The sequence below is a fragment of the Carya illinoinensis genome, chromosome 6 (assembly GCF_018687715.1).
Source record: "Carya illinoinensis cultivar Pawnee chromosome 6, C.illinoinensisPawnee_v1, whole genome shotgun sequence".
NCBI lineage: Eukaryota > Viridiplantae > Streptophyta > Magnoliopsida > Fagales > Juglandaceae > Carya > Carya illinoinensis.
In genome coordinates, this window is record NC_056757.1 from 11954188 (window position 1) to 12026276 (window position 72089).

At 40.7% G+C, this 72089-nt stretch overlaps 1 protein-coding gene and 1 pseudogene across 1 annotated transcript; one reads left to right on the forward strand and one right to left on the reverse strand.

The window, feature by feature from the left end:
- Positions 1-8782: 8782 nt before the first annotated feature.
- Positions 8783-9682, forward strand: LOC122312630. Its single transcript, XM_043127287.1, has one exon. The coding sequence runs from the start codon at positions 8783-8785 to the stop codon at positions 9680-9682; it is 900 nt and encodes a 299-aa protein (XP_042983221.1).
- Positions 9683-12383: 2701 nt separating this feature from the next.
- Positions 12384-28339, reverse strand: LOC122312631 (annotated as a pseudogene).
- Positions 28340-72089: the final 43750 nt, after the last annotated feature.

Consider the following 72089-nt stretch of genomic DNA (forward strand, 5'->3'; position numbering starts at 1 on the left):
AAGTAATCCCAGGTCCCACAAAATGCCCCACCTTCTCTATTTATGGGTTTGCATCATAAATACACACCATACGAATCTTTTGAAAATGCATTTTTTTATTTGGTATTAATTATCTTCTAAAAGTATTTTTTATTATTATTATTACTATAATTATAACAAATGTTATTTATAAGCATAGTGATAGATAATGGACGTCAATTTGACTTCAACTATTATAAAGATTGGTGTGTTAAGTTGAAGATCAAGATAAAGTACTTCTCACTTGGTCACCTCCAAGCAAACGGACAAGCGGAAGCAACAAATAAAACATTACTTTCAATCCTTAAGAAGATAATAGCAGAGAAGAAGTGAGATTGGGCAGATGAGTTGCCAAGAGTACTTTGGACATATAGTACATCAATCAAACTCTAACATAGAAATCCTCATTCACACTGGCGTATGGGTGCGAAGCAGTTCCCCTAGTCAAAACAAGGCTTTCAAGTTACAGAACAAGCTACTTCTCGGCTGCCCAAAATGTTAAAAAGATAGGGGAATATCTCAACTTATTAAAGGAAGAAAGAAAGATAGCATAAGCCAAAATGTTGCGAGAGAAAGCAAAAGCCGAGCACTACTTCAACAAGAGGGTGAGACCCAAAAATTTTAAAGTAGGGGATCTGGTCTTGAAGAAGAGCGAGGTAACTACTCAAAGCGAAGAAAAAATGGGACCTTACTTAGTGGTAGCTAACAGCAGGTCTAGATCGTACGTTTTGAAAGACAGCCAAAGCAAGGAATTGCCACATCCATAGAACGCGGAGCACTGAAGAAAATTTTATCAGTAGCATTTATAATAATTTCATTTTTGTTAATTTTATTTCCTCAGTATTTGCATTATTACATTTATATTCATGTTGCGGAAGTGTTTGCATCCGCTTATCAATACTTAAAACTTGTCATGCTCTACTTTATTAGTAACTTTCCAGTAAAAGTAAAGAACATCCGAGGGTGGACATTGGTGCAAAACCTGGTGAATACAAAAAGCAAAGGGTGCGGAGGTCATTCGACCACGCCACCCCTAAACACGTAAGACAAGCCTTAGCAACTTGTGGTGTCATGAAAAATGGCACGGAGGTCATTGGACCACATCACCCCTAAATACTAAAAGCAAGCCTCAACAGCTTGTGGTGCCATGAAAAATGGTGCGGAGGTCATCAGACCAAGTCACCTCTAAAAACTAAAGACAAGCCTCAGCAGCTTGTGGTGCCATAAAAAATGGAGAGAACGTCATCAGACCACGCCACCCCTAAACACCAAAAGCAAGCCTCAGCAGCTTGTGGTGCCATGAAAAATGGCGAGGAGGTCATCAGACTATAACACTTTTAAACACCAAAGACAGGCTTTAACATCTTGTGGTGCCATAAAAAAGGGCACGAAGGTCATCAAACCACGCCACCCCTAAACACCAAAAGCAAGTCTTAGCAAGTTGTGGTGCCATGAGAAAGGACACAAAGGTCATCTGACCATGCCACCTCTAAACACCATAAGCAAGCATTAGCAGCTTGTAGTGCCATGAAAAAAGGTGAGGAATCAGACCACACCACCCCTCTCAAGAACCCTAGCGGCCTGACAAACCAAAGGCTGAAAAGACAAAGCAATCCAAACATAAACAGAAGACCAAGAGAAAAGGTGTGCAACAGCAGAATTAACAGATACTCATCATTGTAAACCAAAATTTATTAACAAAGCAAGAGTACAATGTGTGAAAAGTACAAAATTTTCAAAGGAACAAAAGGAAGGAGGCTAGGAAGCTAAGGAGCATCATCGGGCAGCGGTAACGAAGGTACGCCTATAAAAGCATCATGCATCTCACCCCGCCCAAATGTGTCAACTTGACGACAGGTATTTTATCCAGGAGAAAATAAACCCCAATTTAGAGTTTTGAGATTATTCGCAGGATCGGCCAGAAGGCGGTTCCTAAGCCTCAGAATGCCAGAGCCATAGCTGTAAGCAAAGGCGTGATCCCTGGTCGTAGGGACGCAAGCTAATTGGGCACAAAGCCATGCAATCTCTGCCTGAGCAACAACTAGCTCATCCGTCTTCCCAGTCAGCTTCTGGTGCTTAGCAACAAGAGCCAAATTTGCCTTCCTAAGCTCCTTGTCAATGTCCTTACGACTATCCTTATACTTCTCATGATGACTCTGGAATTCTACCAAGGACCCCTGCGCCTCTGAAAGGTCAAGGGCAGTAAGGCAGGCCTTCTCCAATGTGGGCTCCAACTCCCGTGATAGCTCGCTACGACGTTCTTTTGAGCGAGTCAATTCTTCGCGGGTCGAGTTTAACTCTCCATCACGGGCGAGAAGCTCAAAGTTTAGGTAGGCCTTCTAGGCTTCAAAACCTTTCTAAGCCTCAAAGAGTTGGGACCTCACTTAGTCCCTTTTGGACTGGAGGAGCTTCAGGGCAAAGTAGTCCCTAACTTTCGCCTCTTGGGCAAGGCGAGTGGCTTCACGAAGCTCAAGGACTTCTCCTTCACGCATCTCCAAGTCACCTTGCAACGAGTGGGAGTAGTCTTCTGACTGCTCTAGAAGAATCTCCAACTCTTTCTTCTTCTCAGTCAAGGTTTATAGCTCACCCTATCAACCTGTCACTTCTTAGAAGTGCGCTTGGTGACATAGCACAACTTTCGTTGCTCTTTGACCTCCTACTCTATGCAGGCATGATCTACCACAATCCATGCTGCCAGATCATTAATGCCTTACAAAAGAAGGTGAAACAACCCAAAGTAAGAAACTGCGTGTAAGCATGAAAGGAAGAAGAACAAGCCGCATGGTACCTCAGAGAACCAGTTCTTTAAATGGTTAGCCATCTGAGTAATGGCTTCAGCTTGGGCACCAGCAAAAGTAGTGGAGGTACCAGCACTAGCATTGCCACCAAAGATCTCCTCGGGGCTAGAAACAACCCCGAGCAAGGAGGCCTTTGTAAGCCTTAGAGTTAAATCTGCCACATTTTCTGACAAACCCTCGAGGCATATAGGTGGAAAGGGGGACGTGGTGTAGGCCAAGTCGGCCTTGATTAGGTGAGCATTTTCTTGCAAAAAGTTTCCTCATTGCTCTTCGAAAAGGGAGTCGGTGTCTCCCCCAAAGGATGAGGCGTGGAGGGGAGGAAGATAAAGGCCTTCTCCACTACCAACCAACGAAGGGCTACTTCCACTAGAGACAGTGACTAGCAGGGTCTTTGGGGCGATTTATTTTGCCCCCTGCCTCGTCATGGACATCCTCACCACAATGGGGTGTGCGCCTGGCTACGTCTTGATCCACAGCCTTGTCGCCCAGGTCTTCAATATGGGTAGAAGCTCCATCTGCCCTATCGACAGGAATGACACTTACCACCCCTTCACGAACATCCCCAGTCGGGGAAGGTGGGCGAGCCCTTACGCCCATGACAGAGTCTTGGTTAAGGGCGACCACCACTTCAGCATCCAACTCGCCTTCCCTCACCGGACCCTCTAAAATAGGAAATTGAAATATAGGTTCAGATGCTAGAGGGCGCACCAACTGAGGGGGCTCAACTCAGAAGGTAGCAGCCAGATCAAAAAGGTTCATGCTGGCTAAACCCTTAACATCTCTCAGACTAGAAGAATGCGGTCGAGTGGAGGAACCATAAGGTGCTGGAAGCGTGGCAGTAACTAAAGGGGTGGGCGGTTGGACCTGATCGCCCCCTAGGGTTCGGCATCTTCCTCTAACTGTGGCATAGGGAACGCAATGGTGGCTGGCTGAACAGGTGCCCGAGGTTAGGTGCCCTCCAAGGATGCCAAGATTTCCATAAGCGTTTGAGTCTGGGTGCCCACCAAGGGCGCCAAAGCTTCCATAGGTGATGGCACAAGAAGCATGGCTATGATTGGTGACGTGGGCGTCTGGGCATAAGTGCCCTCTTGGGGCGCCGAAGTTTTTTTTTTTTTTTTTTTTTTTGTGGAGGCAAAGAGGGAGAAGAGTCTTCAAAGTGAGTTCTTTTTCTCTGACTTTCATCTTCATTCTTTTTCTTGCTTTTTTTCCCTCTTCTCTCCACTTTCCTTCTTTTCAGACCGTCTCTTTTTCTCTTTCTTTTCTTGTACGGCCTGGCCACGCTTTTCTCAAAGGGTTTTGGTAAAGGAGGGGGAATCGTATCTTAAATCATGAACGAACGCCCTTGAACATGGGATTGGTTGGGGGACATCAAGAACCGATCGATATAAACTGGTGACAACAAAAAGTCGATCCGAAGATCCTCAAGATGAGTTTCAGCCCAAGAACGGATGGTTTCAATTCTAGTCGACTCTCGACGCAACAAAGGTTCTATGGTAGCCCACAAGCTCTTATCGTCAGGTAGGGGTGCCAAATCACCCTAACTGGAAAATCTCTAAAAATATCTTCTTGGGTGGGAAACTCCCAGCCCTGGCCAGTAACAAAGAAAAACCTGGTTGTCCAAGCTTTGGCATTGGAGTATTGGGTCTCAAACCAAGCCAAGGTCTGCCCCTTATCTTTCTTGAGAAAGCTAGCAACGTTGCCCTCAGTAGTAGCCCTCACATTATAAAAGGCCAAAAAATTCTAAGCAGTCAAATCGGGATAGGAATCACCAAGAGCCTCCAGGACCATACGAAAAACAATGCAAGTACAAAGATAAACCCTCAATGAAAATGGGTGTGGTTGAGCTAGCGCTAGACCAAGAAGGTCCAAGATGTCGTGAAAAGGACGATAGAAGGGGAGCCTTAACCCATTTGACAAAAGGGATGCAGTCAGGCAACTTTATCGGAAAAACCCTATTCATCACAACATCCAAACGAGGAAGCCTCTATCACTGTTGTTTCGGGGATGCGATATTCCTCCTGAATCCCTAATAAATGTTTCTCTCGGAGGCCTGAACACCACATGTACCAGCCAAAGGTCATGCCCTTTGGGACTTGAAAAGGTTGTACGGAGCTGTCACTTTGTTCAGCCATAAAAACTGGAATGGAGAAAAGAAGCAAGAAGATGATGAAGACAAAATGGCAAGAAACGAGAACAAGAAAGGACGCACGGGCAAGAAAAGCACAAGGAGATAGATAAGGGGTATTTAAAGAAGGAGGAATACGGAACATCAACAACCATAGACTTCATGGCCTGGCACTGAAGCAGAAGAAGAACCGTTGCATGAAAGCCCCCCTTCCCTTTCACCACAACAGTAGGAAATCATGGGAGCTACTCGATTTTTGAAAAAGTGAAACGACACAGGAAGAAGAATATGAAAGTTCGGTAGGTGCTCAATACTTCATAGATGGGCCGGGCTCGTCCCAACAGTCGTTTGCTTTCTGTGCGCAACACGCCTTGTGCATGCCCAAGCCCGGGGTAAGCCATCAAAAGATTTAGGGCTGGATCCCTATGCCTTGTGGCGAAGAGAATTAGCGGGATAGCTGGAGGACCTATTTTAGCTGAGGACCCATTCCATATTAAAAGCTCAATATGAAAGACGCGCACTAGGAGAGAGTCCAAAACTCAACAAAATTATACACACAACACACCATCTTTCACAAAAAGATCGAGATTTCATGCAGATACATGATCATTTCGGTTATTGGGTGATGACCCACACCGATAAACTCTGAACAAGATAAGCATTAGGTATGAACCTATATATACCGGGTAACTCTTGATAATAAGTGATCAAACTTTTTTTTAAACTCTAAATCGTTTTCTTATACTTTATTGACTTAAAAATCAAAGTTTTTCCCAGGCAGATCACATTAGATCCTCTTGACATCATGCAGGTGATGCAGGTGAATGGTTGCAGGGAGGAAGTGGGACATATCCTTAACAACCATCTTTCCAACCATTGGTGTTGATGAATCCAAACTCCAAAACCATGCATTAACTTTATATTGAACACCAAAACCATAATCCAAAACAACAGGCGGACGAACCAAATTCGAAAGGCTCCAAGTACTATTTGCTCCACGATTTTGTTTTTTGAATTAGTCTAAAAAAATAACTCTCCACATAAATTTAAACATAATATCATAATCCCTATATTTTGGTGGGTCCTATATAATTTATTGATAAAAGAAATAAAATCATGTGGTGGGTCCCAAATAAAGAAACGTAAAATAAAGTTAAAGAATTGTTTGGTATAGTGGGGTGAACTTCGTTTACCGAGAAGATAAAAAGTTGTTCAATTAGACCCCGTTATCAAGTAAAGAAGAAGAAGACCGAGCTTGTGTTGCGGCGTGATTCGGCTGGTTGGTTTCTTTTAAACTGTAGAAAATAACCTTTTAAAAATGTAAAGAGATTTTATAAAAATAAAATTATAAATTAATAACATTTTATATTATAAATTAAATCTATTTTATAATAAAAAAAATTTATTCAGTTTAATTTATCACATCATGTGAGAATTCATGTGAGGAAGATTATATATAGTTATAAAGAGATTTTTATAATTGATGTCAACTTCGTCAATATAGCTTACGAGTGAGGCATGAGTGAGGATATAAACACTTATAATAATTACTTTACATTTTTATAATTTATTTATTAAATTAAATTATATCATATAAATATTTTTTTAAATGTATTCTGCATACTGACTTGATTATACATATTTAAGAAAAAAATAAAAATAAAAATAAAAATGCACTGATTCTTGATAGGCCATCGGTTTACCATCCTCACGTACTAAACGGATAAAGAGTCACATAGGTACTAGATAGGTGCAGTGAGAGATATGATGATAAGTGAGAAGAGAGGAAAAGATTACTTAAGCATGTAGATTATGAGTAAGTACTTAAGTGTAGTTTGGATATTGAGTTGAGATAAAATAAGTTATGATGAAAGTTGAATAAAATATTATTAGAATATTATTTTTTAATATTATTGTTAAGGATGTGCCCCACTTCCCCCTGCAACCGTTCATCCGTGTACTGTTAAGAGATTCTGGTATGATCCACCAAAACTTGCAGCGTGTTTTCAGCATTAATAGAATCATTTGCCCTATTCATGAATTTCCTGAGGATGGAGAAACAAAACTGAGGAGTACCTTTGTGAGAGTGCTTTCTCTTCTCTGGTGAGAAGCAGTAAATCTTCAGTGCCGTTGGCTTCCAACGGCTTAAGGTCTCACTATTTCTGAGCTTTTGTTTACTTTGTTCTTAGTGGGCTCTATCTAGTGTCATTGAAGGAGTATATTAGCATCCCACCAAGGCTCAAAGGCTCAGTCTCTGTAAGTCAAACTACTTAATCCTTGTGTTTGGAGGAAGCACACCAATGGAGGCAGAGGACCTGGCCAAACAATGGGAAAGGCTACAGCTAACAACGGAGGAAAGTTCACCTATCCAGGTGAAACTGGATGGGCCAAAGGAGAGGATCAGGTTGGGGGATTACTGCATAGTAGGACGGGCTATGGTGGAAAAGGTGGTCAACAGCGAAGCCTTTAGAACCACGATGTCACAAATTTGGAGGTTGCAAGGATGGGTGAAGTTTAAAGAGATAGGTGACCAGAGTTTCTTAATAGAATTTCAAGAACTGGCAGATAAGGAGAAGGTCTTGGGTGGCAGGCCATGGTTCTTCGACAGGTGCCTATTATCTCTACAAGAAATTGATGCAAAGGTGTCCATTAATAGCATGCAATTTCGTTTTGAACCTTTCTGGGTTCAACTGCACAACCTTCCACTAGCCACGATGACAGAGGAGGTCGGCATACAATTTGCAGAATCCATAGGACATGTTATCCGTGTCGATGTAGAGGTCGATGGACGTGCATGGGGTTGTTGTTTGAGGGTGAGAGTGGTTGTGGACCTTCACAAACCCCTACTTAGGGGAAAGTGGATGTTGTTTGAAGATCAAGAGCATTGGATCTCATTCAAATACGAGCGCTTACAGAATTTTTGCTTCCACTGCGGTATCTTATACCACAAAGGTAGAAACTGTAACAGTATACACCATGAACAACAAAAGGAAGACTAGGCCCCCCAGCAGTTTGGTCACTGGCTAAGAGCTCAACCCATGCATACATATATCTTTAGTTTCCGTAAGTATGGTGGGTCAAAGGGTGGTGCAAGTGGAGGAGCAAGGGGAGAAGCATACGGTGCCAGCAGCAACAGAGGAGTGCATGTGCCGGAGGAAGGTCAATGTGACAGAGAAGAGCCCATACCAAGCAACCATGCTGTGGAACAGGAGGTGTCAGCGAAATTGGGGGAAACCTTTTCAGCGGGAAACTTAAAAGGGGTTATCCAAAAAGGGAAACGTCAAAGGGCAGATGAGGAAGTCCCAACTTTTGAAGTGATGACAGGTACAAACCTAGCAACTAGTACCAATTTTCATTTAGAGAGGCCTTTTCCAAGTGTGCACGAGGCCCTTATATTGGACACTGACACTGAGACCCCACTGCCTCAGGCCTGTAATATAATGGAAATAGATCATGTCAAACAAAGTCTAGTTCAGGAAAGTACACACCCGAAACTAGATAAATAAGTTGGAACCAATGGGGAAAAGAACACAGGTGAAGGTTTGACTAGGAGGAAGGTTGTTAGCTCAGAGATCATGAAAATACTTGCTACACAGTTTGAGGGTCCCATTACCAGAAAATGGAAAAGGATTGCCCGAGGAGAGGTTTCTCATGACTGTTTATCAGAGGAATTTCCTTTGAAAGACATAACTAATTTTTGCCAAAGGTCAGGATATAAGAGGGGCTGTAAAAGAGGAAGTGCAGAAAATGAACAAGATGCTAAGAGGATCAAGAGGCTAGGTAGGGACCATGAAAACAAGAACCAAGTGGCAGAGGCTGGGAGCCAGCCCTGCCAATATCAATGAGCATTGTAGTGTGGAACTGCCGAGAGCTTGGGAACCCTCGGCCAGTTAGAATCCTTAAAAAAATAGTTAAGGACAAGTGCCCCAACCTAGTCTTTCTTGTGGAAACAAAGGCTGGGAAACAAAGGTTAGAAAGTGTGAGAAGGAGCTTGAAGTTAGATGGCTGCTTTGTAGTGCATAGCGTGGGACTTAGTGGTGGGATTGCTTTACTGTGGAAAGAGGAATGGGAAGTTACAATCATTAACTACACCAGGTGGCATATCAGTGCACTAGTTAAGGAAGAAGTTAATGGACAAACATGGCAATTCACAGGATTTTATGGACATCTAGAAACAGCAAAAAGAAAGGGGAGTTGGCAATTACTTGAAATTTTAAAACTCCCCACACCTATGGCCTGGCTGTGTGCAAGAGACTTCAATGAAATCCTGCACCAGAAGGAGAAACAAGGGGCTGCAAGTAGGCCTTATAAACAGATTGAGGATTTCAGGAGGGCAGTCAAATTTTGTGGACTCCAAGAGCTCTACTCACTGGGACAATGCTTTACTTGGTCCAATAATAGAAGAGGAAGGGAATTTACAAAAGAAAGAATTGATAGGGCAATGGTAAACAAGGAATGGAATGAATTGTTTAGCTTTGGTACTTGTACTGTTCTAGCAGCAGTAAGGTCTGATCATTCCCCTCTATGGATTAGCAAACAGAAGGAAGGAAATGCAAAAAGGAAGAGGAAAGTGTGCTTTAGATATGAGGTAGCTTGGGACCTAAAAGAGGAGTGTAAGGAGATAGTAGAAAAGGTTTGGAAGGCAGATAGAATGAGTGGAGGAGGTGGCAACTCAGTACGACTAAAACTTGAGCAATGCCAGAGAGGCTTAGAGCAGTGGAACCAGAAGGAAAAAGTGTAGACTCAAAAGGATATTAATCAGAAACTGGAAGAGATTACTCATCTCCAGGATACAGGCAGTGGGGAGCACATAGCAGCCATGAAACACCTTCAAAATGAGGTTGAGATCTCAATGGAAGTCAATGACACGAAACGGAGACAGAGAGCTAAGCAACACTGGATGAAAGTTGGGGACAGGAACACTACATATTTTCACCTGCAGGCCAATCAAAGAAAGAAGACAAATACCATTAGAAGTATTCAGGATTCACAAGGAAGGGCAATAACTGAGCAAGAGGGTATTGGTGAGGTCTTTACAGACTTTTTCAAATCTTTGTTTACTACTTCCTCCCCAACTAATTTTGAGGAATGTTTGGTTGCATTAAACACCACCTTAACCACTGAGATGACAGAGTGGCTCCTTAATCCTTTCACCCGAGAAGAGATCCATGGTGCTGTAAACCAAATGAATCCTTTAGGCTCTCCTGGGCCTGATGGATTCCCAGCATTCTTCTACCAAAAGCACTGGCCAATAGTAGGAGAGGAGGTAAGTCAGTTTGCACTACATGTTCTAAACCAGGGAGGTTCCTTAGCTGAGGTTAATGACACACTTATATCTCTAATCCCAAAAGTTAAAAGCCCTACAAGAGTGAATGAATTTCGACCCATCAGCCTGTGCAATGTACTGTACAAGATTGTCTCAAAAACCCTTGCCAACAGACTGAAGTCCATCCTCCCCAACCTTATTTCCCCCAACCAAAGCGCCTTTGTACCTGGCAGAATCATTTCAGACAATGTATTAGTTGCTTATGAAGCTCTCCACTCCATGAGTACAAGAATGAAAGGAAAGAAAGGGAGTATGACCCTCAAGTTAGACATGAGTAAGGCTTATGATAGGGTAGAATGGGGCTTTGTGAAGAGTGTTATGTCAAAAATGGGTTTCCCTATCAAATGGATCAACCTAGTTCAAACATGCCTTAATTCTGTCACATACTCAAGCCTAGTTAATGGGACACCACAGGAAAAGTTCTTTCCCTCAAGAGGCATAAGACAAGGCGATCTTATGTCTCCTTACATCTTCATTTTATGTGCTGAGGCTCTAACCTTATTACTGAACCAAGCTGAAAAGCACAAAGAGATAACCCCAGTTCAGATAGGAAGAGGCCCCATCACTGTAAACCACCTCTTTTTTGCAGATGACAACCTTCTTTTTTGCCAAGCAAACCCAAAGGAGCTAATTCACTTGCTTGAAACTTTAGCTGTGTATGAGCAGGCCTCGGGTCAAGTTCTTAACAAGGAAAAATCATCAGTGTTTTTTAGCAATAACACTAAGAAAGAGACCAAAGATCAAATTTTGCAGCTGGCAGGGGTTAAGACTAATGGGTCATTTGAAAAATACTTGGGGCTTCCAGCATGTGTTGGGAGGAAGAAAGTGACTGCATTCCACTCCTTAGTTGACAGAACATGGGCCAGAATTGCAAATTGAAAAACAAAGCACCTTTCAAGTGCAGGGAAAGAAGTATTACTCAAGGCTATTTTGCAGGCCATTCCCATATATACAATGGGGATTTTCCTACTTCCAGATTCGATTACAAGGAAGCTAAATCAGTTACTAAGAAAGTTCTGGTGGGGCTTCAGTGAAGACACTTCAAAAATCCAGTGGGTCAGCTGGGATCAGATCAACAAGCACAAGGAGGCTGAAGGCCTTGGCTTCAGGGACTTCAGAAGTTTTAAACTGGCACTTCTAGCCAAACAAGGCTGGAGAATGCTTAATAACCCATCCTCCCTGGTGGCCATGGTTATTAGGCAGAAATATTGTGTAAAAGGTGCCTTATTAGATGCACAGCTGGGCTCGAGACCATCTTTTGCTTGGAGGGGCATACATGCAGGCATAGAGGTCCTTAAAAAGGGAGTGGTATGGAGAATAGGAAGTGGTCAGAGTGTAAACATTTGGTCGGATAACTGGATCCCATCTCTGCCATCATACAAAGTTATCACCCCAAGAGAAGAAGACTGCTGGTGTGAGCAAGTAAGTGATCTTATAGATCCAATATGTAGGAGCTGGAAGGAATGTTTACTCCAAGAGTTATTCTTAACACACGAGATAGAGGCAATCAAAGCAATACCAGTGTGCCTTGGGGATAGACAGGACAGGATGATTTGACAACATACCAACAATGGTCAATTCTCAGTTAAGAGCTGCTATCATTTGCACAGGTCAATGGAAGCTGAAGTAGATGGGGAACCCTCATGTAGAAGACAAGATACACAAGTGTGGAAGACAATATGGAAGATCAAAACCACCAGCAACCAAAATGTTTATATGGAAAGCATCCAGTGAGGCTCTCCCCACCTTGGCAAATTTGAAAAGGAGGAGGGTGGTTGAAGATAGTTCTTGTGGTATTTGCAAACAAGCCTCTGAGACGTCAGGCCATGCCCTATGGGGCTGTGTTGCTGCGCAGGATGTATGGAACCATAGCTTTAGAAAGATTCAAAAGATGACATACCACAGTGATCACTTCTTTGATGTATGGTCTAGTCTAGTGGAGGTGTTGAACACTAGTGAGCTTGGGATAGTGGCAGGCATCTCAAAGGGAATATAGAGTAGGAGAATGAGTTGGTTCATGGCAAGGAACTTAGGCATCCCACCAGGGTATACAACCAGGCACTGGAAGAGTGGACTCTATACTCAGACAGCTTGTAGGGCCCAGGAAAGGGAAGGGTCAACCCTCGGGTAGAGTCACACAAGTGAAAAAAGCCAGCTGAGAACCACTACAAGGTCAATTGGGATGCGGCAGTAAGATCAGATGAAGGCAGAATTGGCCTAGGTGTCATGGTCAGGGATCACACAGGCCAGGTTACTGGTGCACTCCGAGCTCAAAGAACCTTCAGAGAGAGGCCTTTTGATGCAGAAGCATATGGATTACTGCTAGTAGCAGTGTTCATCAAGGAGTTGGGCATACGGCAGGCTTCCTTGGAAGGAGACTCAAAACAGGTAGTTGATTTGACTAAAAGACAAGGCTTGGACTGGAGCATGGGAGGATGTCTGGTGGGAGATGCAAGGAAGATAATGAACTCATGTGCAAAATGAAGCATTTCTCATGTTCCTCTTGAGGCAAACATGGCAGCTCATCTTCTGGCACAAGAAGCTCTAAGTTGTGCAGAGGATACCTATGATATTGAAACCTGTCCTTCATGTGTAGTTTCAGTTGTAACCAAAGAAATGGTGTAATCGTGGCACTCTGTGTTTGTATGTAGTATAGAGTACTCTGTTACAAATTGTTTTCTGGTTTATTAATGAGATGAGATCTCTTCAAAAGAAAAAAAGAATTTCCTGAGGATGGAAGTTGTCTTTCGGGCCAGCTCCACCATAAAGAGACTGCGTGACCATACTCCTTCTAGAAGGACAGCTGGAGTAATTTTTTTATCCTAATCATCTATTGTCAACCGCTCTTTGTTGAAGTTGATAAAGTAAGTTACTGTCGAACTGAAACTTTAATATAGTGGGAGTTGGATAGAAAAGTGTTCGCGCATGTGCGCGTTTGCTCACACACCCACATAGATAAGTACTTTTAGCTTTTTTTTTTTTTCTTTTTTCTTTTTTGAATCAAATACTTTTGGTTTCAACTTGCTAGAAAGAAATATAAAGATGGCAGAGAGTGAAAGAGATTCTGTCAATCATGCAGAGCCTAAACAGATGATGAAAGAATGGTAGAGGATCTTGAGGATTTAGGAAAGCTATAGCTATGGCCTATGGGTGGTTTTAGCATATGAACGAACGAAGACTTTAAGGTTTAAGACTTTATTAAAGATTCAATATTCGATCATCATAAATCAGGAAAGAGATAAAATAAAATTATCATCTCTTCTTCCTTTTTTTTCTTTATGGATGCATGTTTTTATCCCTTATCTTGTTTGGGATATTGGAATTATGTTTTACAGTGATTTGATTAATGACACCATGTATTCTTGTTATTTATTCCAACTACATCTTTCTGTCAGTTTATATTTTATTGTTAATTTTCATGTATTCTTAAATATGAATGAGGAGTTAAGAAATACAATGGTGCTGTTTGAATTGATGTTAAGATATAATTTAAATAATTATATTAATTTAATATGATATCAAAGTAGAGATTTTGGTTTCCAATCTAATTCTACACTTGACTACATCTAAGTTCAAATATCATACGTATTAAATTCACTTATTAAGTAAAAGTTTCACCCACACATAAACAAGACTATTAATCACGAAACAACCACATTAGCATGAAACAATCAAGGAAAAGAAAAAGTAAAATAGAATAAAAATTAAAACCAAGAATAGAAGATGTTGCTTGATCACACAATATTACACCAAAAACCTAAAAAATATTTATAAAATAAAATTAAAAAAATAAATAAATAAAAAGGAAGAGGAAAAGTGTTTGAAATGTTTTAAGCAAAGTTTTGAATATCGTTTCAGTGACCATTTCGGTTAAAATATTAGAACAAAATATTTTGATACCGATGCCATTTCGAGTTAGTCTATATATAATAAATTAATTATATATGTATAAATTATATTTTAAAATAATATCAATGCAAATATTAAAAAGTTAAAACACATATTTATAAAACATAATAATACTTCTAAGTTCTCAATCCAACTATTTAAAAAAATAATCACTCATCTTTATCATGAAAAAGGAGTAGGGATTTGATTTTCAATTCTCAAGAAAAGAAGATTAAAACAAGTTAAAAAAATAATCTTCAGATGTAAGAATTGGAACGAAAATTATGAAAAATGTCAAAATTTTTACATTAATTATAAAAATTTACTAATTTCTGTCGTTACATAAAAAATTGGCCGGTATTAATTGAAACGTATCAATATGGCTGATATTTAATCTTATATAAAATACATATATTTTTTACATCGATCATTATTTTGATACGAGAAATACTAACCATGATTTCAAGTAAGAAAGGATGCACTTGATACCTCCATCCAAATCTTAGGGAAGAAGTTTTCAAATTTTTATTTTTTTAATCCAAATCGAAAAGGACAAAGGACATTCCATAAAAGATGTTTAGATAATGTTGATTGGTCACAGCCTCATATAAAGGTGCTGGACGAGTACAATATGTTTCATTATAAAAGGCGTGCCCTCAAATTTATTATACTAATTATGAGTCCCTTTAAATAAAGTAATCCCAGATCCCACAAAATGCCCCTCCTTCTCTATTTATAGGTCTGCATCCTAAATACACACCATACGAATCTTTTGAAAATGCATTTTTTGTTTGGTATTAATTATCTTCTAAAAGTATTTTCTATTATTGTTATTACTATTATAATAACAAATGCTATTTATAAGCACACACTTTTTATTATTATTACTTTTTATTTTATTACTCTTAAGCTAATTAAATTTATTGAACTTAAGTTTTTAAGTTTTGTGTAATTATATATCTATACATAGATTTTGATGATAACAAATGAATTCAAAGAATAAATGAGTCTCAAATTCAAGTTGTCTACATAATAGAGTCAAGCACATTAAGGAAACAAGCATGAACAAGAAGGGAACAAGTTCACATTAGAGTCATAGAGTAATATTGTAAATCTCTTAAAAATTCGAAATTAGGATTAAAGTTCAAAATTAATATTTTATCATAAAGCATTAAAATACATTTTCCACATGTGCATGAACATTTTGAAAATTAAATTTAAAAATTTTGAAAGATAAATGATTGTCATCTTTTACATGTGCATTACATGATTAAAGGTTTGAACTTTGAAAATATTAAAGATAATTGATTGTCATATTTCACATGTACATGTTTTATTTGAATATTTTCAAAAGTGATTGATATTTTTTTTTTGACTTATGCAAAAAGTAGATGTTTTTGTTTGAAAATTTTGAAAAGTAAAGTGTGCTCTTTTTGTCATATGTAAACAGTAAAAAGATTAGGTGTGAAATTTTTAAAAAGTAAAGTGTGTTCCTTTTGCCATATACAAAAAGTAAAAAGATTAGGTTTGAATTTTTTGAAAAGTAAAGTATACTCCTTTTGTCATATGCCAAAAGTAAAAGATTATGTTTGAAATTTTTGAAAAATGAATGATACTGTCTTTGACAATTGAAAAAGAAGAATCTTTTATTTGAATTTTTTGAAAAAGTGAATGATGTTGTATTTGACATGTGAATCTTTTTAAGTTTGAATATGAAGTCTCATATGCCTATAAATAGATCATTTGAGAGCTTTACATTCACAACATCCAGAGCATACAACATTCACTCAAAGTTTTCATTCTCTTTTCTCTAAGCATTGAGCCTTAATCTTTATTTATTTTAAGAGAGATATAGTTTGCGTTGTATTGTTCTTATTTCATTTATTGAGGAGTGTTTTCTGATAACTTACCCACTATCAACTCTTGTATCAGTAAAATGGTGTGTATAACCCTTGTGTGTATAGAAAGTATTCTACACAGAGAATAGTTGAATCACCACGTGTAAGGTGATTGCAAGTGTAGAGGGTGTTCTACACGGATCCTTTGTAGCGGTGTTATTCAAAGGTGTAATAGGTTTCTATCTCCACCTAAAGGAGGTTGAATAGTGAATTTGGAGATCCTCAAGGGGTAGCTTGAGGCGAGGATATAGGCAGTGGGGCCGAACCTCGTTAACATACTGAGTTTGCGTCTTTCTTTCCCTTACTCTTTATATTTATTATTGTTTCGTATTTTTTTTATATTTTATATTGTATATTTGATTTATAATTGTTATTTTTTTTTAAAGACAACTCAATTCACCCCCCTCTTGTGTTAGTCATATAGGCAACAAAATTTTTTTACTTATCATTCATATATCACATATCTGATAAGATAAAAAAAATTAAAAAAAAAATATAATCTATAGTGTGTAGAGTTGATGAATAAAAATTTTATACTTGACTAGTAAGAAATTTTAAAATTAAATTTTGCCAATCAAATCATACTATGTTAGAGCATTCAATTTGCCAATCAAATCATCATATGCAAAATCACATCTTTTGAAGATCCAATTTGTCATGCAAGTAAAATTTCCACATTGGCTTATGCAAATTTGAGACAAAATAATAATAAAATATTATCATTTTATTTTATTTTTTTTGCTTTTTTTTAATAGGGTTTGATATTCAAATATGTAAAATATTTAAGTAAAATATTTTTTGGGGGGTGAATGAGTAAAATATGTAGTAAAATATTTAAAAGTAAAATATGAAGAAAGAGAGTGGGAGGAGAGAAAAAGAATGAATAAAATATGTTTTGGAGAGTGAATAGTAGATCTTTAAACATGTAAAGGTACTGTTCATAGCTATGCAAATTTTTGAAGATGCATAATCCAATGTAGATGAATTTAGGCTCATATTATGCAAATATGACTTTGCATATGCATATGCATAGACCAATGTGAATGCTCTTAATAGTTTGAAGGACGCATCTTCCATGCTAACTTGTAAATATAATTTTTTTATTAATTTTAAACAAGTTAAAAGTCTCTTAGAAGTTAAAAAATGTTCTTTAAAATTTTTTTTTAATAAGAAAATCCTAATATGAATATTAGAAAGAAAAATTTTAAAGATATGCCCAGACACCACTTACCATACTTTTTTAATTTTTTTCTTTTATCAAATGTTTAGTATATAAATAATGAGTAAAAAATTTAATTAGTTTAAGAAGAATAAAATCAAAAAAAAAAATCAAAAAAAAATAAAAAAAAAATGTGTGGTGTGTGGATTTATGTGTAGCAAAGCTCTATTAGAAAAAGCAATTCATCAACCACTTAGTAGAGAAACACGTTAGTATTCAATAGAGAGAAAGAATTGATCTTTTCTTTTGTATTTTCTCAAAGCGGAGATGTTAAGGCCTCTACACCATACACTATCTATATCTATATGGCAAAATTTAAAAATATACCATAAAAGATCATTTATTGTTTGGTATTAATGATTTCTTTTGGACGACTTTATCATTGTTGAGAAGAGTTCTGAAAGAATTTATATTTGTAGTGTACTTCTTTTTGTTTTTTTTTTTAAACAAGCCTCTGTATCTTATATTCATTCATCTGTAGTCATTACAGTTTTGTCCTTCATTGCATAGTATTGAATCCCTGTAGGACCTTCTTCTATCCATTTTTGCTCCTCATTTACAGTTAAGGAAAATTTTGCAAGAAAATGAGCTACTCTATTACATTTTCTGTATGTATGTATAACCTTCCCCGTTGGTCTGTTCCTTAGTATATCCTTGACATCTTCGACCAGTTGACCATGCCATTTCCAATTAGTCTCAGGATTATTAACAGTCTTAACTACATTCAATGCATCTCCTTCAAAAACTACCTCTGTCAAATTAAGATCTGCACAAATCTGCAAGGCACACCATAATGCCTGAAGCTCAACTACCAAAGGACTGCATACATTATGCTTTTGAGAACATATAGATACCATAAGGTCCCCATTCTTATTCCTTATCACTACACCTACTCCCATTCTCCCTTCTTCTAACTTTAATGTTGCATCCCAATTTTCTTTCATCTAACCAGTTGCAGGAGCTTTCCATCTACAAAAGTCTCTTTGCCTTGTTCCAATTATTTGGCACCTTGCATTCTGTTTTTGAGCTTGCTGAACAAATAAACTTTCTGCAGCATGCCTAAATATCACATTAGGCCCTTCAAATTTATTCTCAAAAACAAAGAGATTTTGCCTTAACCATATCCTCCTCAACACTACAGCCATAAGCTCTAGTTCCTCTTTTTGCATCTTTTCACACCAGTCTGCCCATAATTCTTGCATATCTCTTTTAGTAGATGCCCATTTCTGTACTGGACTTGCATTGTCTGCCCATACATCCATAGCGCCACCACAACTCCAAAGTGCATGTGTAATTGTTTCCTTTTTTAGTTTGCATATTGGACAGAAAAATTCCTTAACAACCTTCCTGCAAACCAGATTCCACTTTGTAGGTAAGCAATTATTCAGTGCTTTCCATAAAAACATCTTAACTACTCAAGGAATGTTCAATTTCCACATATTCTTCCAAATATCTGTTACACCTTTCGATACCTTCCCCTTTTCTCTATGTTTCCTACTCATCTCCAGGTGGTATGCACTTTTTACATTAAACTATCCATTTTTTGTAGGGGCCCATATTAACTTATCTGGTTTACTAGCTTTACCTCTTCTTCATCAAGAATTTCCCTTATCATCTCCTCTTTCCATTTCTTAGTAACTCCATCAATTAGGTCTTTAACCTTTGCATCAACTGGTAAAGAGTTTCTAGGAGTTTGAATTTTGAAAGTAGATAGCTTTGGTATCCACCTATCACCCCATATATTGATGTTTTCCCCATCACCAACTCTCCTTACCAATCCTTCCTTTAGTAAATCCAAAGAACCCCATAAGCTTCTTCACATAGTTGAAGGCTTGTAACCCAACTTTGCATCTAAAAATTTCCCATGCCTGAAATACTTGTCTCTCAATATCCTTGCAACCAAAGATTGTGGATTAACTAACACTCTCCAGCATTGCTTGGGTAAAAGAGCCTTATTGAAACTCTCAAGCTCTCGGAACCCCAATCCACCACCATGTTTCCAAACCCCCATCTTGGTCCAGCTTTTCCATTGTATTTTACAATCCTCTTTTTTATAGCCCCACCAAAACTTTGCCATTTGTGCTGCTATCCCCTTACATAACTTATTTGGAAGCTGGAAAACAATTATATAGTAAGTTGGGATGGATTGTATAACTGCCTTTAGCAACACTTCCTTCCCTGAGGGAGACAAGAACTGATTTTTCCAATTTTGAAGCTTCTTCCACACTTTGTCCTTGATGACTCTAAAAGAGTTATACTTTGATCTACCAGCTGTAATTGGCAAACCCAAGTATTTTTCACAACAACTCTGCTGCCTGGCCCCCATCTCTCTTATGATTCCTTCCTTCATAGAAGCTTTGACTTTTGGACTAAAAAACACTGTGGTTTTATGTTTATTAAGGCTCTGGCCTGATGCTGCTTCATAAGTCCCAAGAATATCCATTATCTTCCTCCATTCCATCCAACTAGCCTTCTCAAAAATGATGCAATCATCTGCAAATAACAAATGGGTAACCCTTAAGCCTCCTCTAGCCACTGCCACACCTTTTAGTTCTGATCTACTTTTAGCCTTATTAAGTAAAGCACTTAGTCCTTTAGCACACAAAAGGAACAAGTAAGGAGATAATGGATCTCCTTGTCTTAATCCTCTTGAAGGCATAACAGTCTCCCCTAGCTTGCCATTAACTAAGACAGCATATGTAACAGATGATATGCACTTCATTATCCACCCAATCCACCTTTCACCAGCAATTTACGTTTTAAATTCAAACAAAGTCTCACATATGTAGGAGACTGATAAACATAATTCAATACTATAGTGCCATAAAAGTACTAAGAGATTAATTTACCTCAATCCTTTTTGAGGAAAAACAACACAATCCACCAAATGGTGCAATGCCGGCACATTTACAGTCCTTAAAACAAGCACCTCGCCTGGATGCAAGCATGGGTTTTTGGCAACTACAACCTTCCCCGTAACTAAAACACGTTGATCGGCTCCATGGTCACTGAACATGATGGAATCATTGAATGACTGCCTTTGTCTAGTGCCAGAAAATTGTACAAATACCTTACCATATTCTAAGGTTCCAGTTTCATCTAGACATCCCATCATTGCTCTTCCATCTGAAATGAAGATCCTCGTTTTGGTTCGCAACTCCAACAATTTCGATGCCCTGAATGTCTGCAGCATCATAGCAAGAAATGGTTCAGCATCAGGCTTGTAACCACACGAGCATTTCCTTTAGAATGTTTGTATTCTTTCCTGGGGACATCAAATCAAGAGCCTCTTGTGCCTTCAATGGATCTCATGGTATAGCATCCAGTTGTTCTATAGCTTGTCTTTGTTTATTCTCAAAAACACTATCCTTCACACCAAGGGTAGACAACAGACTGATCAACTAGCGATTCAGAAAACTAGGCTGAAACTTGCTAAATGCCAAGACATCTCGTTTCTTGTGGTTATCTGCTTCAAACTTGGACATGCTCTTCCTCAATGATAATTTCATTGTTGAGGTTGGATCAACAGTAACAACACCTTTATACCCACCATGTCAAATCTGAAAGGCTGATGGATGGGATCCTTTACAGCCACATTTCAAAGCCACTTTCTCCGCAAACTTAGCAGATATTTTCCCGATTCCATCAGAGAAAACATAATTGACTCCACCCCATTTTAACTCTACATCAGGTATAATTTCAATTTCATGATCATGAATTGTAAGAGTTTCTGTGGATGAGCCGAAGGATTGACCCAGTCTGGCAGCATAGTTTGCCACGTTTCTAATATGACCAAAATTTCCCATCCAGGCTCTTATATGAGCAGCAGTAAACCCATCTCTTGAAGCAAACAACCATATAGAATTATCCCGTAACTGACTTCATGAGAATGCAAGAGTTTCAAACTTCTTACCAGCAAAAACAATGCCATTTCTGAGAACAGAAAGAATCCTTCTGTAGATTCCAGTTTTCCTATCTTCATTTGCAGAAGTTGCCCGAGGAGATAAATCTGTCGCAAACATTTTATCCAAATCCTCATCAACAAATGAGACACGGAGAAAATTATCTATATAAGCAGAAAATTGGCGCAGCACACGATTTGATACATTAATTTTTGGACCACAGAAGTACACTTTCGAAGGTGTTATCTGAACCCTGCGTACATAAACCAACCCAGAGTCCAAGGATATAGCAGGCGACTTTGGAAAATGCCTTGATGTGAGGTACTTTCTGTACTGCTCATTGAGCCACCTCGATGGCTCATAGCAACATTCCTTTAAATGATAGAGCTTCTCTAGTGCATATTCTATACAGGCAATGTTTATATTACGTGGATCAACCAAGCGATAAAACGTAACATCAAGTGTTGGCCCAGCAAGACAGCCGTTCTGAACCAACAAGTTTATTTTAAACAAGATTACATACGGTAAATCAACACCTGGAGAAGGGCCAACTATAGGAACTAGATCCAGATTACAAGAGAAAGTAGAACCGCTTTCCAGAATATATGCATATATATGCATCACACTTGGTCAATTAACGATGTCGAGTTGGGAATAAGTACAGTGACTTAGTGCAGAAAATTGAAAAATGATGTTTGAATTTTTGAAGATGAAATGATAAGAGAAGATAGCTGAACTAACAGTCATAATGAAAAATAGCCTCATTCCTTCCACTTCAAGTGTCCCCCCTCAGGGTAACTTCAGCCAAGGTAATCATTGGCACTCCTAAATAGAATCTGTTCTCACATTTATTAATGATGAAGATGTTGGAGTATAGCATCAAAGATAGAAGATATGGAATTAAAAGCTAAATATGAGAAGGGCAGATTAGAGAATGTACATTGACAGTTATTTCTGTTAATAAGCCATCTGTTATTCTCTTCTCATATCTGTATAAATACATGTAAAACGTTTGTATCAATTCATTCAATTCAGTAGCCTTAATGCAATATACGATAGCCTTCTTTTCTATCTCTCTGTTTTTCTAGTTATCTAGAATTTAATCTTCTGTTTGTCAAGTTCTTAACATGGTATCAGATTAAACATTCCGCATACCAGAACTTGATCTTTCTATTTTCTGCATTACAATATCTTTTCTCAAGATCTTGTAGTTATTCTTGCCCAGTGTTTTCTTTCAAGAATTGCAAATCTTTATCATTCTTGAAATGGCCTCTGAAGGTTCTGCAAATTCTGTGAACATTAATCCATCAGATGACTCTTCCAGTCCTTACTACATTCATCCCAGTGATAATCCAGGTATTCTTCTAGTCTCAGAGATCTTCAATGGAGACAATTATGTTGCTTGGAGTAGATCGATTGTTATAGCCCTGACAGTCAAGAATAAAGTTGCATTTGTTGATGGTTCTGTCCACCCACCTTCCACCACTCAAACCATTGCATACACAGCTTGGTTGCTTGCAAACAACTTAGTGCTTTCTTGGTTGATCAATTCTATCTCCAAGGAGATCAGAAATAGTATATTGTATGTTGCCTCAGCCTTGGATCTATGGAATGAATTGAAGACTCGGTATTTGAGAAGTGATGGACCGAGAGTATTTCATCTTGAGAAGTCATTAAGTTGCATTAATCAAGGTTCTTTATCAATCATAGAATATTTTAGTGCCTTCAAAACACTTTGGGATGAGTATGTGAGTTATCGTCCATTTCCTACTTGCACATGTGGAAAAATGTCATCTTGTACATGTGATCTTTTTACTTTCTTGCTACAAAGACAGCAATTTGACTATGTTTTAAAGTTTCTTGTTGGATTGAATGATTCCTATGCTTCTGTTAGAAGCCAATTACTTCTTGTTGTCCCATTACCAACTATGGCCAAAGTATTCTCTCTATTGATTCAAGAAGAGTCTCAAAGACAGCTTAGCAATTCAGTTTCTAGTGAAACTCATGCACTGATGGTAAAGCAGTTGAACCCAGCAGCTTCTTCATATCGATTCTCAAAAGAAAAATCCAAGAAAGCTTCACTTCACTGTACACATTGTGGATACAATGGTCATACCATTGAAAAATGTTTTCAGCTTCATGGTTATCCCCCTGGGTGGACTAGACCAAAAGGGAAACGAAATTACTCTGCTCATAATGCCATTTCAACTGAAGTCTGCAATCAAACCAACAATGAGGAACCAAGGTTTTCTTTAACTGCTGAAGAAATCAATAAACTCATATCTCTTGCCAACAATTCTCAGCCTTCCACAACTGTTCAGCCTTCAACTTGCAATCTTATTACATCTTCAAACTTCTCTGGTAATGTCTCTAAATATCCTACTTCATTTACTCAAAAATCCAATCATCATTGGATTCTCGACACTGGTGCAACAGATCATATGATCTGTTCACCACTTTTATACTGCTTTCCTCCCAAAGATATTAACACATCAATAAACCTGCCAAATGGCCAAACAGTTCCAGCCACTCATATTGGCACAATTTGCCTTTCCAATCAAATTTTCTTATCAAATGTACTATGTGTACCTTCATTTTCTGTTAATCTCTTATCTGTTTCAAAGCTCACCAAATATTCTAATCTTTGCTTATCCTTTTCTCATTCTCACTGCCTTATACAGGACCAATACCTAAAGAAGATGATTGGGATTGCATTTGAGAAACAAGGGCTCTACATTTTACAACAAGCTGATTCTAAGGCTTCTTCTTGCAACACATCTAAGTCTAATTCAGCCTCCTTTGCTTCAATTGTTTCAAACAATTCTTCAGATGTCTGGCATTACAGATTAGGTCATGCATCCCATTCTAGACTGCTTCTTCTCAAAAAGTTAGATCCCTCAATTTCTATCAATTGTCAAAGTGTTTGTGATGTATGTCCATTAGCTAAACAAAGAAAGCAACCCTTTGCTGTATCTGAAACTAGTTTTAATAAAATTTTTGATTTGATACATTGTGACATATGGGGTCCATTTGCAACAATTTCCTATTCAGGTTATAAATATTTTTTAACAATTGTAGATGATTTTACAAGATTTACTTGGGTTTATATGCTTAAAACCAAGTTTGAAGTCTCTTTTTTACTCAAGAACTTTTGCAACATGATAAAAACTCAGTTCAACACAACTGTTAAAACAGTAAGGTCTGATAATGGACCAGAATTTCTCATTAATGATTTTTATCATGAAAATGGCATTTTACACCAAAGAAGTTGTGTAGAAACTCCATAGCAAAATGGAATAGTTGAAAGAAAACATCAACACTTAATTAGCACAGCTAGAGCTTTAATGTTTCAAGCTAATATCCCTTTGTCTTTTTGGATTGACTGTGTGTTAGTTGCTGCCCATATAATAAATAGAATTCCCACCCCACTTCTCAATAATAAAACACCTTATGAAATGTTGTTTAACAAAATACCAAAACTTTCTCATTTAAAGGTTTTTGGTTGCCTTTGTTTTGCATCTACATTGCAGCATCACAGACACAAATTCGATCCAAGAGCTACAAAATGTGTTTTCCTTGGATATCCATCTGATATCAAAGGTTACAAAGTCATGGACCTCAATAGCAATAAAATTTTCATTTCAAGGAATGTCACATTCCATGAAAATGTTTTCCCATTCAAAGCTGTTCCTTCAAATCCTCATGCTCATTCTTTTTTGTTTCCTGCCTCAGAGGATTTATACAGTGCAGATTATTCTTCTAAAATCCCAGTTGTTAATCCTAACCAGAGTGAATCATCAAATCTGTCCATTAATGACTCCATGCAAAACATTGATCGAAATATCCCAGACATTGATCCAAATATCCCCAATCCAAACATTGATCCAAATCTGTCCATAATTCTTGATCAATCCAATAGCAGCCCAGATAGAAGAAAATCCTCTCGAGTTAGACACAAACCTACTTTCTTGCAGGACTACTATTGCAGCAATGTTTCTTCAAATGCAACCCCTCTCACTTCTTCTAATGATGCTTCTAAAGGTAATCCATATCCTATCTCATCCTTCTTATCTTCTAGTAGAATATCTAATTCCCATAAAGCTTTTCTTGCTTCAATTTCAAACTGTCCAAAACCTAAATCTTATAAACAGGCTGTACAATTTCCTGAATGGCAAAAAGCTATGAAAAATGAACTTGAGGCTTTGGAGTTAAATAAAACTTGGAACCTTGTTACTCTACCTAAAAATAAACAGACTATTGGTTGTAAATGGGTTTTTAGAGTCAAATATAAAGCTGATGGAAGTATAGAGAGGCACAAGGCCAGATTAGTGGCAAAGGGCTATAATCAACAAGAGGGTTTGGATTTCTTTGATACTTTTTCTCCTGTGGCAAAAGTGACTTCTATTAGACTATTACTTGCTGTGGTTGCAATTAAGAACTGGCATCTCCACCAATTGGATATAAACAATTCATTTTTGCATGGTGATTTACAAGAAGAAGTTTACATGGAGCTGCCCCCTGGAATGCCTAATGCAGAAAACAAGGTTTGCAAACTTTTAAAAAGCCTTTATGGTCTCAAACAGGCATCTCAAAAATGGTTTGAAAAATTGTCTACTGCCCTCATTAGTTATGGTTTTACTCAAGGGAATTTTGATTGCTCTCTTTTTATAAAGAAATCCACAACATCTTTTATGGCATTGCTGGTATATGTTGATGATGTGTTGCTGGCCAGTGATAGCTTACAAGAAATTCAACAATTAAAAGAATTTCTGCATGATCAATTTACTATAAAAGATCTGGGGCCCCTCAAATATTTCCTTGGATTGGAAATAGCAAGATCCAAAGTAGGTATTTCCATCTGCCAAATGAAATATGCATTGGATATTCTTCAAGACACATGAATCATTGGTGCAAAGCCTGCAGCCTTTCCAATGGAGAGCAACTTAAAGTTGACAGCCAATGATTCTGATTTGTATGAAGATCCTTCAGCCTACAGAAAACTCATTGGGAGACTACTATACTTAACACTTACAAGACCAGACCTTGCATATTCAGTACAAGTCCTAAGCCAATTCCTAGCTAAGCTTGCTGTAAGTCATTATCAAGCAGCAGTTAGAGTGTTAAGGTACTTGAAAGCAACTCTAGGCCAGGGATTGTTCTTCTCGGCATCCTCAGAAATGCAACTCAAGGCATTTTCAGACAGTGATTGGGCAGGGTGCATTGATACAAGGAGAAGTGTCACAAGGTTTGCAGTGTTTTTGGGTAACTCATTGATCTCATGGAAGTCCAAAAAGCAACTAACTATCAGTCGATCATCTGCTGAAGCAGAATATCGAGCACTTGCAGCCACAACATGTGAAGTCCAATGGTTGAATTATGCACTGCAGGATTTACAGATTCATCATTCTCGGCCAACATTGATGTATACTGATAGCAAATCTGCCATGTCCATAGCCTCCAATCCAGTTCAGCATGAAAGAACCAAACACATCCAAATTGACTGTCATTTAGTTCGTGAAAAACTACAGCAAAACCTTACCAAGCTATTCTACATTCCATCTTGACTACAGTTGGCAGACATCCTTACAAAACCACTTGGTTCTTTACCTTTTCACCATACTCTCCGCAAGATGAACATCCTCAATATTCATGTTCATCTTGAGGGGGGGTGTTGGAGTATAGCATCAAAGATAGAAGATATGGAATTAAAAGCTAAATATGAGAAGGGCAGATTAGAGAATTTACATTGACAGTTATTTATGTTAATAAGCCATCTGTTATTCTCTTCTCATATCTGTATAAATACATGTAAAACGTTTGTATCAATTCATTCAATTCAGTAGCCTTAATGCAATATACGATAGCCTTCTTTTCTTTCTCTCTATTTTTCTAGTTATCTAGAATTTAATCTTCTATTTGTCAAGTTCTTAACAGAAGACTCATTTGCTATCTCCACAAGAAGTACTCAATTAACTTTATGTTCCGTATATTCTTGTTTTATAATTATTTTTTCAAGAACTTGGAAAGTATAGATTTGTCCAGTTTCATTGAAAGGTGATGGAAAAGAGGATTCAGCAGATCTCTCTCTTTCGAATGAGTAGGGACTCCACAGCCCTTTGAGAGAAAATGTATCCCCTCTTACAATGAATTATGAGGGACTCCAATCATAACCTTGACGAATCCTTTTGGAATATGGGCCCAAATGTGACTTAAGCCTTCCTTTAATCGCTACAAATGGTATATGATGGAATGGCTCGACAAGTAGATCAGGAAACTAAGAGAGGGAGATTAAAATCCCACGAATTATGCATATGAAGGAAGGAAGGTGGCGAATGAGGGGAAATGAGAAGTTCCTGCCTATTATAATGAATTCCAAGGGACTTCAATTGCAGCCTCAACTAATCATTTTAAAATATGAGCCAGATATGGCTTCGTCCTTCCTTGGATCATTACAGCAACAATTCAGTTAGGTTGCTGCGATTCTTTCGCAAATCAGAGAAACAGAGGAGCAAGCTCAACATGCAAAACATGCAATTTTTTAATTCTCCAAAATTGACAAAACAAATTTGAAAAAATAAATGCTATTCCTGTCTAGCTACTTAGGTATCAAGAGAAGATTACCATGTACTTGAAGATTAAACTAAACTAAAGGAGAACCTGGATCAGAAGATACTTTGCAGTTTGACCACGTGGGCGATGCAACTCAATCTGCCATATGTTCTCATAGGAAAGTTCAAGCCTGTACTCCACATAATTATGCAACAGAACAAATTGAAATTTTCGAAATCTAGTCCCAAAATTCACAGAAACATTCACTGCTCACCATAGGATTGAAAATTTTTCATTTGAGATCTGACAGCCAAAATGCAGTGTTGTGTTTTCCAAGCTATGCAGAGTTGTTCTTGGCTTTGGTACAATATCACACTCCATTTCTAATGCCTTCAAATAAGAGCGCTAGGCGTACATTAGCCAAGGAGATAATAGACTCAGCATGTCTGTTGCTGGTGAATTGAACAGTTGCATTTGCTCGTTGAACTCCACTTTCGTTTGGCCTAATCTTAATAGCATAAACAGTACCTTCACCTGTATGTCGCTCCAGAAATTCCTCAACTTCTTGTGCAGTCACACTACAAGGGAATCCAGACAAGTGAATTGTCTTACCCATCAAATCCAAGTGAACTCACCAGTATTCTTTTCTGCCATAACATGTCAGTCATCATAAACTTTGGAAAATTAGAATTCACCAATTCTACATGGTAAGTCAACAAAATTTATGCCTTTTTAACAGAAATTTTTGAAAAAATTGAATACGCAACTGGATGTAGGAAATCTATATTATTAGATATATCATTAACCCATTAAAAATAAATAGAAGAACAATAAGAAGATATTTATATTAACGGCTTGGAGCTGAACCCCACTTCTCAAAATGAGAGTCTGTGAAATCTATAGCTAAACGCAAAAGTGAAACTAAGCAACCCATACTTGAATACCAAACACAAAAATGAGAAACCACCAAAGGTGGTGGCTCAATGGCCGTTAGATTACTCTCGTGTGCTTTGACATGTACTAATTCCTAGGCTTGAATTCAAAATACGGATTCGCCTTAGATTATCAGTATCAGTCACCGATTGACTCATTGAATTTCACTCCCAACTTGAAGGAGCGCATGCAGCTTCCTCCCTTCTAAATCCATCATAAGCAGTTCACAATAGATAGAGTGCAAATATGATCACAATCAGGTGGTGAGGCCACCTCTGGTCAGCCCATTTGCTGGGAATGAACCAAATAAACAAAGGCTAAGTTGAAGTAAATAATAGCGGAAGAAACAAAATGAAAAACAATCACACAATGAACACCAAGATTTAAGTGGTTCAGCTCAAGGTGAGCCTATGTCCACTGTCGGGGTCGATTTCAACAAATTCACTATGAACAAAGATGGAGTACAAGAGTATTGGTCACAAAATCCTTAATCTTAAAGCTCCAATACACCCAATGGACTCTTAGGATTGTATACAAAAGGATTCTCAAAACTCTCTCTAACCTGGCTGCTGAGGTCTCTTCAAAATGAAGAGAAAATGATGTATTTATAGCACAAGGCGCTAATTCAGAACATTCACTCGAGCGGACGTCGAGCAAAGTGTCGAGTGCACTTTAGGGTTGCATTCTCACTCGAGCGGACAGTCGAGCGGAGGTCGAGCGGAACTCTCTGGAAGATTTCGCTCGAGCGAACAGTCGAGCGGAGTTCGAGCGTTACTCTCTGGATGAGTTCGCTCGAGCGGACTATCGAGTGGAGGTCGAGCAGAACTCTCTGGAAGATTTCGCTCGAGCGAACAGTCGAGCGGAGGTCGAGCGGAACTCTCTAGATGAGTTCACTCGAGCGGACTGTCGAGTGGAGGTCGAGCGGAACTCTCTGGATGAGTTTACTCGAGCGGACTGTAAAGTGGAGGTCGAGCAGAACTCTCTGGATGAGTTCACTCGAGCGGGCTGTCAAGCGGAGGTCGAGCGGAACCTTAGCTTGAGCTAGGGTCGAGCCACAGTCGAGCTAGGGTCAAGCAACAGTCAAGCCAAGCCCCAAAAAATAAATTTTCAGCAGGAAATCAAGCCAAACTCAACAAATCTCCACCTTGGCTTGAATTCCGTCAAGCCTAAACAAAAAACCATTAACCAAGAAATCGATTCCCACCAACAAATCACCAAAGGGGAATCACAAACCCCGAACACAACGTTTATCCTTGAAGAACTCAATTTCCACTCAAAAGTCTTCAATACCATAGACAATTTGACCAAATCGCAAGCTTGGTCCTAATGAAGAATCAACCTCTTCACACAAAAGACAACGCACCACTGAAACAGACTGCTTACTTGAACAACGGCTTCTGAATACACACGGAGGCTAACAACAAATATTCTCTGCCAAAGTAAGAACACCTCAAAGCCTGCATGAGCATATCCCAAAGGTGACTAAACTGTCTCCTCTATCTACCAGATGAAACTATAGACTTGCTCTCACTGTACGTCAATGCCAAAATCAAAATCATACTTAATTTCAATAGCATGATCTAGAGTACCACCTGCACTCTGTTGTGAAGCTCTCCCAGCAACTCCACCTTCTTGCTATAACCATGCTCTCCTTTCCTGTGGAAACAACAACTGAAAAAACAAATTGTAAAGAAGAGAAGGTTCACCCAATAGCAAGTTGTGTCGACCGCTTCACCCAAATCTGTAGACAAGCCTGGCAAATCCAAAAACATACTACGAGCTCTCACACAAGAGTCCGACTCATTCCATTCAACTACTCCATTTCTGTGGAGTGGACCCAACTGTATGGTATGAACAACGCTCTACCTTCTTGTCTGTAGATCACTAGCCTTCAAAATGCTTGAACACATCAAACACATCACAAAACAAGGATAAACAAATCCAGACTCTTCTTCAAATGGTCATCAACAAATATGAGTACAAACAGGGCACCACATCGCACTAGATGTACCCCCAAAAAATCATAAAGACATAAACTCTAGTAAACCTAATTCAGCACTGCTTTACAAGAATACAATGCAAACAAACAAATCAAGCTTTTCTGTCTTCTGATTACACAAAGCAAAAAATGCCTACTCACAAATGACCATACTCGTTCACCTATATGGCACAATCACATGCGCCATAAATGAGTAATATCTGAATCTAGAACATCTGAGATGCTCCACCAATCACTGTACTACCCTAAAGAAAATAAAGACCATCTGTCTTCTTCCCTGTCATTACCACTGAAGAGCCCTTGTAGACTCGAATGACTCCACCTCCAGCTGAATACTGGTAATCAAAGGAGTCAAGAATGCCCAAAGATATAATATTTTTCTTCAAAGATGGAATATGCCAAACGTTAGACAAGGTTCTAACGATTCCATCATACATCTTAATCTCAACTGAACCAATCCCAACAATATCACAAGCCATATCATTTCCAACCAAAACGGAGTCACCGTTGATTGATTCATAGGTAGTGAACCAATCTATCCTGGAACACATATGGAATGTACAAGCTGAATCCATGACCCACTTGTTACCAAAGTGACCACTAGAACCGCTGACTGCTAGGACAATATCAGAGTCGTTAGACTGTTCAACGCTAACAACATTGGAGGAACTTTTACTTTCCTCCAATCTGGGACACTCATTCTTGTAATAACTAAACCTATGACAGTAGTGACATTTAACATTTTTCTTGTTAAATTTAGAGCTACTACTGGAATTACTCCCACCATAATCCGAACCTCTTCCATTAGATCTACCACCAGAGGAATATTTCACAAACAAACCATTGGCTTGATTGTTTGTGCCTTGTACACCCAATTTTGTTCTCAACTCCTTAGAGTTCAAAGCAGATTTTACATCTACCAAGGAGATGGTATCTCTACCATACAACATCGAGTTCACAAAACTTTCAAATGATACCGGCAATGAACACAACAAAATTAATGCTTGACCCTCATCATCAAGCTTAATATCAATATTTCTTAGATCCATAATAGTTTTATTAAATTCATCTAGATGATCGGAAATAGGAGTACCTTCCCTCATCTTGAGAGTGTATAGTCGTTGCTTCAAATACAAACGGTTGGTGAGCGACTTTTTAATATACAAGCTCTCAAGCTTGGACCAAAGACCGAAAGCGGTCTCCTCATCAGCAACCTCCCTCAAAACTCCATCTGATAGTGACAACAAAATGACACTATGTGCCTTCTCATCTTCTTTTCTTGACGGTGCGGGAGAATCCTCGGATACCTTCCCTTCCAAAGCTTTCGACAAGCCTTGTTGTCATAACAAAGCCTTCATCTTGATGCGCCATAAGCTAAAGTTGTTTTGTCCGTCGAATTTCTCCACTTCAAACTTTGCCATAGCCATTCCTCAAGATTTTGCAAAGAGCTTGACGCTCTGATACCAGTTTGTTGGGAATGGACCAAATAAACACAGGCTAAGTTGAAGTAAATAATAGCGGAAGCAACAAAATGAAAAAAAAGCACACAATGAACACCAAGATTTAAGTGGTGCAGCTCAATGTGAGTCTACGTCCACTGTCGGGGTCGGTTTCAACAAATTCACTATGAACAAAGATGGAGTACAAGAGTATTGATCACAAAATCCTTAATCCTAAAGCCCCAATACATCCAATGGACTCTTAGGATTGTATACAAAAGGATTCTTAAAACTCTCTCTAACCTGGCTGCTGAGGTCTCTTCAAAATGAAGAGAAAATGATGTATTTATAGCACAAGGCGCTAATTCAGAACATTCGCTCGAGCGGACGTCGAGAAAAGTGTCGAGCGCACGTTAGGGTTGCATTCTCGCTCGAGCGGACAGTCGAGCGGAGGTCGAGCGGACAGTCGAGCGGAGGTCGAGCGGAACTCTCTGGAAGATTTCGCTCGAGCGAACAGTCGAGCGGAGTTCGAGCGTTACTCTCTGGATGAGTTCGCTCGAGCGGACTATCGAGTGGAGGTCGAGCAGAACTCTCTGGAAGATTTCGCTCGAGCGAACAGTCGAGCGGAGGTCGAGCGGAACTCTCTAGATGAGTTCGCTCGAGCGGACTGTCGAGTGGAGGTCGAGCGGAACTCTCTGGATGAGTTTACTCGAGCGGACTGTAAAGTGGAGGTCGAGCAGAACTCTCTGGATGAGTTCACTCGAGCGGGCTGTCAAGCGGAGGTCGAGCGGAACCTTAGCTTGAGCTAGGGTCGAGCCACAGTCGAGCTAGGGTCAAGCAACAGTCAAGCCAAGCCCCAAAAAATATATTTTCAGCAGGAAATCAAGCCAAACTCAACAAATCTCCACCTTGGCTTGAATTCCGTCAAGCCTAAACAAAAAACCATTAACCAAGAAATCGATTCCCACCAACAAATCACCAAAGGGGAATCACAAACCCCGAACACAACGTTTATCCTTGAAGAACTCAATTTCCACTCAAAAGTCTTCAATACCATAGACAATTTGACCAAATCGCAAGCTTGGTCCTAATGAAGAATCAACCTCTTCACACAAAAGACAACGCACCACTGAAACAGACTGCTTACTTGAACAACGGCTTCTGAATACACACGGAGGCTAACAACAAATATTCTCTGCCAAAGTAAGAACACCTCAAAGCCTGCATGAGCATATCCCAAAGGTGACTAAACTGTCTCCTCTATCTACCAGATGAAACTATAGACTTGCTCTCACTGTACGTCAATGCCAAAATCAAAATCATACTTAATTTCAATAGCATGATCTAGAGTACCACCTGCACTCTGTTGTGAAGCTCTCCCAGCAACTCCACCTTCTTGCTATAACCATGCTCTCCTTTCCTGTGGAAACAACAACTGAAAAAACAAATTGTAAAGAAGAGAAGGTTCACCCAATAGCAAGTTGTGTCGACCGCTTCACCCAAATCTGTAGACAAGCCTGGCAAATCCAAAAACATACTACGAGCTCTCACACAAGAGTCCGACTCATTCCATTCAACTACTCCATTTCTGTGGAGTGGACCCAACTGTATGGTATGAACAACGCTCTACCTTCTTGTCTGTAGATCACTAGCCTTCAAAATGCTTGAACACATCAAACACATCACAAAACAAGGATAAACAAATCCAGACTCTTCTTCAAATGGTCATCAACAAATATGAGTACAAACAGGGCACCACATCGCACTAGATGTACCCCCAAAAAATCATAAAGACATAAACTCTAGTAAACCTAATTCAGCACTGCTTTACAAGAATACAATGCAAACAAACAAATCAAGCTTTTCTGTCTTCTGATTACACAAAGCAAAAAATGCCTACTCACAAATGACCATACTCGTTCACCTATATGGCACAATCACATGCGCCATAAATGAGTAATATCTGAATCTAGAACATCTGAGATGCTCCACCAATCACTGTACTACCCTAAAGAAAATAAAGACCATCTGTCTTCTTCCCTGTCATTACCACTGAAGAGCCCTTGTAGACTCGAATGACTCCACCTCCAGCTGAATACTGGTAATCAAAGGAGTCAAGAATGCCCAAAGATATAATATTTTTCTTCAAAGATGGAATATGCCAAACGTTAGACAAGGTTCTAACGATTCCATCATACATCTTAATCTCAACTGAACCAATCCCAACAATATCACAAGCCATATCATTTCCAACCAAAACGGAGTCACCGTTGATTGATTCATAGGTAGTGAACCAATCTATCCTGGAACACATATGGAATGTACAAGCTGAATCCATGACCCACTTGTTACCAAAGTGACCACTAGAACCGCTGACTGCTAGGACAATATCAGAGTCGTTAGACTGTTCAACGCTAACAACATTGGAGGAACTTTTACTTTCCTCCAATCTGGGACACTCATTCTTGTAATAACTAAACCTATGACAGTAGTGACATTTAACATTTTTCTTGTTAAATTTAGAGCTACTACTGGAATTACTCCCACCATAATCCGAACCTCTTCCATTAGATCTACCACCAGAGGAATATTTCACAAACAAACCATTGGCTTGATTGTTTGTGCCTTGTACACCCAATTTTGTTCTCAACTCCTTAGAGTTCAAAGCAGATTTTACATCTACCAAGGAGATGGTATCTCTACCATACAACATCGAGTTCACAAAACTTTCAAATGATACCGGCAATGAACACAACAAAATTAATGCTTGACCCTCATCATCAAGCTTAATATCAATATTTCTTAGATCCATAATAGTTTTATTAAATTCATCTAGATGATCGGAAATAGGAGTACCTTCCCTCATCTTGAGAGTGTATAGTCGTTGCTTCAAATACAAACGGTTGGTGAGCGACTTTTTAATATACAAGCTCTCAAGCTTGGACCAAAGACCGAAAGCGGTCTCCTCATCAGCAACCTCCCTCAAAACTCCATCTGATAGTGACAACAAAATGACACTATGTGCCTTCTCATCTTCTTTTCTTGACGGTGCGGGAGAATCCTCGGATACCTTCCCTTCCAAAGCTTTCGACAAGCCTTGTTGTCATAACAAAGCCTTCATCTTGATGCGCCATAAGCTAAAGTTGTTTTGTCCGTCGAATTTCTCCACTTCAAACTTTGCCATAGCCATTCCTCAAGATTTTGCAAAGAGCTTGACGCTCTGATACCAGTTTGTTGGGAATGGACCAAATAAACACAGGCTAAGTTGAAGTAAATAATAGCGGAAGCAACAAAATGAAAAAAAAGCACACAATGAACACCAAGATTTAAGTGGTGCAGCTCAATGTGAGTCTACGTCCACTGTCGGGGTCGGTTTCAACAAATTCACTATGAACAAAGATGGAGTACAAGAGTATTGATCACAAAATCCTTAATCCTAAAGCCCCAATACATCCAATGGACTCTTAGGATTGTATACAAAAGGATTCTTAAAACTCTCTCTAACCTGGCTGCTGAGGTCTCTTCAAAATGAAGAGAAAATGATGTATTTATAGCACAAGGCGCTAATTCAGAACATTCGCTCGAGCGGACGTCGAGAAAAGTGTCGAGCGCACGTTAGGGTTGCATTCTCGCTCGAGCGGACAGTCGAGCGGAGGTCGAGCGGACAGTCGAGCGGAGGTCGAGCGGAACTCTCTGGAAGATTTCGCTCGAGCGAACAGTCGAGCGGAGTTCGAGCGTTACTCTCTGGATGAGTTCGCTCGAGCGGACTATCGAGTGGAGGTCGAGCAGAACTCTCTGGAAGATTTCGCTCGAGCGAACAGTCGAGCGGAGGTCGAGCGGAACTCTCTAGATGAGTTCGCTCGAGCGGACTGTCGAGTGGAGGTCGAGCGGAACTCTCTGGATGAGTTTACTCGAGCGGACTGTAAAGTGGAGGTCGAGCAGAACTCTCTGGATGAGTTCACTCGAGCGGGCTGTCAAGCGGAGGTCGAGCGGAACCTTAGCTTGAGCTAGGGTCGAGCCACAGTCGAGCTAGGGTCAAGCAACAGTCAAGCCAAGCCCCAAAAAATATATTTTCAGCAGGAAATCAAGCCAAACTCAACAAATCTCCACCTTGGCTTGAATTCCGTCAAGCCTAAACAAAAAACCATTAACCAAGAAATCGATTCCCACCAACAAATCACCAAAGGGGAATCACAAACCCCGAACACAACGTTTATCCTTGAAGAACTCAATTTCCACTCAAAAGTCTTCAATACCATAGACAATTTGACCAAATCGCAAGCTTGGTCCTAATGAAGAATCAACCTCTTCACACAAAAGACAACGCACCACTGAAACAGACTGCTTACTTGAACAACGGCTTCTGAATACACACGGAGGCTAACAACAAATATTCTCTGCCAAAGTAAGAACACCTCAAAGCCTGCATGAGCATATCCCAAAGGTGACTAAACTGTCTCCTCTATCTACCAGATGAAACTATAGACTTGCTCTCACTGTACGTCAATGCCAAAATCAAAATCATACTTAATTTCAATAGCATGATCTAGAGTACCACCTGCACTCTGTTGTGAAGCTCTCCCAGCAACTCCACCTTCTTGCTATAACCATGCTCTCCTTTCCTGTGGAAACAACAACTGAAAAAACAAATTGTAAAGAAGAGAAGGTTCACCCAATAGCAAGTTGTGTCGACCGCTTCACCCAAATCTGTAGACAAGCCTGGCAAATCCAAAAACATACTACGAGCTCTCACACAAGAGTCCGACTCATTCCATTCAACTACTCCATTTCTGTGGAGTGGACCCAACTGTATGGTATGAACAACGCTCTACCTTCTTGTCTGTAGATCACTAGCCTTCAAAATGCTTGAACACATCAAACACATCACAAAACAAGGATAAACAAATCCAGACTCTTCTTCAAATGGTCATCAACAAATATGAGTACAAACAGGGCACCACATCGCACTAGATGTACCCCCAAAAAATCATAAAGACATAAACTCTAGTAAACCTAATTCAGCACTGCTTTACAAGAATACAATGCAAACAAACAAATCAAGCTTTTCTGTCTTCTGATTACACAAAGCAAAAAATGCCTACTCACAAATGACCATACTCGTTCACCTATATGGCACAATCACATGCGCCATAAATGAGTAATATCTGAATCTAGAACATCTGAGATGCTCCACCAATCACTGTACTACCCTAAAGAAAATAAAGACCATCTGTCTTCTTCCCTGTCATTACCACTGAAGAGCCCTTGTAGACTCGAATGACTCCACCTCCAGCTGAATACTGGTAATCAAAGGAGTCAAGAATGCCCAAAGATATAATATTTTTCTTCAAAGATGGAATATGCCAAACGTTAGACAAGGTTCTAACGATTCCATCATACATCTTAATCTCAACTGAACCAATCCCAACAATATCACAAGCCATATCATTTCCAACCAAAACGGAGTCACCGTTGATTGATTCATAGGTAGTGAACCAATCTATCCTGGAACACATATGGAATGTACAAGCTGAATCCATGACCCACTTGTTACCAAAGTGACCACTAGAACCGCTGACTGCTAGGACAATATCAGAGTCGTTAGACTGTTCAACGCTAACAACATTGGAGGAACTTTTACTTTCCTCCAATCTGGGACACTCATTCTTGTAATAACTAAACCTATGACAGTAGTGACATTTAACATTTTTCTTGTTAAATTTAGAGCTACTACTGGAATTACTCCCACCATAATCCGAACCTCTTCCATTAGATCTACCACCAGAGGAATATTTCACAAACAAACCATTGGCTTGATTGTTTGTGCCTTGTACACCCAATTTTGTTCTCAACTCCTTAGAGTTCAAAGCAGATTTTACATCTACCAAGGAGATGGTATCTCTACCATACAACATCGAGTTCACAAAACTTTCAAATGATACCGGCAATGAACACAACAAAATTAATGCTTGACCCTCATCATCAAGCTTAATATCAATATTTCTTAGATCCATAATAGTTTTATTAAATTCATCTAGATGATCGAAAATAGGAGTACCTTCCCTCATCTTGAGAGTGTATAGTCGTTGCTTCAAATACAAACGGTTGGTGAGCGACTTTTTAATATACAAGCTCTCAAGCTTGGACCAAAGACCGAAAGCGGTCTCCTCATCAGCAACCTCCCTCAAAACTCCATCTGATAGTGACAACAAAATGACACTATGTGCCTTCTCATCTTCTTTTCTTGACGGTGCGGGAGAATCCTCGGATACCTTCCCTTCCAAAGCTTTCGACAAGCCTTGTTGTCATAACAAAGCCTTCATCTTGATGCGCCATAAGCTAAAGTTGTTTTGTCCGTCGAATTTCTCCACTTCAAACTTTGCCATAGCCATTCCTCAAGATTTTGCAAAGAGCTTGACGCTCTGATACCAGTTTGTTGGGAATGGACCAAATAAACACAGGCTAAGTTGAAGTAAATAATAGCGGAAGCAACAAAATGAAAAAAAAGCACACAATGAACACCAAGATTTAAGTGGTGCAGCTCAATGTGAGTCTACGTCCACTGTCGGGGTCGGTTTCAACAAATTCACTATGAACAAAGATGGAGTACAAGAGTATTGATCACAAAATCCTTAATCCTAAAGCCCCAATACATCCAATGGACTCTTAGGATTGTATACAAAAGGATTCTTAAAACTCTCTCTAACCTGGCTGCTGAGGTCTCTTCAAAATGAAGAGAAAATGATGTATTTATAGCACAAGGCGCTAATTCAGAACATTCGCTCGAGCGGACGTCGAGAAAAGTGTCGAGCGCACGTTAGGGTTGCATTCTCGCTCGAGCGGACAGTCGAGCGGAGGTCGAGCGGACAGTCGAGCGGAGGTCGAGCGGAACTCTCTGGAAGATTTCGCTCGAGCGAACAGTCGAGCGGAGTTCGAGCGTTACTCTCTGGATGAGTTCGCTCGAGCGGACTATCGAGTGGAGGTCGAGCAGAACTCTCTAGAAGATTTCGCTCGAGCGAACAGTCGAGCGGAGGTCGAGCGGAACTCTCTAGATGAGTTCGCTCGAGCGGACTGTCGAGTGGAGGTCGAGCGGAACTCTCTGGATGAGTTTACTCGAGCGGACTGTAAAGTGGAGGTCGAGCAGAACTCTCTGGATGAGTTCACTCGAGCGGGCTGTCAAGCGGAGGTCGAGCGGAACCTTAGCTTGAGCTAGGGTCGAGCCACAGTCGAGCTAGGGTCAAGCAACAGTCAAGCCAAGCCCCAAAAAATATATTTTCAGCAGGAAATCAAGCCAAACTCAACAAATCTCCACCTTGGCTTGAATTCCGTCAAGCCTAAACAAAAAACCATTAACCAAGAAATCGATTCCCACCAACAAATCACCAAAGGGGAATCACAAACCCCGAACACAACGTTTATCCTTGAAGAACTCAATTTCCACTCAAAAGTCTTCAATACCATAGACAATTTGACCAAATCGCAAGCTTGGTCCTAATGAAGAATCAACCTCTTCACACAAAAGACAACGCACCACTGAAACAGACTGCTTACTTGAACAACGGCTTCTGAATACACACGGAGGCTAACAACAAATATTCTCTGCCAAAGTAAGAACACCTCAAAGCCTGCATGAGCATATCCCAAAGGTGACTAAACTGTCTCCTCTATCTACCAGATGAAACTATAGACTTGCTCTCACTGTACGTCAATGCCAAAATCAAAATCATACTTAATTTCAATAGCATGATCTAGAGTACCACCTGCACTCTGTTGTGAAGCTCTCCCAGCAACTCCACCTTCTTGCTATAACCATGCTCTCCTTTCCTGTGGAAACAACAACTGAAAAAACAAATTGTAAAGAAGAGAAGGTTCACCCAATAGCAAGTTGTGTCGACCGCTTCACCCAAATCTGTAGACAAGCTTGGCAAATCCAAAAACATACTACGAGCTCTCACACAAGAGTCCGACTCATTCCATTCAACTACTCCATTTCTGTGGAGTGGACCCAACTGTATGGTATGAACAACGCTCTACCTTCTTGTCTGTAGATCACTAGCCTTCAAAATGCTTGAACACATCAAACACATCACAAAACAAGGATAAACAAATCCAGACTCTTCTTCAAATGGTCATCAACAAATATGAGTACAAACAGGGCACCACATCGCACTAGATGTACCCCCAAAAAATCATAAAGACATAAACTCTAGTAAACCTAATTCAGCACTGCTTTACAAGAATACAATGCAAACAAACAAATCAAGCTTTTCTGTCTTCTGATTACACAAAGCAAAAAATGCCTACTCACAAATGACCATACTCGTTCACCTATATGGCACAATCACATGCGCCATAAATGAGTAATATCTGAATCTAGAACATCTGAGATGCTCCACCAATCACTGTACTACCCTAAAGAAAATAAAGACCATCTGTCTTCTTCCCTATCATTACCACTGAAGAGCCCTTGTAGACTCGAATGACTCCACCTCCAGCTGAATACTGGTAATCAAAGGAGTCAAGAATGCCCAAAGATATAATATTTTTCTTCAAAGATGGAATATGCCAAACGTTAGACAAGGTTCTAACGATTCCATCATACATCTTAATCTCAACTGAACCAATCCCAACAATATCACAAGCCATATCATTTCCAACCAAAACGGAGTCACCGTTGATTGATTCATAGGTAGTGAACCAATCTATCCTGGAACACATATGGAATGTACAAGCTGAATCCATGACCCACTTGTTACCAAAGTGACCACTAGAACCGCTGACTGCTAGGACAATATCAGAGTCGTTAGACTGTTCAACGCTAACAACATTGGAGGAACTTTTACTTTCCTCCAATCTGGGACACTCATTCTTGTAATAACTAAACCTATGACAGTAGTGACATTTAACATTTTTCTTGTTAAATTTAGAGCTACTACTGGAATTACTCCCACCATAATCCGAACCTCTTCCATTAGATCTACCACCAGAGGAATATTTCACAAACAAACCATTGGCTTGATTGTTTGTGCCTTGTACACCCAATTTTGTTCTCAACTCCTTAGAGTTCAAAGCAGATTTTACATCTACCAAGGAGATGGTATCTCTACCATACAACATCGAGTTCACAAAACTTTCAAATGATACCGGCAATGAACACAACAAAATTAATGCTTGACCCTCATCATCAAGCTTAATATCAATATTTCTTAGATCCATAATAGTTTTATTAAATTCATCTAGATGATCGGAAATAGGAGTACCTTCCCTCATCTTGAGAGTGTATAGTCGTTGCTTCAAATACAAACGGTTGGTGAGCGACTTTTTAATATACAAGCTCTCAAGCTTGGACCAAAGACCGAAAGCGGTCTCCTCATCAGCAACCTCCCTCAAAACTCCATCTGATAGTGACAACAAAATGACACTATGTGCCTTCTCATCTTCTTTTCTTGACGGTGCGGGAGAATCCTCGGATACCTTCCCTTCCAAAGCTTTCGACAAGCCTTGTTGTCATAACAAAGCCTTCATCTTGATGCGCCATAAGCTAAAGTTGTTTTGTCCGTCGAATTTCTCCACTTCAAACTTTGCCATAGCCATTCCTCAAGATTTTGCAAAGAGCTTGACGCTCTGATACCAGTTTGTTGGGAATGGACCAAATAAACACAGGCTAAGTTGAAGTAAATAATAGCGGAAGCAACAAAATGAAAAAAAAGCACACAATGAACACCAAGATTTAAGTGGTGCAGCTCAATGTGAGTCTACGTCCACTGTCGGGGTCGGTTTCAACAAATTCACTATGAACAAAGATGGAGTACAAGAGTATTGATCACAAAATCCTTAATCCTAAAGCCCCAATACATCCAATGGACTCTTAGGATTGTATACAAAAGGATTCTTAAAACTCTCTCTAACCTGGCTGCTGAGGTCTCTTCAAAATGAAGAGAAAATGATGTATTTATAGCACAAGGCGCTAATTCAGAACATTCGCTCGAGCGGACGTCGAGAAAAGTGTCGAGCGCACGTTAGGGTTGCATTCTCGCTCGAGCGGACAGTCGAGCGGAGGTCGAGCGGACAGTCGAGCGGAGGTCGAGCGGAACTCTCTGGAAGATTTCGCTCGAGCGAACAGTCGAGCGGAGTTCGAGCGTTACTCTCTGGATGAGTTCGCTCGAGCGGACTATCGAGTGGAGGTCGAGCAGAACTCTCTGGAAGATTTCGCTCGAGCGAACAGTCGAGCGGAGGTCGAGCGGAACTCTCTAGATGAGTTCGCTCGAGCGGACTGTCGAGTGGAGGTCGAGCGGAACTCTCTGGATGAGTTTACTCGAGCGGACTGTAAAGTGGAGGTCGAGCAGAACTCTCTGGATGAGTTCACTCGAGCGGGCTGTCAAGCGGAGGTCGAGCGGAACCTTAGCTTGAGCTAGGGTCGAGCCACAGTCGAGCTAGGGTCAAGCAACAGTCAAGCCAAGCCCCAAAAAATATATTTTCAGCAGGAAATCAAGCCAAACTCAACAAATCTCCACCTTGGCTTGAATTCCGTCAAGCCTAAACAAAAAACCATTAACCAAGAAATCGATTCCCACCAACAAATCACCAAAGGGGAATCACAAACCCCGAACACAACGTTTATCCTTGAAGAACTCAATTTCCACTCAAAAGTCTTCAATACCATAGACAATTTGACCAAATCGCAAGCTTGGTCCTAATGAAGAATCAACCTCTTCACACAAAAGACAACGCACCACTGAAACAGACTGCTTACTTGAACAACGGCTTCTGAATACACACGGAGGCTAACAACAAATATTCTCTGCCAAAGTAAGAACACCTCAAAGCCTGCATGAGCATATCCCAAAGGTGACTAAACTGTCTCCTCTATCTACCAGATGAAACTATAGACTTGCTCTCACTGTACGTCAATGCCAAAATCAAAATCATACTTAATTTCAATAGCATGATCTAGAGTACCACCTGCACTCTGTTGTGAAGCTCTCCCAGCAACTCCACCTTCTTGCTATAACCATGCTCTCCTTTCCTGTGGAAACAACAACTGAAAAAACAAATTGTAAAGAAGAGAAGGTTCACCCAATAGCAAGTTGTGTCGACCGCTTCACCCAAATCTGTAGACAAGCCTGGCAAATCCAAAAACATACTACGAGCTCTCACACAAGAGTCCGACTCATTCCATTCAACTACTCCATTTCTGTGGAGTGGACCCAACTGTATGGTATGAACAACGCTCTACCTTCTTGTCTGTAGATCACTAGCCTTCAAAATGCTTGAACACATCAAACACATCACAAAACAAGGATAAACAAATCCAGACTCTTCTTCAAATGGTCATCAACAAATATGAGTACAAACAGGGCACCACATCGCACTAGATGTACCCCCAAAAAATCATAAAGACATAAACTCTAGTAAACCTAATTCAGCACTGCTTTACAAGAATACAATGCAAACAAACAAATCAAGCTTTTCTGTCTTCTGATTACACAAAGCAAAAAATGCCTACTCACAAATGACCATACTCGTTCACCTATATGGCACAATCACATGCGCCATAAATGAGTAATATCTGAATCTAGAACATCTGAGATGCTCCACCAATCACTGTACTACCCTAAAGAAAATAAAGACCATCTGTCTTCTTCCCTGTCATTACCACTGAAGAGCCCTTGTAGACTCGAATGACTCCACCTCCAGCTGAATACTGGTAATCAAAGGAGTCAAGAATGCCCAAAGATATAATATTTTTCTTCAAAGATGGAATATGCCAAACGTTAGACAAGGTTCTAACGATTCCATCATACATCTTAATCTCAACTGAACCAATCCCAACAATATCACAAGCCATATCATTTCCAACCAAAACGGAGTCACCGTTGATTGATTCATAGGTAGTGAACCAATCTATCCTGGAACACATATGGAATGTACAAGCTGAATCCATGACCCACTTGTTACCAAAGTGACCACTAGAACCGCTGACTGCTAGGACAATATCAGAGTCGTTAGACTGTTCAACGCTAACAACATTGGAGGAACTTTTACTTTCCTCCAATCTGGGACACTCATTCTTGTAATAACTAAACCTATGACAGTAGTGACATTTAACATTTTTCTTGTTAAATTTAGAGCTACTACTGGAATTACTCCCACCATAATCCGAACCTCTTCCATTAGATCTACCACCAGAGGAATATTTCACAAACAAACCATTGGCTTGATTGTTTGTGCCTTGTACACCCAATTTTGTTCTCAACTCCTTAGAGTTCAAAGCAGATTTTACATCTACCAAGGAGATGGTATCTCTACCATACAACATCGAGTTCACAAAACTTTCAAATGATACCGGCAATGAACACAACAAAATTAATGCTTGACCCTCATCATCAAGCTTAATATCAATATTTCTTAGATCCATAATAGTTTTATTAAATTCATCTAGATGATCGGAAATAGGAGTACCTTCCCTCATCTTGAGAGTGTATAGTCGTTGCTTCAAATACAAACGGTTGGTGAGCGACTTTTTAATATACAAGCTCTCAAGCTTGGACCAAAGACCGAAAGCGGTCTCCTCATCAGCAACCTCCCTCAAAACTCCATCTGATAGTGACAACAAAATGACACTATGTGCCTTCTCATCTTCTTTTCTTGACGGTGCGGGAGAATCCTCGGATACCTTCCCTTCCAAAGCTTTCGACAAGCCTTGTTGTCATAACAAAGCCTTCATCTTGATGCGCCATAAGCTAAAGTTGTTTTGTCCGTCGAATTTCTCCACTTCAAACTTTGCCATAGCCATTCCTCAAGATTTTGCAAAGAGCTTGACGCTCTGATACCAGTTTGTTGGGAATGGACCAAATAAACACAGGCTAAGTTGAAGTAAATAATAGCGGAAGCAACAAAATGAAAAAAAAGCACACAATGAACACCAAGATTTAAGTGGTGCAGCTCAATGTGAGTCTACGTCCACTGTCGGGGTCGGTTTCAACAAATTCACTATGAACAAAGATGGAGTACAAGAGTATTGATCACAAAATCCTTAATCCTAAAGCCCCAATACATCCAATGGACTCTTAGGATTGTATACAAAAGGATTCTTAAAACTCTCTCTAACCTGGCTGCTGAGGTCTCTTCAAAATGAAGAGAAAATGATGTATTTATAGCACAAGGCGCTAATTCAGAACATTCGCTCGAGCGGACGTCGAGAAAAGTGTCGAGCGCACGTTAGGGTTGCATTCTCGCTCGAGCGGACAGTCGAGCGGAGGTCGAGCGGAGGTCGAGCGGAACTCTCTGGAAGATTTCGCTTGAGCGAACAGTCGAGCGGAGTTCGAGCGTTACTCTCTGGATGAGTTCGCTCGAGCGGACTATCGAGTGGAGGTCGAGCAGAACTCTCTGGAAGATTTCGCTCGAGCGAACAGTCGAGCGGAGGTCGAGCGGAACTCTCTAGATGAGTTCGCTCGAGCAGACTGTCGAGTGGAGGTCGAGCGGAACTCTCTGGATGAGTTTACTCGAGCGGACTGTAAAGTGGAGGTCGAGCAGAACTCTCTGGATGAGTTCACTCGAGCGGGCTGTCAAGCGGAGGTCGAGCGGAACCTTAGCTTGAGCTAGGGTCGAGCCACAGTCGAGCTAGGGTCAAGCAACAGTCAAGCCAAGCCCCAAAAAATATATTTTCAGCAGGAAATCAAGCCAAACTCAACAAATCTCCACCTTGGCTTGAATTCCGTCAAGCCTAAACAAAAAACCATTAACCAAGAAATCGATTCCCACCAACAAATCACCAAAGGGGAATCACAAACCCCGAACACAACGTTTATCCTTGAAGAACTCAATTTCCACTCAAAAGTCTTCAATACCATAGACAATTTGACCAAATCGCAAGCTTGGTCCTAATGAAGAATCAACCTCTTCACACAAAAGACAACGCACCACTGAAACAGACTGCTTACTTGAACAACGGCTTCTGAATACACACGGAGGCTAACAACAAATATTCTCTGCCAAAGTAAGAACACCTCAAAGCCTGCATGAGCATATCCCAAAGGTGACTAAACTGTCTCCTCTATCTACCAGATGAAACTATAGACTTGCTCTCACTGTACGTCAATGCCAAAATCAAAATCATACTTAATTTCAATAGCATGATCTAGAGTACCACCTGCACTCTGTTGTGAAGCTCTCCCAGCAACTCCACCTTCTTGCTATAACCATGCTCTCCTTTCCTGTGGAAACAACAACTGAAAAAACAAATTGTAAAGAAGAGAAGGTTCACCCAATAGCAAGTTGTGTCGACCGCTTCACCCAAATCTGTAGACAAGCCTGGCAAATCCAAAAACATACTACGAGCTCTCACACAAGAGTCCGACTCATTCCATTCAACTACTCCATTTCTGTGGAGTGGACCCAACTGTATGGTATGAACAACGCTCTACCTTCTTGTCTGTAGATCACTAGCCTTCAAAATGCTTGAACACATCAAACACATCACAAAACAAGGATAAACAAATCCAGACTCTTCTTCAAATGGTCATCAACAAATATGAGTACAAACAGGGCACCACATCGCACTAGATGTACCCCCAAAAAATCATAAAGACATAAACTCTAGTAAACCTAATTCAGCACTGCTTTACAAGAATACAATGCAAACAAACAAATCAAGCTTTTCTGTCTTCTGATTACACAAAGCAAAAAATGCCTACTCACAAATGACCATACTCGTTCACCTATATGGCACAATCACATGCGCCATAAATGAGTAATATCTGAATCTAGAACATCTGAGATGCTCCACCAATCACTGTACTACCCTAAAGAAAATAAAGACCATCTGTCTTCTTCCCTGTCATTACCACTGAAGAGCCCTTGTAGACTCGAATGACTCCACCTCCAGCTGAATACTGGTAATCAAAGGAGTCAAGAATGCCCAAAGATATAAGATTTTTCTTCAAAGATGGAATATGCCAAACGTTAGACAAGGTTCTAACGATTCCATCATACATCTTAATCTCAACTGAACCAATCCCAACAATATCACAAGCCATATCATTTCCAACCAAAACGGAGTCACCGTTGATTGATTCATAGGTAGTGAACCAATCTATCCTGGAACACATATGGAATGTACAAGCTGAATCCATGACCCACTTGTTACCAAAGTGACCACTAGAACCGCTGACTGCTAGGACAATATCAGAGTCGTTAGACTGTTCAACGCTAACAACATTGGAGGAACTTTTACTTTCCTCCAATCTGGGACACTCATTCTTGTAATAACTAAACCTATGACAGTAGTGACATTTAACATTTTTCTTGTTAAATTTAGAGCTACTACTGGAATTACTCCCACCATAATCCGAACCTCTTCCATTAGATCTACCACCAGAGGAATATTTCACAAACAAACCATTGGCTTGATTGTTTGTGCCTTGTACACCCAATTTTGTTCTCAACTCCTTAGAGTTCAAAGCAGATTTTACATCTACCAAGGAGATGGTATCTCTACCATACAACATCGAGTTCACAAAACTTTCAAATGATACCGGCAATGAACACAACAAAATTAATGCTTGACCCTCATCATCAAGCTTAATATCAATATTTCTTAGATCCATAATAGTTTTATTAAATTCATCTAGATGATCGGAAATAGGAGTACCTTCCCTCATCTTGAGAGTGTATAGTCGTTGCTTCAAATACAAACGGTTGGTGAGCGACTTTTTAATATACAAGCTCTCAAGCTTGGACCAAAGACCGAAAGCGGTCTCCTCATCAGCAACCTCCCTCAAAACTCCATCTGATAGTGACAACAAAATGACACTATGTGCCTTCTCATCTTCTTTTCTTGACGGTGCGGGAGAATCCTCGGATACCTTCCCTTCCAAAGCTTTCGACAAGCCTTGTTGTCATAACAAAGCCTTCATCTTGATGCGCCATAAGCTAAAGTTGTTTTGTCCGTCGAATTTCTCCACTTCAAACTTTGCCATAGCCATTCCTCAAGATTTTGCAAAGAGCTTGACGCTCTGATACCAGTTTGTTGGGAATGGACCAAATAAACACAGGCTAAGTTGAAGTAAATAATAGCGGAAGCAACAAAATGAAAAAAAAGCACACAATGAACACCAAGATTTAAGTGGTGCAGCTCAATGTGAGTCTACGTCCACTGTCGGGGTCGGTTTCAACAAATTCACTATGAACAAAGATGGAGTACAAGAGTATTGATCACAAAATCCTTAATCCTAAAGCCCCAATACATCCAATGGACTCTTAGGATTGTATACAAAAGGATTCTTAAAACTCTCTCTAACCTGGCTGCTGAGGTCTCTTCAAAATGAAGAGAAAATGATGTATTTATAGCGCAAGGCGCTAATTCAGAACATTCGCTCGAGCGGACGTCGAGAAAAGTGTCGAGCGCACGTTAGGGTTGCATTCTCGCTCGAGCGGACAGTCGAGCGGAGGTCGAGCGGACAGTCGAGCGGAGGTCGAGCGGAACTCTCTGGAAGATTTCGCTCGAGCGAACAGTCGAGCGGAGTTCGAGCGTTACTCTCTGGATGAGTTCGCTCGAGCGGACTATCGAGTGGAGGTCGAGCAGAACTCTCTGGAAGATTTCGCTCGAGCGAACAGTCGAGCGGAGGTCGAGCGGAACTCTCTAGATGAGTTCGCTCGAGCGGACTGTCGAGTGGAGGTCGAGCGGAACTCTCTGGATGAGTTTACTCGAGCGGACTGTAAAGTGGAGGTCGAGCAGAACTCTCTGGATGAGTTCACTCGAGCGGGCTGTCAAGCGGAGGTCGAGCGGAACCTTAGCTTGAGCTAGGGTCGAGCCACAGTCGAGCTAGGGTCAAGCAACAGTCAAGCCAAGCCCCAAAAAATATATTTTCAGCAGGAAATCAAGCCAAACTCAACAAATCTCCACCTTGGCTTGAATTCCGTCAAGCCTAAACAAAAAACCATTAACCAAGAAATCGATTCCCACCAACAAATCACCAAAGGGGAATCACAAACCCCGAACACAACGTTTATCCTTGAAGAACTCAATTTCCACTCAAAAGTCTTCAATACCATAGACAATTTGACCAAATCACAAGCTTGGTCCTAATGAAGAATCAACCTCTTCACACAAAAGACAACGCACCACTGAAACAGACTGCTTACTTGAACAACGGCTTCTGAATACACACGGAGGCTAACAACAAATATTCTCTGCCAAAGTAAGAACACCTCAAAGCCTGCATGAGCATATCCCAAAGGTGACTAAACTGTCTCCTCTATCTACCAGATGAAACTATAGACTTGCTCTCACTGTACGTCAATGCCAAAATCAAAATCATACTTAATTTCAATAGCATGATCTAGAGTACCACCTGCACTCTGTTGTGAAGCTCTCCCAGCAACTCCACCTTCTTGCTATAACCATGCTCTCCTTTCCTGTGGAAACAACAACTGAAAAAACAAATTGTAAAGAAGAGAAGGTTCACCCAATAGCAAGTTGTGTCGACCGCTTCACCCAAATCTGTAGACAAGCCTGGCAAATCCAAAAACATACTACGAGCTCTCACACAAGAGTCCGACTCATTCCATTCAACTACTCCATTTCTGTGGAGTGGACCCAACTGTATGGTATGAACAACGCTCTACCTTCTTGTCTGTAGATCACTAGCCTTCAAAATGCTTGAACACATCAAACACATCACAAAACAAGGATAAACAAATCCAGACTCTTCTTCAAATGGTCATCAACAAATATGAGTACAAACAGGGCACCACATCGCACTAGATGTACCCCCAAAAAATCATAAAGACATAAACTCTAGTAAACCTAATTCAGCACTGCTTTACAAGAATACAATGCAAACAAACAAATCAAGCTTTTCTGTCTTCTGATTACACAAAGCAAAAAATGCCTACTCACAAATGACCATACTCGTTCACCTATATGGCACAATCACATGCGCCATAAATGAGTAATATCTGAATCTAGAACATCTGAGATGCTCCACCAATCACTGTACTACCCTAAAGAAAATAAAGACCATCTGTCTTCTTCCCTGTCATTACCACTGAAGAGCCCTTGTAGACTCGAATGACTCCACCTCCAGCTGAATACTGGTAATCAAAGGAGTCAAGAATGCCCAAAGATATAAGATTTTTCTTCAAAGATGGAATATGCCAAACGTTAGACAAGGTTCTAACGATTCCATCATACATCTTAATCTCAACTGAACCAATCCCAACAATATCACAAGCCATATCATTTCCAACCAAAACGGAGTCACCGTTGATTGATTCATAGGTAGTGAACCAATCTATCCTGGAACACATATGGAATGTACAAGCTGAATCCATGACCCACTTGTTACCAAAGTGACCACTAGAACCGCTGACTGCTAGGACAATATCAGAGTCGTTAGACTGTTCAACGCTAACAACATTGGAGGAACTTTTACTTTCCTCCAATCTGGGACACTCATTCTTGTAATAACTAAACCTATGACAGTAGTGACATTTAACATTTTTCTTGTTAAATTTAGAGCTACTACTGGAATTACTCCCACCATAATCCGAACCTCTTCCATTAGATCTACCACCAGAGGAATATTTCACAAACAAACCATTGGCTTGATTGTTTGTGCCTTGTACACCCAATTTTGTTCTCAACTCCTTAGAGTTCAAAGCAGATTTTACATCTACCAAGGAGATGGTATCTCTACCATACAACATCGAGTTCACAAAACTTTCAAATGATACCGGCAATGAACACAACAAAATTAATGCTTGACCCTCATCATCAAGCTTAATATCAATATTTCTTAGATCCATAATAGTTTTATTAAATTCATCTAGATGATCGAAAATAGGAGTACCTTCCCTCATCTTGAGAGTGTATAGTCGTTGCTTCAAATACAAACGGTTGGTGAGCGACTTTTTAATATACAAGCTCTCAAGCTTGGACCAAAGACCGAAAGCGGTCTCCTCATCAGCAACCTCCCTCAAAACTCCATCTGATAGTGACAACAAAATGACACTATGTGCCTTCTCATCTTCTTTTCTTGACGGTGCGGGAGAATCCTCGGATACCTTCCCTTCCAAAGCTTTCGACAAGCCTTGTTGTCATAACAAAGCCTTCATCTTGATGCGCCATAAGCTAAAGTTGTTTTGTCCGTCGAATTTCTCCACTTCAAACTTTGCCATAGCCATTCCTCAAGATTTTGCAAAGAGCTTGACGCTCTGATACCAGTTTGTTGGGAATGGACCAAATAAACACAGGCTAAGTTGAAGTAAATAATAGCGGAAGCAACAAAATGAAAAAAAAGCACACAATGAACACCAAGATTTAAGTGGTGCAGCTCAATGTGAGTCTACGTCCACTGTCGGGGTCGGTTTCAACAAATTCACTATGAACAAAGATGGAGTACAAGAGTATTGATCACAAAATCCTTAATCCTAAAGCCCCAATACATCCAATGGACTCTTAGGATTGTATACAAAAGGATTCTTAAAACTCTCTCTAACCTGGCTGCTGAGGTCTCTTCAAAATGAAGAGAAAATGATGTATTTATAGCGCAAGGCGCTAATTCAGAACATTCGCTCGAGCGGACGTCGAGAAAAGTGTCGAGCGCACGTTAGGGTTGCATTCTCGCTCGAGCGGACAGTCGAGCGGAGGTCGAGCGGACAGTCGAGCGGAGGTCGAGCGAAACTCTCTGGAAGATTTCGCTCGAGCGAACAGTCGAGCGGAGTTCGAGCGTTACTCTCTGGATGAGTTCGCTCGAGCGGACTATCGAGTGGAGGTCGAGCAGAACTCTCTGGAAGATTTCGCTCGAGCGAACAGTCGAGCGGAGGTCGAGCGGAACTCTCTAGATGAGTTCGCTCGAGCGGACTGTCGAGTGGAGGTCGAGCGGAACTCTCTGGATGAGTTTACTCGAGCGGACTGTAAAGTGGAGGTCGAGCAGAACTCTCTGGATGAGTTCACTCGAGCGGGCTGTCAAGCGGAGGTCGAGCGGAACCTTAGCTTGAGCTAGGGTCGAGCCACAGTCGAGCTAGGGTCAAGCAACAGTCAAGCCAAGCCCCAAAAAATATATTTTCAGCAGGAAATCAAGCCAAACTCAACAAATCTCCACCTTGGCTTGAATTCCGTCAAGCCTAAACAAAAAACCATTAACCAAGAAATCGATTCCCACCAACAAATCACCAAAGGGGAATCACAAACCCCGAACACAACGTTTATCCTTGAAGAACTCAATTTCCACTCAAAAGTCTTCAATACCATAGACAATTTGACCAAATCACAAGCTTGGTCCTAATGAAGAATCAACCTCTTCACACAAAAGACAACGCACCACTGAAACAGACTGCTTACTTGAACAACGACTTCTGAATACACACGGAGGCTAACAACAAATATTCTCTGCCAAAGTAAGAACACCTCAAAGCCTGCATGAGCATATCCCAAAGGTGACTAAACTGTCTCCTCTATCTACCAGATGAAACTATAGACTTGCTCTCACTGTACGTCAATGCCAAAATCAAAATCATACTTAATTTCAATAGCATGATCTAGAGTACCACCTGCACTCTGTTGTGAAGCTCTCCCAGCAACTCCACCTTCTTGCTATAACCATGCTCTCCTTTCCTGTGGAAACAACAACTGAAAAAACAAATTGTAAAGAAGAGAAGGTTCACCCAATAGCAAGTTGTGTCGACCGCTTCACCCAAATCTGTAGACAAGCCTGGCAAATCCAAAAACATACTACGAGCTCTCACACAAGAGTCCGACTCATTCCATTCAACTACTCCATTTCTGTGGAGTGGACCCAACTGTATGGTATGAACAACGCTCTACCTTCTTGTCTGTAGATCACTAGCCTTCAAAATGCTTGAACACATCAAACACATCACAAAACAAGGATAAACAAATCCAGACTCTTCTTCAAATGGTCATCAACAAATATGAGTACAAACAGGGCACCACATCGCACTAGATGTACCCCCAAAAAATCATAAAGACATAAACTCTAGTAAACCTAATTCAGCACTGCTTTACAAGAATACAATGCAAACAAACAAATCAAGCTTTTCTGTCTTCTGATTACACAAAGCAAAAAATGCCTACTCACAAATGACCATACTCGTTCACCTATATGGCACAATCACATGCGCCATAAATGAGTAATATCTGAATCTAGAACATCTGAGATGCTCCACCAATCACTGTACTACCCTAAAGAAAATAAAGACCATCTGTCTTCTTCCCTGTCATTACCACTGAAGAGCCCTTGTAGACTCGAATGACTCCACCTCCAGCTGAATACTGGTAATCAAAGGAGTCAAGAATGCCCAAAGATATAAGATTTTTCTTCAAAGATGGAATATGCCAAACGTTAGACAAGGTTCTAACGATTCCATCATACATCTTAATCTCAACTGAACCAATCCCAACAATATCACAAGCCATATCATTTCCAACCAAAACGGAGTCACCGTTGATTGATTCATAGGTAGTGAACCAATCTATCCTGGAACACATATGGAATGTACAAGCTGAATCCATGACCCACTTGTTACCAAAGTGACCACTAGAACCGCTGACTGCTAGGACAATATCAGAGTCGTTAGACTGTTCAACGCTAACAACATTGGAGGAACTTTTACTTTCCTCCAATCTGGGACACTCATTCTTGTAATAACTAAACCTATGACAGTAGTGACATTTAACATTTTTCTTGTTAAATTTAGAGCTACTACTGGAATTACTCCCACCATAATCCGAACCTCTTCCATTAGATCTACCACCAGAGGAATATTTCACAAACAAACCATTGGCTTGATTGTTTGTGCCTTGTACACCCAATTTTGTTCTCAACTCCTTAGAGTTCAAAGCAGATTTTACATCTACCAAGGAGATGGTATCTCTACCATACAACATCGAGTTCACAAAACTTTCAAATGATACCGGCAATGAACACAACAAAATTAATGCTTGACCCTCATCATCAAGCTTAATATCAATATTTCTTAGATCCATAATAGTTTTATTAAATTCATCTAGATGATCGGAAATAGGAGTACCTTCCCTCATCTTGAGAGTGTATAGTCGTTGCTTCAAATACAAACGGTTGGTGAGCGACTTTTTAATATACAAGCTCTCAAGCTTGGACCAAAGACCGAAAGCGGTCTCCTCATCAGCAACCTCCCTCAAAACTCCATCTGATAGTGACAACAAAATGACACTATGTGCCTTCTCATCTTCTTTTCTTGACGGTGCGGGAGAATCCTCGGATACCTTCCCTTCCAAAGCTTTCGACAAGCCTTGTTGTCATAACAAAGCCTTCATCTTGATGCGCCATAAGCTAAAGTTGTTTTGTCCGTCGAATTTCTCCACTTCAAACTTTGCCATAGCCATTCCTCAAGATTTTGCAAAGAGCTTGACGCTCTGATACCAGTTTGTTGGGAATGGACCAAATAAACACAGGCTAAGTTGAAGTAAATAATAGCGGAAGCAACAAAATGAAAAAAAAGCACACAATGAACACCAAGATTTAAGTGGTGCAGCTCAATGTGAGTCTACGTCCACTGTCGGGGTCGGTTTCAACAAATTCACTATGAACAAAGATGGAGTACAAGAGTATTGATCACAAAATCCTTAATCCTAAAGCCCCAATACATCCAATGGACTCTTAGGATTGTATACAAAAGGATTCTTAAAACTCTCTCTAACCTGGCTGCTGAGGTCTCTTCAAAATGAAGAGAAAATGATGTATTTATAGCGCAAGGCGCTAATTCAGAACATTCGCTCGAGCGGACGTCGAGAAAAGTGTCGAGCGCACGTTAGGGTTGCATTCTCGCTCGAGCGGACAGTCGAGCGGAGGTCGAGCGGACAGTCGAGCGGAGGTCGAGCGGAACTCTCTGGAAGATTTCGCTCGAGCGAACAGTCGAGCGGAGTTCGAGCGTTACTCTCTGGATGAGTTCGCTCGAGCGGACTATCGAGTGGAGGTCGAGCAGAACTCTCTGGAAGATTTCGCTCGAGCGAACAGTCGAGCGGAGGTCGAGCGGAACTCTCTAGATGAGTTCGCTCGAGCGGACTGTCGAGTGGAGGTCGAGCGGAACTCTCTGGATGAGTTTACTCGAGCGGACTGTAAAGTGGAGGTCGAGCAGAACTCTCTGGATGAGTTCACTCGAGCGGGCTGTCAAGCGGAGGTCGAGCGGAACCTTAGCTTGAGCTAGGGTCGAGCCACAGTCGAGCTAGGGTCAAGCAACAGTCAAGCCAAGCCCCAAAAAATATATTTTCAGCAGGAAATCAAGCCAAACTCAACAAATCTCCACCTTGGCTTGAATTCCGTCAAGCCTAAACAAAAAACCATTAACCAAGAAATCGATTCCCACCAACAAATCACCAAAGGGGAATCACAAACCCCGAACACAACGTTTATCCTTGAAGAACTCAATTTCCACTCAAAAGTCTTCAATACCATAGACAATTTGACCAAATCACAAGCTTGGTCCTAATGAAGAATCAACCTCTTCACACAAAAGACAACGCACCACTGAAACAGACTGCTTACTTGAACAACGACTTCTGAATACACACGGAGGCTAACAACAAATATTCTCTGCCAAAGTAAGAACACCTCAAAGCCTGCATGAGCATATCCCAAAGGTGACTAAACTGTCTCCTCTATCTACCAGATGAAACTATAGACTTGCTCTCACTGTACGTCAATGCCAAAATCAAAATCATACTTAATTTCAATAGCATGATCTAGAGTACCACCTGCACTCTGTTGTGAAGCTCTCCCAGCAACTCCACCTTCTTGCTATAACCATGCTCTCCTTTCCTGTGGAAACAACAACTGAAAAAACAAATTGTAAAGAAGAGAAGGTTCACCCAATAGCAAGTTGTGTCGACCGCTTCACCCAAATCTGTAGACAAGCCTGGCAAATCCAAAAACATACTACGAGCTCTCACACAAGAGTCCGACTCATTCCATTCAACTACTCCATTTCTGTGGAGTGGACCCAACTGTATGGTATGAACAACGCTCTACCTTCTTGTCTGTAGATCACTAGCCTTCAAAATGCTTGAACACATCAAACACATCACAAAACAAGGATAAACAAATCCAGACTCTTCTTCAAATGGTCATCAACAAATATGAGTACAAACAGGGCACCACATCGCACTAGATGTACCCCCAAAAAATCATAAAGACATAAACTCTAGTAAACCTAATTCAGCACTGCTTTACAAGAATACAATGCAAACAAACAAATCAAGCTTTTCTGTCTTCTGATTACACAAAGCAAAAAATGCCTACTCACAAATGACCATACTCGTTCACCTATATGGCACAATCACATGCGCCATAAATGAGTAATATCTGAATCTAGAACATCTGAGATGCTCCACCAATCACTGTACTACCCTAAAGAAAATAAAGACCATCTGTCTTCTTCCCTGTCATTACCACTGAAGAGCCCTTGTAGACTCGAATGACTCCACCTCCAGCTGAATACTGGTAATCAAAGGAGTCAAGAATGCCCAAAGATATAAGATTTTTCTTCAAAGATGGAATATGCCAAACGTTAGACAAGGTTCTAACGATTCCATCATACATCTTAATCTCAACTGAACCAATCCCAACAATATCACAAGCCATATCATTTCCAACCAAAACGGAGTCACCGTTGATTGATTCATAGGTAGTGAACCAATCTATCCTGGAACACATATGGAATGTACAAGCTGAATCCATGACCCACTTGTTACCAAAGTGACCACTAGAACCGCTGACTGCTAGGACAATATCAGAGTCGTTAGACTGTTCAACGCTAACAACATTGGAGGAACTTTTACTTTCCTCCAATCTGGGACACTCATTCTTGTAATAACTAAACCTATGACAGTAGTGACATTTAACATTTTTCTTGTTAAATTTAGAGCTACTACTGGAATTACTCCCACCATAATCCGAACCTCTTCCATTAGATCTACCACCAGAGGAATATTTCACAAACAAACCATTGGCTTGATTGTTTGTGCCTTGTACACCCAATTTTGTTCTCAACTCCTTAGAGTTCAAAGCAGATTTTACATCTACCAAGGAGATGGTATCTCTACCATACAACATCGAGTTCACAAAACTTTCAAATGATACCGGCAATGAACACAACAAAATTAATGCTTGACCCTCATCATCAAGCTTAATATCAATATTTCTTAGATCCATAATAGTTTTATTAAATTCATCTAGATGATCGAAAATAGGAGTACCTTCCCTCATCTTGAGAGTGTATAGTCGTTGCTTCAAATACAAACGGTTGGTGAGCGACTTTTTAATATACAAGCTCTCAAGCTTGGACCAAAGACCGAAAGCGGTCTCCTCATCAGCAACCTCCCTCAAAACTCCATCTGATAGTGACAACAAAATGACACTATGTGCCTTCTCATCTTCTTTTCTTGACGGTGCGGGAGAATCCTCGGATACCTTCCCTTCCAAAGCTTTCGACAAGCCTTGTTGTCATAACAAAGCCTTCATCTTGATGCGCCATAAGCTAAAGTTGTTTTGTCCGTCGAATTTCTCCACTTCAAACTTTGCCATAGCCATTCCTCAAGATTTTGCAAAGAGCTTGACGCTCTGATACCAGTTTGTTGGGAATGGACCAAATAAACACAGGCTAAGTTGAAGTAAATAATAGCGGAAGCAACAAAATGAAAAAAAAGCACACAATGAACACCAAGATTTAAGTGGTGCAGCTCAATGTGAGTCTACGTCCACTGTCGGGGTCGGTTTCAACAAATTCACTATGAACAAAGATGGAGTACAAGAGTATTGATCACAAAATCCTTAATCCTAAAGCCCCAATACATCCAATGGACTCTTAGGATTGTATACAAAAGGATTCTTAAAACTCTCTCTAACCTGGCTGCTGAGGTCTCTTCAAAATGAAGAGAAAATGATGTATTTATAGCGCAAGGCGCTAATTCAGAACATTCGCTCGAGCGGACGTCGAGAAAAGTGTCGAGCGCACGTTAGGGTTGCATTCTCGCTCGAGCGGACAGTCGAGCGGAGGTCGAGCGGACAGTCGAGCGGAGGTCGAGCGAAACTCTCTGGAAGATTTCGCTCGAGCGAACAGTCGAGCGGAGTTCGAGCGTTACTCTCTGGATGAGTTCGCTCGAGCGGACTATCGAGTGGAGGTCGAGCAGAACTCTCTGGAAGATTTCGCTCGAGCGAACAGTCGAGCGGAGGTCGAGCGGAACTCTCTAGATGAGTTCGCTCGAGCGGACTGTCGAGTGGAGGTCGAGCGGAACTCTCTGGATGAGTTTACTCGAGCGGACTGTAAGGTGGAGGTCGAGCAGAACTCTCTGGATGAGTTCACTCGAGCGGGCTGTCAAGCGGAGGTCGAGCGGAACCTTAGCTTGAGCTAGGGTCGAGCCACAGTCGAGCTAGGGTCAAGCAACAGTCAAGCCAAGCCCCAAAAAATATATTTTCAGCAGGAAATCAAGCCAAACTCAACAAATCTCCACCTTGGCTTGAATTCCGTCAAGCCTAAACAAAAAACCATTAACCAAGAAATCGATTCCCACCAACAAATCACCAAAGGGGAATCACAAACCCCGAACACAACGTTTATCCTTGAAGAACTCAATTTCCACTCAAAAGTCTTCAATACCATAGACAATTTGACCAAATCACAAGCTTGGTCCTAATGAAGAATCAACCTCTTCACACAAAAGACAACGCACCACTGAAACAGACTGCTTACTTGAACAACGACTTCTGAATACACACGGAGGCTAACAACAAATATTCTCTGCCAAAGTAAGAACACCTCAAAGCCTGCATGAGCATATCCCAAAGGTGACTAAACTGTCTCCTCTATCTACCAGATGAAACTATAGACTTGCTCTCACTGTACGTCAATGCCAAAATCAAAATCATACTTAATTTCAATAGCATGATCTAGAGTACCACCTGCACTCTGTTGTGAAGCTCTCCCAGCAACTCCACCTTCTTGCTATAACCATGCTCTCCTTTCCTGTGGAAACAACAACTGAAAAAACAAATTGTAAAGAAGAGAAGGTTCACCCAATAGCAAGTTGTGTCGACCGCTTCACCCAAATCTGTAGACAAGCCTGGCAAATCCAAAAACATACTACGAGCTCTCACACAAGAGTCCGACTCATTCCATTCAACTACTCCATTTCTGTGGAGTGGACCCAACTGTATGGTATGAACAACGCTCTACCTTCTTGTCTGTAGATCACTAGCCTTCAAAATGCTTGAACACATCAAACACATCACAAAACAAGGATAAACAAATCCAGACTCTTCTTCAAATGGTCATCAACAAATATGAGTACAAACAGGGCACCACATCGCACTAGATGTACCCCCAAAAAATCATAAAGACATAAACTCTATTAAACCTAATTCAGCACTGCTTTACAAGAATACAATGCAAACAAACAAATCAAGCTTTTCTGTCTTCTGATTACACAAAGCAAAAAATGCCTACTCACAAATGACCATACTCGTTCACCTATATGGCACAATCACATGCGCCATAAATGAGTAATATCTGAATCTAGAACATCTGAGATGCTCCACCAATCACTGTACTACCCTAAAGAAAATAAAGACCATCTGTCTTCTTCCCTGTCATTACCACTGAAGAGCCCTTGTAGACTCGAATGACTCCACCTCCAGCTGAATACTGGTAATCAAAGGAGTCAAGAATGCCCAAAGATATAATATTTTTCTTCAAAGATGGAATATGCCAAACGTTAGACAAGGTTCTAACGATTCCATCATACATCTTAATCTCAACTGAACCAATCCCAACAATATCACAAGCCATATCATTTCCAACCAAAACGGAGTCACCGTTGATTGATTCATAGGTAGTGAACCAATCTATCCTGGAACACATATGGAATGTACAAGCTGAATCCATGACCCACTTGTTACCAAAGTGACCACTAGAACCGCTGACTGCTAGGACAATATCAGAGTCGTTAGACTGTTCAACGCTAACAACATTGGAGGAACTTTTACTTTCCTCCAATCTGGGACACTCATTCTTGTAATAACTAAACCTATGACAGTAGTGACATTTAACATTTTTCTTGTTAAATTTAGAGCTACTACTGGAATTACTCCCACCATAATCCGAACCTCTTCCATTAGATCTACCACCAGAGGAATATTTCACAAACAAACCATTGGCTTGATTGTTTGTGCCTTGTACACCCAATTTTGTTCTCAACTCCTTAGAGTTCAAAGCAGATTTTACATCTACCAAGGAGATGGTATCTCTACCATACAACATCGAGTTCACAAAACTTTCAAATGATACCGGCAATGAACACAACAAAATTAATGCTTGACCCTCATCATCAAGCTTAATATCAATATTTCTTAGATCCATAATAGTTTTATTAAATTCATCTAGATGATCGAAAATAGGAGTACCTTCCCTCATCTTGAGAGTGTATAGTCGTTGCTTCAAATACAAACGGTTGGTGAGCGACTTTTTAATATACAAGCTCTCAAGCTTGGACCAAAGACCGAAAGCGGTCTCCTCATCAGCAACCTCCCTCAAAACTCCATCTGATAGTGACAACAAAATGACACTATGTGCCTTCTCATCTTCTTTTCTTGACGGTGCGGGAGAATCCTCGGATACCTTCCCTTCCAAAGCTTTCGACAAGCCTTGTTGTCATAACAAAGCCTTCATCTTGATGCGCCATAAGCTAAAGTTGTTTTGTCCGTCGAATTTCTCCACTTCAAACTTTGCCATAGCCATTCCTCAAGATTTTGCAAAGAGCTTGACGCTCTGATACCAGTTTGTTGGGAATGGACCAAATAAACACAGGCTAAGTTGAAGTAAATAATAGCGGAAGCAACAAAATGAAAAAAAAGCACACAATGAACACCAAGATTTAAGTGGTGCAGCTCAATGTGAGTCTACGTCCACTGTCGGGGTCGGTTTCAACAAATTCACTATGAACAAAGATGGAGTACAAGAGTATTGATCACAAAATCCTTAATCCTAAAGCCCCAATACATCCAATGGACTCTTAGGATTGTATACAAAAGGATTCTTAAAACTCTCTCTAACCTGGCTGCTGAGGTCTCTTCAAAATGAAGAGAAAATGATGTATTTATAGCGCAAGGCGCTAATTCAGAACATTCGCTCGAGCGGACGTCGAGAAAAGTGTCGAGCGCACGTTAGGGTTGCATTCTCGCTCGAGCGGACAGTCGAGCGGAGGTCGAGCGGACAGTCGAGCGGAGGTCGAGCGAAACTCTCTGGAAGATTTCGCTCGAGCGAACAGTCGAGCGGAGTTCGAGCGTTACTCTCTGGATGAGTTCGCTCGAGCGGACTATCGAGTGGAGGTCGAGCAGAACTCTCTGGAAGATTTCGCTCGAGCGAACAGTCGAGCGGAGGTCGAGCGGAACTCTCTAGATGAGTTCGCTCGAGCGGACTGTCGAGTGGAGGTCGAGCGGAACTCTCTGGATGAGTTTACTCGAGCGGACTGTAAAGTGGAGGTCGAGCAGAACTCTCTGGATGAGTTCACTCGAGCGGGCTGTCAAGCGGAGGTCGAGCGGAACCTTAGCTTGAGCTAGGGTCGAGCCACAGTCGAGCTAGGGTCAAGCAACAGTCAAGCCAAGCCCCAAAAAATATATTTTCAGCAGGAAATCAAGCCAAACTCAACAAATCTCCACCTTGGCTTGAATTCCGTCAAGCCTAAACAAAAAACCATTAACCAAGAAATCGATTCCCACCAACAAATCACCAAAGGGGAATCACAAACCCCGAACACAACGTTTATCCTTGAAGAACTCAATTTCCACTCAAAAGTCTTCAATACCATAGACAATTTGACCAAATCACAAGCTTGGTCCTAATGAAGAATCAACCTCTTCACACAAAAGACAACGCACCACTGAAACAGACTGCTTACTTGAACAACGACTTCTGAATACACACGGAGGCTAACAACAAATATTCTCTGCCAAAGTAAGAACACCTCAAAGCCTGCATGAGCATATCCCAAAGGTGACTAAACTGTCTCCTCTATCTACCAGATGAAACTATAGACTTGCTCTCACTGTACGTCAATGCCAAAATCAAAATCATACTTAATTTCAATAGCATGATCTAGAGTACCACCTGCACTCTGTTGTGAAGCTCTCCCAGCAACTCCACCTTCTTGCTATAACCATGCTCTCCTTTCCTGTGGAAACAACAACTGAAAAAACAAATTGTAAAGAAGAGAAGGTTCACCCAATAGCAAGTTGTGTCGACCGCTTCACCCAAATCTGTAGACAAGCCTGGCAAATCCAAAAACATACTACGAGCTCTCACACAAGAGTCCGACTCATTCCATTCAACTACTCCATTTCTGTGGAGTGGACCCAACTGTATGGTATGAACAACGCTCTACCTTCTTGTCTGTAGATCACTAGCCTTCAAAATGCTTGAACACATCAAACACATCACAAAACAAGGATAAACAAATCCAGACTCTTCTTCAAATGGTCATCAACAAATATGAGTACAAACAGGGCACCACATCGCACTAGATGTACCCCCAAAAAATCATAAAGACATAAACTCTATTAAACCTAATTCAGCACTGCTTTACAAGAATACAATGCAAACAAACAAATCAAGCTTTTCTGTCTTCTGATTACACAAAGCAAAAAATGCCTACTCACAAATGACCATACTCGTTCACCTATATGGCACAATCACATGCGCCATAAATGAGTAATATCTGAATCTAGAACATCTGAGATGCTCCACCAATCACTGTACTACCCTAAAGAAAATAAAGACCATCTGTCTTCTTCCCTGTCATTACCACTGAAGAGCCCTTGTAGACTCGAATGACTCCACCTCCAGCTGAATACTGGTAATCAAAGGAGTCAAGAATGCCCAAAGATATAATATTTTTCTTCAAAGATGGAATATGCCAAACGTTAGACAAGGTTCTAACGATTCCATCATACATCTTAATCTCAACTGAACCAATCCCAACAATATCACAAGCCATATCATTTCCAACCAAAACGGAGTCACCGTTGATTGATTCATAGGTAGTGAACCAATCTATCCTGGAACACATATGGAATGTACAAGCTGAATCCATGACCCACTTGTTACCAAAGTGACCACTAGAACCGCTGACTGCTAGGACAATATCAGAGTCGTTAGACTGTTCAACGCTAACAACATTGGAGGAACTTTTACTTTCCTCCAATCTGGGACACTCATTCTTGTAATAACTAAACCTATGACAGTAGTGACATTTAACATTTTTCTTGTTAAATTTAGAGCTACTACTGGAATTACTCCCACCATAATCCGAACCTCTTCCATTAGATCTACCACCAGAGGAATATTTCACAAACAAACCATTGGCTTGATTGTTTGTGCCTTGTACACCCAATTTTGTTCTCAACTCCTTAGAGTTCAAAGCAGATTTTACATCTACCAAGGAGATGGTATCTCTACCATACAACATCGAGTTCACAAAACTTTCAAATGATACCGGCAATGAACACAACAAAATTAATGCTTGACCCTCATCATCAAGCTTAATATCAATATTTCTTAGATCCATAATAGTTTTATTAAATTCATCTAGATGATCGAAAATAGGAGTACCTTCCCTCATCTTGAGAGTGTATAGTCGTTGCTTCAAATACAAACGGTTGGTGAGCGACTTTTTAATATACAAGCTCTCAAGCTTGGACCAAAGACCGAAAGCGGTCTCCTCATCAGCAACCTCCCTCAAAACTCCATCTGATAGTGACAACAAAATGACACTATGTGCCTTCTCATCTTCTTTTCTTGACGGTGCGGGAGAATCCTCGGATACCTTCCCTTCCAAAGCTTTCGACAAGCCTTGTTGTCATAACAAAGCCTTCATCTTGATGCGCCATAAGCTAAAGTTGTTTTGTCCGTCGAATTTCTCCACTTCAAACTTTGCCATAGCCATTCCTCAAGATTTTGCAAAGAGCTTGACGCTCTGATACCAGTTTGTTGGGAATGGACCAAATAAACACAGGCTAAGTTGAAGTAAATAATAGCGGAAGCAACAAAATGAAAAAAAAGCACACAATGAACACCAAGATTTAAGTGGTGCAGCTCAATGTGAGTCTACGTCCACTGTCGGGGTCGGTTTCAACAAATTCACTATGAACAAAGATGGAGTACAAGAGTATTGATCACAAAATCCTTAATCCTAAAGCCCCAATACATCCAATGGACTCTTAGGATTGTATACAAAAGGATTCTTAAAACTCTCTCTAACCTGGCTGCTGAGGTCTCTTCAAAATGAAGAGAAAATGATGTATTTATAGCGCAAGGCGCTAATTCAGAACATTCGCTCGAGCGGACGTCGAGAAAAGTGTCGAGCGCACGTTAGGGTTGCATTCTCGCTCGAGCGGACAGTCGAGCGGAGGTCGAGCGGACAGTCGAGCGGAGGTCGAGCGAAACTCTCTGGAAGATTTCGCTCGAGCGAACAGTCGAGCGGAGTTCGAGCGTTACTCTCTGGATGAGTTCGCTCGAGCGGACTATCGAGTGGAGGTCGAGCAGAACTCTCTGGAAGATTTCGCTCGAGCGAACAGTCGAGCGGAGGTCGAGCGGAACTCTCTAGATGAGTTCGCTCGAGCGGACTGTCGAGTGGAGGTCGAGCGGAACTCTCTGGATGAGTTTACTCGAGCGGACTGTAAAGTGGAGGTCGAGCAGAACTCTCTGGATGAGTTCACTCGAGCGGGCTGTCAAGCGGAGGTCGAGCGGAACCTTAGCTTGAGCTAGGGTCGAGCCACAGTCGAGCTAGGGTCAAGCAACAGTCAAGCCAAGCCCCAAAAAATATATTTTCAGCAGGAAATCAAGCCAAACTCAACAAATCTCCACCTTGGCTTGAATTCCGTCAAGCCTAAACAAAAAACCATTAACCAAGAAATCGATTCCCACCAACAAATCACCAAAGGGGAATCACAAACCCCGAACACAACGTTTATCCTTGAAGAACTCAATTTCCACTCAAAAGTCTTCAATACCATAGACAATTTGACCAAATCACAAGCTTGGTCCTAATGAAGAATCAACCTCTTCACACAAAAGACAACGCACCACTGAAACAGACTGCTTACTTGAACAACGACTTCTGAATACACACGGAGGCTAACAACAAATATTCTCTGCCAAAGTAAGAACACCTCAAAGCCTGCATGAGCATATCCCAAAGGTGACTAAACTGTCTCCTCTATCTACCAGATGAAACTATAGACTTGCTCTCACTGTACGTCAATGCCAAAATCAAAATCATACTTAATTTCAATAGCATGATCTAGAGTACCACCTGCACTCTGTTGTGAAGCTCTCCCAGCAACTCCACCTTCTTGCTATAACCATGCTCTCCTTTCCTGTGGAAACAACAACTGAAAAAACAAATTGTAAAGAAGAGAAGGTTCACCCAATAGCAAGTTGTGTCGACCGCTTCACCCAAATCTGTAGACAAGCCTGGCAAATCCAAAAACATACTACGAGCTCTCACACAAGAGTCCGACTCATTCCATTCAACTACTCCATTTCTGTGGAGTGGACCCAACTGTATGGTATGAACAACGCTCTACCTTCTTGTCTGTAGATCACTAGCCTTCAAAATGCTTGAACACATCAAACACATCACAAAACAAGGATAAACAAATCCAGACTCTTCTTCAAATGGTCATCAACAAATATGAGTACAAACAGGGCACCACATCGCACTAGATGTACCCCCAAAAAATCATAAAGACATAAACTCTATTAAACCTAATTCAGCACTGCTTTACAAGAATACAATGCAAACAAACAAATCAAGCTTTTCTGTCTTCTGATTACACAAAGCAAAAAATGCCTACTCACAAATGACCATACTCGTTCACCTATATGGCACAATCACATGCGCCATAAATGAGTAATATCTGAATCTAGAACATCTGAGATGCTCCACCAATCACTGTACTACCCTAAAGAAAATAAAGACCATCTGTCTTCTTCCCTGTCATTACCACTGAAGAGCCCTTGTAGACTCGAATGACTCCACCTCCAGCTGAATACTGGTAATCAAAGGAGTCAAGAATGCCCAAAGATATAATATTTTTCTTCAAAGATGGAATATGCCAAACGTTAGACAAGGTTCTAACGATTCCATCATACATCTTAATCTCAACTGAACCAATCCCAACAATATCACAAGCCATATCATTTCCAACCAAAACGGAGTCACCGTTGATTGATTCATAGGTAGTGAACCAATCTATCCTGGAACACATATGGAATGTACAAGCTGAATCCATGACCCACTTGTTACCAAAGTGACCACTAGAACCGCTGACTGCTAGGACAATATCAGAGTCGTTAGACTGTTCAACGCTAACAACATTGGAGGAACTTTTACTTTCCTCCAATCTGGGACACTCATTCTTGTAATAACTAAACCTATGACAGTAGTGACATTTAACATTTTTCTTGTTAAATTTAGAGCTACTACTGGAATTACTCCCACCATAATCCGAACCTCTTCCATTAGATCTACCACCAGAGGAATATTTCACAAACAAACCATTGGCTTGATTGTTTGTGCCTTGTACACCCAATTTTGTTCTCAACTCCTTAGAGTTCAAAGCAGATTTTACATCTACCAAGGAGATGGTATCTCTACCATACAACATCGAGTTCACAAAACTTTCAAATGATACCGGCAATGAACACAACAAAATTAATGCTTGACCCTCATCATCAAGCTTAATATCAATATTTCTTAGATCCATAATAGTTTTATTAAATTCATCTAGATGATCGAAAATAGGAGTACCTTCCCTCATCTTGAGAGTGTATAGTCGTTGCTTCAAATACAAACGGTTGGTGAGCGACTTTTTAATATACAAGCTCTCAAGCTTGGACCAAAGACCGAAAGCGGTCTCCTCATCAGCAACCTCCCTCAAAACTCCATCTGATAGTGACAACAAAATGACACTATGTGCCTTCTCATCTTCTTTTCTTGACGGTGCGGGAGAATCCTCGGATACCTTCCCTTCCAAAGCTTTCGACAAGCCTTGTTGTCATAACAAAGCCTTCATCTTGATGCGCCATAAGCTAAAGTTGTTTTGTCCGTCGAATTTCTCCACTTCAAACTTTGCCATAGCCATTCCTCAAGATTTTGCAAAGAGCTTGACGCTCTGATACCAGTTTGTTGGGAATGGACCAAATAAACACAGGCTAAGTTGAAGTAAATAATAGCGGAAGCAACAAAATGAAAAAAAAGCACACAATGAACACCAAGATTTAAGTGGTGCAGCTCAATGTGAGTCTACGTCCACTGTCGGGGTCGGTTTCAACAAATTCACTATGAACAAAGATGGAGTACAAGAGTATTGATCACAAAATCCTTAATCCTAAAGCCCCAATACATCCAATGGACTCTTAGGATTGTATACAAAAGGATTCTTAAAACTCTCTCTAACCTGGCTGCTGAGGTCTCTTCAAAATGAAGAGAAAATGATGTATTTATAGCGCAAGGCGCTAATTCAGAACATTCGCTCGAGCGGACGTCGAGAAAAGTGTCGAGCGCACGTTAGGGTTGCATTCTCGCTCGAGCGGACAGTCGAGCGGAGGTCGAGCGGACAGTCGAGCGGAGGTCGAGCGGAACTCTCTGGAAGATTTCGCTCGAGCGAACAGTCGAGCGGAGTTCGAGCGTTACTCTCTGGATGAGTTCGCTCGAGCGGACTATCGAGTGGAGGTCGAGCAGAACTCTCTGGAAGATTTCGCTCGAGCGAACAGTCGAGCGGAGGTCGAGCGGAACTCTCTAGATGAGTTCGCTCGAGCGGACTGTCGAGTGGAGGTCGAGCGGAACTCTCTGGATGAGTTTACTCGAGCGGACTGTAAAGTGGAGGTCGAGCAGAACTCTCTGGATGAGTTCACTCGAGCGGGCTGTCAAGCGGAGGTCGAGCGGAACCTTAGCTTGAGCTAGGGTCGAGCCACAGTCGAGCTAGGGTCAAGCAACAGTCAAGCCAAGCCCCAAAAAATATATTTTCAGCAGGAAATCAAGCCAAACTCAACAAATCTCCACCTTGGCTTGAATTCCGTCAAGCCTAAACAAAAAACCATTAACCAAGAAATCGATTCCCACCAACAAATCACCAAAGGGGAATCACAAACCCCGAACACAACGTTTATCCTTGAAGAACTCAATTTCCACTCAAAAGTCTTCAATACCATAGACAATTTGACCAAATCACAAGCTTGGTCCTAATGAAGAATCAACCTCTTCACACAAAAGACAACGCACCACTGAAACAGACTGCTTACTTGAACAACGGCTTCTGAATACACACGGAGGCTAACAACAAATATTCTCTGCCAAAGTAAGAACACCTCAAAGCCTGCATGAGCATATCCCAAAGGTGACTAAACTGTCTCCTCTATCTACCAGATGAAACTATAGACTTGCTCTCACTGTACGTCAATGCCAAAATCAAAATCATACTTAATTTCAATAGCATGATCTAGAGTACCACCTGCACTCTGTTGTGAAGCTCTCCCAGCAACTCCACCTTCTTGCTATAACCATGCTCTCCTTTCCTGTGGAAACAACAACTGAAAAAACAAATTGTAAAGAAGAGAAGGTTCACCCAATAGCAAGTTGTGTCGACCGCTTCACCCAAATCTGTAGACAAGCCTGGCAAATCCAAAAACATACTACGAGCTCTCACACAAGAGTCCGACTCATTCCATTCAACTACTCCATTTCTGTGGAGTGGACCCAACTGTATGGTATGAACAACGCTCTACCTTCTTGTCTGTAGATCACTAGCCTTCAAAATGCTTGAACACATCAAACACATCACAAAACAAGGATAAACAAATCCAGACTCTTCTTCAAATGGTCATCAACAAATATGAGTACAAACAGGGCACCACATCGCACTAGATGTACCCCCAAAAAATCATAAAGACATAAACTCTATTAAACCTAATTCAGCACTGCTTTACAAGAATACAATGCAAACAAACAAATCAAGCTTTTCTGTCTTCTGATTACACAAAGCAAAAAATGCCTACTCACAAATGACCATACTCGTTCACCTATATGGCACAATCACATGCGCCATAAATGAGTAATATCTGAATCTAGAACATCTGAGATGCTCCACCAATCACTGTACTACCCTAAAGAAAATAAAGACCATCTGTCTTCTTCCCTGTCATTACCACTGAAGAGCCCTTGTAGACTCGAATGACTCCACCTCCAGCTGAATACTGGTAATCAAAGGAGTCAAGAATGCCCAAAGATATAAGATTTTTCTTCAAAGATGGAATATGCCAAACGTTAGACAAGGTTCTAACGATTCCATCATACATCTTAATCTCAACTGAACCAATCCCAACAATATCACAAGCCATATCATTTCCAACCAAAACGGAGTCACCGTTGATTGATTCATAGGTAGTGAACCAATCTATCCTGGAACACATATGGAATGTACAAGCTGAATCCATGACCCACTTGTTACCAAAGTGACCACTAGAACCGCTGACTGCTAGGACAATATCAGAGTCGTTAGACTGTTCAACGCTAACAACATTGGAGGAACTTTTACTTTCCTCCAATCTGGGACACTCATTCTTGTAATAACTAAACCTATGACAGTAGTGACATTTAACATTTTTCTTGTTAAATTTAGAGCTACTACTGGAATTACTCCCACCATAATCCGAACCTCTTCCATTAGATCTACCACCAGAGGAATATTTCACAAACAAACCATTGGCTTGATTGTTTGTGCCTTGTACACCCAATTTTGTTCTCAACTCCTTAGAGTTCAAAGCAGATTTTACATCTACCAAGGAGATGGTATCTCTACCATACAACATCGAGTTCACAAAACTTTCAAATGATACCGGCAATGAACACAACAAAATTAATGCTTGACCCTCATCATCAAGCTTAATATCAATATTTCTTAGATCCATAATAGTTTTATTAAATTCATCTAGATGATCGAAAATAGGAGTACCTTCCCTCATCTTGAGAGTGTATAGTCGTTGCTTCAAATACAAACGGTTGGTGAGCGACTTTTTAATATACAAGCTCTCAAGCTTGGACCAAAGACCGAAAGCGGTCTCCTCATCAGCAACCTCCCTCAAAACTCCATCTGATAGTGACAACAAAATGACACTATGTGCCTTCTCATCTTCTTTTCTTGACGGTGCGGGAGAATCCTCGGATACCTTCCCTTCCAAAGCTTTCGACAAGCCTTGTTGTCATAACAAAGCCTTCATCTTGATGCGCCATAAGCTAAAGTTGTTTTGTCCGTCGAATTTCTCCACTTCAAACTTTGCCATAGCCATTCCTCAAGATTTTGCAAAGAGCTTGACGCTCTGATACCAGTTTGTTGGGAATGGACCAAATAAACACAGGCTAAGTTGAAGTAAATAATAGCGGAAGCAACAAAATGAAAAAAAAGCACACAATGAACACCAAGATTTAAGTGGTGCAGCTCAATGTGAGTCTACGTCCACTGTCGGGGTCGGTTTCAACAAATTCACTATGAACAAAGATGGAGTACAAGAGTATTGATCACAAAATCCTTAATCCTAAAGCCCCAATACATCCAATGGACTCTTAGGATTGTATACAAAAGGATTCTTAAAACTCTCTCTAACCTGGCTGCTGAGGTCTCTTCAAAATGAAGAGAAAATGATGTATTTATAGCACAAGGCGCTAATTCAGAACATTCGCTCGAGCGGACGTCGAGAAAAGTGTCGAGCGCACGTTAGGGTTGCATTCTCGCTCGAGCGGACAGTCGAGCAGAGGTCGAGCGGAACTCTCTGGAAGATTTCGCTCGAGCGAACAGTCGAGCGGAGGTCGAGCGGAACTCTCTAGATGAGTTCGCTCGAGCGGACTGTCGAGTGGAGGTCGAGCGGAACTCTCTGGATGAGTTTACTCGAGCGGACTGTAAAGTGGAGGTCGAGCAGAACTCTCTGGATGAGTTCACTCGAGCGGGCTGTCAAGCGGAGGTCGAGCGGAACCTTAGCTTGAGCTAGGGTCGAGCCACAGTCGAGCTAGGGTCAAGCAACAGTCAAGCCAAGCCCCAAAAAATATATTTTCAGCAGGAAATCAAGCCAAACTCAACAAATGTCCACCTTGGCTTGAATTCCGTCAAGCCTAAACAAAAAACCATTAACCAAGAAATCGATTCCCACCAACAAATCACCAAAGGGGAATCACAAACCCCGAACACAACGTTTATCCTTGAAGAACTCAATTTCCACTCAAAAGTCTTCAATACCATAGACAATTTGACCAAATCACAAGCTTGGTCCTAATGAAGAATCAACCTCTTCACACAAAAGACAACGCACCACTGAAACAGACTGCTTACTTGAACAACGGCTTCTGAATACACACGGAGGCTAAACAACAAATATTCTCTGCCAAAGTAAGAACACCTCAAAGCCTGCATGAGCATATCCCAAAGGTGACTAAACTGTCTCCTCTATCTACCAGATGAAACTATAGACTTGCTCTCACTGTACGTCAATGCCAAAATCAAAATCATACTTAATTTCAATAGCATGATCTAGAGTACCACCTGCACTCTGTTGTGAAGCTCTCCCAGCAACTCCACCTTCTTGCTATAACCATGCTCTCCTTTCCTGTGGAAACAACAACTGAGAAAACAAATTGTAAAGAAGAGAAGGTTCACCCAATAGCAAGTTGTGTCGACCGCTTCACCCAAATCTGTAGACAAGCCTGGTAAATCCAAAAACATACTACGAGCTCTCACACAAGAGTCCGACTCATTCCATTCAACTACTCCATTTCTGTGGAGTGGACCCAACTGTATGGTATGAACAACGCTCTACCTTCTTGTCTGTAGATCACTAGCCTTCAAAATGCTTGAACACATCAAACACATCACAAAACAAGGATAAACAAATCC

Bases quoted from the DNA above. Each gene is read 5' to 3' on its own strand.
- LOC122312630 (XM_043127287.1), top strand. From the start codon at position 8,783: ATGAGCATTGTAGTGTGGAACTGCCGAGAGCTTGGGAACCCTCGGCCA.